Source organism: Solanum dulcamara, chromosome 8, assembly GCF_947179165.1.
Source record: "Solanum dulcamara chromosome 8, daSolDulc1.2, whole genome shotgun sequence".
Classification (NCBI taxonomy): domain Eukaryota; kingdom Viridiplantae; phylum Streptophyta; class Magnoliopsida; order Solanales; family Solanaceae; genus Solanum; species Solanum dulcamara.
In genome coordinates, this window is record NC_077244.1 from 29,296,977 (window position 1) to 29,369,065 (window position 72,089).

Consider the following 72,089-nt stretch of genomic DNA (forward strand, 5'->3'; position numbering starts at 1 on the left):
GGCAAGAGGAAAAATTTAGTCCAACGTTATGAATAACCTTACATACCTGAAAGATCAACGATCTAAGTTAAATTTGAAGGACTTGGTTGAGACTTATGAACCCTAGCTTTTCTCCTCGCCAATCCTTGCTATCAAAATATTCTAAATGTTAATGAGAGAAAAACATCGTTGGGTAATGATAAGGAACTTTTTTTAGTCCCAAAACGTCAGGATTTTGATTTGAAAAAGGCGAAAAAGATAATTTTACCCTCACTCTAGAGACTGTAGACCAAGGTCCAAAATTAGGCTTCACTGGTCTTGGGTCTACGAGCCTTTTTTACAGGTCGTAGATCCTTTGACGGCCCGCGGGGACTCTTCATAGAAACTCACAGAGGGAATTAGGCTTGGGGACTATAGACTATTCTACAGTTTGTAGAACTTGTTACGGTTCGTAGGACTGATCGTATGATCAAGGTGCACATTCCAGTAGCTACTAAAATGTGACATTTGGGCCTACGGGTTGTAACTCAAGCTCGTAGAAGTGGCCTTGACAACTCAAAATTTTGCTTAATGTTGGGGGTTCTACAAGCCCCTCCGATCGTAGAACTATCTAGAACCGTAGGGTGGCACTCATACAACCCACTGATGAAGGTTTCAATTCTTTTCTCAGGGATTTTTGGACTAATCTAAGTTAGATTATTTTCGGGGTGTTACATCTAGTCATAGCTATTTTTGAAATTTCAACTTAAAAAAAACGTACTTTTGGTCTTTTCAAAATATTTCTCAAGTAATAGAGTCTCGTATTTGATAACATATTATTAACTATAAAATAATAATAATAATAATATAATAGGGAGAAGAGACAATAATTCTTATTTTTCTTGAGTGATTAATTTACAACGAAGAAAATCCTTTATTGATAAGGAAAATTTAACTTGGTCCCAAAATTAGAATTCTTTTTTCCCAAAAAACCAACTAAAATAGACAGTCACTGTATTATAATAATTTTTTTTTTTGGTTAGAATATTATTATAATATTTATAACACCTGATTGAAAAAACAAAAAGTTAAAGAATGCACCTGAAAACAGCAAATCATTCAATTTCCTCTAAAGGATTTGAGATATTAAGGAAAGAAGTGCACAGGAAGCACGCAATAAAAGTAAAATCGACAATAGGCATATTCCATTGCCAATTGTTTTCTTAACGGGGATATCTCTGAAGGAACCATTACGACTTGTTCTACGGTTAGCAATTCCGCTAATGTTTATCTGCCTTATAACATCGAACCGAATCTAAACTAGTTTTGTATTTCGCAGATCAATGACAGCAGAATTATCCGGTTTCCTTGGTTTTGCTCTGTAATTGCTATAAAACCCTAGAAATCGGGGTGATTGAATAAAGATCTAAGATGTCTGACAAAAAGAAGATGAGAAGTGAAGCCAGCAGCAGCAACAGTAACTGTAACAGTAATAGCATCGCTGGTGGAAGCGATTCTGTGGTTGTTGATGTTGGTCGCCGTAGAAGCTCATGTGGTTACTGTAAATCTGGTGGTCCCACTGGTATCTCACACGGTAATCCTTAACACTTGTTTCTATTTCTTTACTTTACTCCATGTCGAATGTGAAAAATGATCATTGGGTTATGATTGAAATCTTGATCGGAGGATTTTGATATCTTTGGAATATGTACCATTATGGGAATATTTAAAGACCCAAAATATTAATGAAAGAATATAGTTGTAGTTAAACAAAGTGTTGCTTAATTTAGACATATTCTGCTTTTACTCAAGTTATCTCAGGCTCTACAGTCTCTCAACATCCAACAACAACAACCAACAACATACCCAGTGAAATCCCACAAGTGGGATAATAAATAAATACGATTTGAACACAGGAGAAGCAAAGGGATACACACCTATAGGTTTTTTGTTTGCCAGGGTTTTTAATTAGTTTGGTTAGTAATTTGTTTGTCAGTGCTAGGACGTTTGTAACTTAGAGAAACACTAGTTTTAGAGAAATCCTAATTTTTCCTGAAAGACTAATGATTGAGTAGCCCCAGGGTTTTGGTTCACTGATAAGGACACAATACATGATGTGTGATTTAGGCGCATGTATGGGCTCAAATCTAATGCAGAAAAAACCTGAAGTTTAAGTTGGGAGAGGGAGAAGTGCAGCCCATGCTTTCCACAATTTTCATCCTGTGCGCCAACTGGAGTTGGGGACAGAAGCGAACAGGGTATTTTTTCATTATATGAAAAAGAATTCAAATGATTGAGTATTGAAATGAAGTTGACTCAGAATATAGCAAAATGGATGTATTTTTTCCCCAACTTTAATTAAGTCATGACACTAAAAGAAAATGAATCAATTGAATATAAATTACAACACTACAGTACAGCGGAGCACTAAATTAACTCATAATAGGACATTTGCACTAGAAGTGCATGAACATACCAGAACTTCAATTGGAGCTTTTTCCTAAATTTATATGCTTGATTTGCAGGATTATGGGCACGCAGTCTGACAGTTGATGACTATCAAGGTTAGTAATTAGCAGTCATTCATACTGCAGCACCCATATTTTTTTTGTTTATTTGAACCCTATCTCTAATTGCCTGAGACATGGGATTACCTGATATTATTAATTTACCTTGTCCTTTCCCACAATGATAGCTAAGGCATTGACACTAGTGGGACGTTTAGTTCTGGGCCATTAGGTAACTTGTTTTCTTTCTAAGAGAATACAATGACACCATATGCTGCTTTACGTTATGTCATTGCCTTCTTTATGGATACCCATATTACAGTACTTATTGAGTTTAGAATTTGTATGCTGTAATTTAAGTTCCATAAGCTATTTAAAGACTTTGTAGCACATGCAGACACAGCATCTCTTCTTGTTGAGAATGACACTCTCCCATGTATATTTCATAGACGCAACAGTCTGTCTTTCTCATGTGATTCTGGTGGATGCTTTGGATTTGATGAATTTCCTTATCTATTTTGTTATATTGTTATATATTGGTTTTCCATTTGGTAGCTCTTCTAGATAGAGGATGGAGAAGATCTGGCTGTTTCTTATACAAACCTGAGATGGAAAAGACATGCTGTCCATCTTACACCATCCGTCTCAAAGCAAATGATTTTGTTCCTTCCAAAGAACAACACCGAGTACTGAAACGAATGCAGAGGTATCTTAAACTTTCCCCTTTTCTTTAAGATCGATAAGTTAATACTAGTTAAATTTTGTTCTTGCGAATAAAACACCATTGATAAATGAAAAGCTTCTAATTAACTCCGGAAATGTCTAGTATTGTGCCAATTCAAAGGATTATGGTTTGGGTACCACTAATGATAATAGTGGATAGATGACAGTCTCGCTAAATTGTTTTATACCTTTTTTCGGGTTTGAATTGGAATCTTAACTCCACGATGCTCTTTTATTCCACGGATTCACATGGGTCACACAATTTTCGAGACTAATTTCCACTGTATGGTGGTTAGACCGGCGTTGTTATATGGAGTAGAGTGTTGGCTAATAAAGAACTCTAATGTTCAGAAGAAGATGCATGTTGTGGAGATAAGGATACTGAGATGGATGTGTGGACACACTAGGAGTGATAAGATCAGCAATGAGGTTATTCGGGAGAAGGTGGGAGTGGCCTCTGTGGCAGACTAGATGAGAGAAGTGATACTGAGATGGTTTGGACATGTGCAGAGGAGGGGTGTCGACGCCCCAATTAGGAGGTGCAGGCGGTTGGATTTGGGGGTTATACGGAGAGGAAGGGGTAGACTGAAAAAATATTGGGGAGAGGTGATTAGAAAAGATATGGCGCTACTCCATATCACCGAGGACATGACCTTAGATAGAATGGAGTGGAGGTTGCACTGAGGACATGACCTTAGATAGAAAGGAGTGGAGGTTGCGGGTTAGGGTAAAAGGCTAGTAGGGATAGAATGATGCCTTGCCTTGTGCCAATTTAGGGTTGGTTGTAGGCCTAGGAGTGCCATTATAGTTGTGTTGTTATTGCCTTTGATTTTCACATTACTTTGCTTTCGTTATTGTTCTTGTCTTGTAAAAGTTACATCGCTTTTTTTTCCCATTATGCTATATATTGTTTTTCTCTCTTACTTGGGGCTGTGACTTTTGAGCCGAGAGTCTTTCGGAAACAGCCTCTCTATTTTCGTGAGATAGCGATAAGGTCTGTGTACATCCTACCCTCTCCAGACCCCACTTGTGGGATTTCACTGGGTATGTTGTTGTTTTTGGAAATTTCCTTGCTCATTAGTCATGTGGGACTGTCTTTTCTGTAAGTGTGTGTTCAAAATGCATTTGAGAACACAGGAAAGGCTTCTAACTCTAAGCAATTGAGTGGTCATTGTGAAAACAACTGTTGTTGATTGATGGTTCATCTGAAAGTAGGTGGTCGTGTTTCCCCTGCTTCTGAAGCTTATATACGTTTTTCATAATTATCCTAATATCCTCAGGGAAGTTCTTTTCTTTTTATAGATTTGTTTTCTAGGATCTGTCATTACCGTGCCATATCACGTTTATGGACCATAAGGTGCTAATGGTGTACTACACTTGGACACTCCCATGCTTTAGCCATTGCCGAACTATGAAAGAAAGCTTGGACAGTTGGCTTAGTAACTGAGTTGCAGTGTTTATTTGATGCTCTTGGGCAGTGGTGGAGCCTGGAATTTCACAAAGGGTGTTCAACTATTGAATAATTAACAATTTTTTTTGACAAATGAATGCATAGAAAATTTTAAAATCAAAATACACAATATTAGTAATTGAATTTTTTACGAATGGGTGTACCAATTTTTTTTTAGAACTGTGTAATGTTTAGCTTTAATGAGTTTATATTTAATATGAAGTAAAGGGACAGAGAAAAAAATGAGCAAAAGAGAATAGGCTGAAACCACATTTAGGCTTCCTCTGGCGACGATAACAATAACAGCGAGACATAAAAAGGGAGAGCAGAATCAGAAGAGGGGCTTTTTTTAGCCTTTTCACTTTCAATTTTTGCAGTAGATAGAGACTTTTTAGGCGTGAACAGTGTTTCCGGCGTGAATTATTTGTAAACAGCCATTTCTTCTTCGTCTTTCTTCTTCAGCAATTTCTAAACAGCCAACAGATATTATTTGTTCTCTGCCAGGAGAACTTTCAGATCCGGATCCGGAACTACTTCTTCTTCTTCTTTCTTTTTCTTTTTCTTTCCTTTTGCTTGTTTTCCAACGAATACCTCCAGATCTGTTCAGATTTGGCCTAGATCTATTGATTTCCGACGTCGTCTCGCGGTTTTCCATTTTTCCGGCGTGAACAGTGTTTCCGGCGTGAACAGTGTTTCTGGCGTGAACAGTGTTTCCGGCGTGAATCAGGTTCTTTTCAACTGGAGTTGGTACCTCCGGTTTACCTATATTTTTGTTCATACACTTATCGTTGCATTTTGCTAACTTTAAATTTTTGAATAACTTATTAATTCCTACGTATTTTCATGGCTTTAGATAGTGATGGTAGACTAAGGTCATGTTCTCATTCAGGGACGGGGTCGGGGACGAGGGTAAGGAGGGGTAAGTGGGTTAAAGCCTTAAAGGAGCGTCTAGACTGAGAGTTGGTTCTTGGAACATTGGAACGTTAACGGGCAAATCCATAGAGCTAGTTAAGATTCTAAAGAAGAGAAAAATTAATATAGCTTGTGTCCAAGAGACCAAATGGGTAGGTTCTAAAGCTAGGGAGGTAGACGGGTATAAGCTTTGGTTTTCAGGTAGATCGAAATATAGGAATGGGATAGGCATTTTAGTAGACAATGATCTAAGGGATCAGGTGGTGGAGGTTAGGAGAGTCAACGATAGGATGATGTCGATTAAGGTGATCGTTGAAGGAAGCACATTCAACATTATTAGTGCTTATGCGCCACAAGCGGGCTTAAGAGAGGAGGATAAGAGGCGCTTTTGGGAGGATTTGGACGAGTTAGTGGGAGGTATACCACCTACTGAGAAGCTTTTCGTGGGAGGAGATTTCAATGGGCACATCGGGTCTATTTCAGGAGGGTATGATGATGTGCATGGAGGCTTTGGCTACGGGGTCAGAAATGGAGGAGGCATTTCACTTTTGGAATTCGCAAGAGCTTTTGGGTTGGTCATAGCCAATTCGAGTTTCCCAAAGAAGGAAGACCACTTGGTAACATTCCATAGTTCGGTGGCTAAGACTCAGATAGACTTTTTACTCCTGAGGAAGGTCGATAGAGGTCTGTGCAAAGACTGTAAGGTCATTCTGATAGACAACCTTACAACCCGACATAAGCTTTTGGTGATGGATTTAGGGATCAAGATGATGAGGAATAAGAGGGTTGGGGATGATCAATCTAGGATCCGATGGAGGAGTTTGACCACTGCAAATGCCCTGGAGATGGGAGAGAAGTTGAAGGTCATGGGGGCTTGGGATAGTAATGGGGATGCGACCAGTATGTGGGATAGGACGGCTAGTTGTATTAGGACTGTGGCAAGGGAAGTGTTGGGAGTCTCAACTGGTAGTCGTAGTCGGCATCGAGGAGACTGGTGGTGGAACGAAGAAGTGCAAGAAAAGGTGGAAGCAAAGAAGATGGCGTACACAAAGTTGATAGAAAGCACAGATGAGGTGAAGAAGTGGACGAATATGGAACTTTATAAGATAGCGAGAAAGGAGGCGAAGTCGGCGGTTTCGATGGCAAAAACAACAGCTTTTGAACGCCTTTATGCTGAACTAGAAGAGAAAGGTGGGGATAGAAAATTGTTCAGGTTAGCCAGGGTGCGGGAGAGAAGGGCACGCGATGTAGACCAAGTGAAGTGCATTAAGGACGAGCATGGAAAAGTATTGGTAGACGAGACCCTCATTAAACAGAGATGGCAGTCCTATTTCCATAAACTATTGAATGAGGAAGGGGACAGAGACTTTGTGTTGGGAGATTTAGAACATACAGGGAGGCGTCGCGATTTTGGGTATTGCAGGAGTATTAAGGTCGAGGAGGTTAAGAGTGTCGTTCGTAGGATGCGCTGGGGAAGAGCAACCGGACCTGACGAGATTCCTGGGGAATTTTGGAAGAGCACGAGCTCGGTAGGTTTGGAGTGGTTGACTAGGTTATTTAATGTCATCTTTAAAATGGCAACGATGCCCGAAGAATGGAGGTCGAGCGTAATGATCCCTCTATACAAAAACAAAGGGGATATCCAGAGTTGCAACAACTATAGAGGTATTAAGCTACTAAGCCATACTATGAAACTGTGGGAAAGAGTGGTAGAGATGAGGGTGAGGAGAGACGTGTCTATTTCAGAGAACCAGTTTGGATTTATGCCGGGACGTTCAACTACAGAAGCCATCCATCTTATGAGGAGACTGGTGGAGTAGCATAGGGAGAGGAAGAGGGACTTGCATATGGTATTCATCGACCTAGAAAAGGCTTATGATAAAGTCCCAAGAGAAATACTATGGACATGTTTGGAGGCTAAAGGTGTACCTGTGGCATACATTAGGGTGATCAAGGACATGTACGAGGGAGCCAAAACCAGGGTAAGGACAGTAGGAGGGGACTCAGAGCACTTTCCAGTGGTGATGGGGTTGCATCAAGGATCAGCTCTTAGTCCTTTTTTATTTGCCTTAGTGATAGATGGATTGACGCGACAAATTCAAGATGCGGTGCCATGGTGTATGCTTTTCGCGGATGACATAGTCCTGATCGATGAGACTCGCCGCGGAGTTAACGCTAAGCTGGAGGATTGGAGACATACCTTGGAGTCTAAAGGGTTTAAGTTGAGTAGGACAAAGACAGAGTACTTAGAGTGCAAGTTCAGTGAGACACCTCAGGAGGTTGGCGTTGAAGTTAGGCTTGGTGCTCAGGCCATCCAAAAGAGAAGTAGTTGCAAGTATCTTGGGTCTATCATGCAAGGCAGCGGGAAGATTGATGATGATGTCACACATCGTATTGGGGTAGGGTGGATGAAATGGAGGCTCGCTTCCGGAGTGCTATGTGACAAGAATGTGCCACCAAAACTTAAGGGCAAGTTCTACAAAGTGGTGGTTAGACCGGCTATGCTGTATGGGGCGGAGTGTTGGCCAGTTAAGACTTCTCACATTCAAAAGATGAAAGTTGTTGAGATGAGAATGCTGAGATGGATGTGTGGGCACACCAGGAGCGACAGGATTAGAAATGAGGCTATTCGGGACAAGGTAGGAGTAGCCTCGGTGGAAGACAAGATGCGGGAAATGCGACTGAGATGGTATGGACATGTGAAGAGGAGAGACATAGATGCCCCAGTGCGGAGGTGTGAGAGGCTGGCCATGGATGATTACAGAAGAGGTAGGGGTAGGCCCAAGAAGTATTGGGGAGAGGTGATTAGACAGGACATGGCGCAGTTACAGCTTACGGAGGACATGACCTTAGATAGGAGAGTGTGGAGGACCCACATTAGGGTAGAATGCTAGTTCATAGTCTCGTTATTCTTCTCTATTCATAGGCGTAGTAGTGCATTACGATCTCTTGCGCTGTGACTTCTGATTTCTGTTATTTCTGTTATTATTTATTACTTTCTATGCTTTGATTACTCTATTTTACCTGTAATGCTATCATTATTTATTTAATCGTTATTTGTTACTTGTATTTATTTATTTGTATTTATTTGTTATCTATTCGTTATTTGTTTGTTGTTTTTCTCATAAAGCTTTTAATTTCCTATTCTTATCTAACATTTTTTATGCATTTATGCTTTTACTGAGCTGAGGGTCTCCAGGAAACAGCCGTCCTACCTTGGTAGGAGTAAGGTCTGCGTACATTCTACCCTCCCCAGACCCCATGTTGTGGGATTTCACTGGGTTGTTGTTGTTGTTGTTGTTGTATAGAGACTTTTTAGGATATGTTTGTTAGATTTTAATTAAGCAAATATTTTTTTAAAATTGACTACTAGTACTTTTATTTTTTTCTTTGGAGATTATATTGTTAGGTCTCTAATTAAGAACTATTTTAATAAATATCATTAACATATTTATAGCACAAAATTAATTACATGAGATAAAAAATAGATCTAAAAATTAATTAATTATTCTCGTATTGAGGGATCTATTTTAATCCTCAACAATTTATTTATTTCTCTTTCATGATTCTAATATCTTAATGAGCAATAAATTAGTAACGGATGATAATGGATTAGTGTTGCTAATATGAAAATGATAAAGATAGAGAAAATACGCTACAACTGCTGGGAATCGAACTCCCGCAAACACATATAAAATCCTTTTCTGAACACCCGAAACCACTAGACCATCTGAGCTAGTTGTTTCAAGGATGTTCAAAATGTTTTTTTATAACAATATGAAATCGCATTTTACCAATATACACAGGATAATTTTCCGATGAAGGGTGTTCGCCTAACCACCCTTGGTGACATGTAGCTCCGCCCCTGCTCTTGGGTTATAATGTGTGTGTGTGAGAGAGAGAGAGAGAGAGAGAGAGAGGTTAACTGTATTTGCAGTCCATCTTAAGTCGAAGATGCCAAACTAGAAGAATCAAAAGTAATCATATTTAGAGTTTGATTGTTGTTAATATCTAGTTCATTAATTCTAGTGTGTAATCTGTGACTCCACAAACATCAAAAATTTAGGCATGATCTTTGGCTATTTTGGCATTCAATTTTGAATTTTTTTTATAGATGATTCAGCTTGAAGAAAATTGAATGTTTAGGTTTCTGGATGGCACATTAGATAAAAGTTCAGATGAGTTGATGAATGCAACAGATACTTCAGGCAATTCACAAATCACTACCTCCAGCCAAAGTCGAAGCCTTGCAGTAACGAAGTCCTTGACAGGTAACCTTGAAGAAAAGTACAAAACTGAACCGTTGATCCCCCATATGGAAAGTCAGATAGATAAGGCAGTACATGTGTGCATTGAAAGTGGGGATCTTTCTTCTGATTTTAAGTTTCCAAAAGCCTCTGTAAAAAAGGTTGCACCTGCGAAAAGAAAGTTATCCACTGAAGGGTCAGAGGATCTGTTATTTACCAGCAGCATCTCATTCCAGATTGCAGCTACTTTAAGGCGACAAAGGAAAGGGGTTGAACATGAAAAATCATCAGAATTGGGGGCTGGAGAAAGGGGGCAAGCTGCTGATACCCCAAAAGTGATTGCTGCAAAACTAGCTGCCCGTTTAAACTACCTAGCAGAAACATTGGGATTATTAGTTAGAGCTTGCAATGGACATATAAACTTTTATTCTTCCGAAAGACAAGTTGATAAAGATTCCGTAGTCAGCAACCAAAATGAGTCGAAGCAATCCTCATCAGGAAGCTGTAGTAAAGAGAGCTTCTTATCAACAGAACATGAAAACCACGAGCTCAAAAGGAGGAGGAGGTTTGAGGTTCGTCTTAAAAGGTCCAGTTTTGATCCCGAAGAATATTCCTTGTATAGGAGGTACCAGATAAGAGTGCACGATGATTCTCCTGATGAAGTCGCTGAGAGCTCATACAGGACATTTTTGGTTGATACACCCTTAATATTCGTTCCCCCGTCGGGGGACCTTACTGTCCCCCCTTGTGGCTTTGGTTCTTTCCATCAGCAGTATCTGATTGATGGACGGCTAGTTGCAGTTGGTGTCATAGATATTCTCCCCAAGTGTTTGTCAAGTAAATATTTATTCTGGGATCCAGATCTTGCGTTCTTATCATTAGGTAAGTATTCAGCCCTTCAAGAGATAACGTGGGTTACACAGAATCAAATACATTGCCGTAGTCTCCAGTACTATTATCTGGGTTACTACATCCACTCCTGCAGCAAAATGAGATACAAAGCAGCATACCGACCTTCTGAGCTGCTCTGCCCTTTGCGTTTTCAGTAAGTTTGTCTTCTGTTTTAGATTATGAACAGAATTGTTTATTTGAGATGAAGGATAGTGCCCTTTTTTTCTTTTAAAAATTTGTTATTCTGCTATCTATGTTTTAGGTATATTGCTAGTGTTTCTCCTGTTCTAGATTTGCGAGTATTGTTTTTAGAGAAAGAAGGGTGCAGTGTCTTGAGTTTCCAATATAAGTTAATAATTTTGGCCTGGTTCTGTTTAAGCAGAATATTTGGTCCATTTTTCTTGTTGCTTATGTAAAACTAGCATTTTACTGGTGCCTTCGGTGAGGACATTTTCAATTATCCTCATTTGCTTGAATTGATTTCTATAATTTTTTAAAGTAAGAAGCAAAAGAAAGGTAAAGAATTATGGTAAGGAGCAATTTTGTGAAATATAGATGATGGCTGAAGTTTGTGTTAGAGAACAACTTAAGTTATCGAATCTTAAGCACTGTAAATATCTGAACTACTAATTTATAACATTGAAATAGAAAAGGGATACAGAGTCATTAGTTGGATATTTAAGGGATGTGACTGGGGTAAGTAAACACAATCTATTTGGCCAAATGGATAAAAGAGAGATTTTCCAAGTCTATTTGATGCTCCAACAGATACTCTTAAATCATAATTCTAATTATATAGTTTATGATTCCGCCCCAGAATTTTTTTTGAATTCCTTTTCGGTTTTCGAGTTCGCAACAACAAAAATCTATTTGGCCAAATGAGTCAAAGAGAGCTTTTCCAAGTATATTTTGATTTTGAAGTAGGTCCTCAGACTACTATACATAGGCACTGTCTGTTGATGGGGCGTGTTTATATATAAATGCACACATTCACACACACATATAGATAGATAGTAGTTTAGTAATGTGCTCACTTCTTATATCCTTTAAATCCCTTGCAATACCATTAATAATAGGGACATTATTTTAGTTAATCAAAGGCGGAGCTATCCACTTCTTCAATCTGACCTGTCATTCCCTCTCTCTCTCTTTCATTTCCTTTTCAAGTTGTCATTTCCCCTGCTGTTCCATTGACTAGTATAACCAAGAAGTTTCAAGCATACAAGCTTTGTTTTTTTGAAGCTACTATATACCACCAGGTTGGTAGCTTATTTATTAATATAATAGTAAAATAACCTCAAAGAAGAGAGTACAATTAAGGAGGGCAAAGCTTACCTTTACTAATCCTATTGAGGCATCAAGAGCCCTTACTAAACAACATGTAGAAAATACGAGCTAGAAAGAACTAAATATTCGATGATCATCACAGAGTTTATAGCATAACCCTGTGGTGATATTACAAATGAGTATACTTACATAATGATTAAATAGGAAAGCGAAGAAGGAGGAGTTATCAAGCTCCAATTTTCTTTTACACATGAAACAATTAAGGGAACCGAATGGCTCAATTGTAATACCTTGATGAAATTGATAATTGACTTCCTCGTCAAATCTGTCCAATCACGTCATTCTTCATCAAACCTTATTGGATTTATTGAATCATGTTAAAGTTGTTGACATTGTCACCTTTTGTTTTGCAAATCACATTGGTAAGTATCGCGGAACAAAATCTTCATTCACCTTACCATCCCAACTCTTCTTTCTTCTATACTTTTTTTCTTGCAACCTTGCCTAGGAGAGATAACTGTTTGTCTAGTTGCATTATCAAAAGTCAAAACATTGATCCAACATATTTTTTTTTGTTGAGAATGGTAAGCTTTACTTCTATATTATCCAGAGGTATACTATACCAAACATGTAGTCCCCCATCATAAAAGTTGTTTATTTACAGAATCCTAGTATGTCTAATTACAGCCAGTCAATTACATTAAAAACATCTTCTGTGCTGTCTATAACTACTTGTTTACACCAAAAATAGTAAAGGCCTAAGCAGTCTATCTTCTGTATATTGCTTCTTTTGCCTTCAAAACATCTTTGATACCTCTCTTTCCATATAGTCCACCAAATGCATGCTGGAACCATCTTCCATCTCTCCTCCCTCTTCCCTGCATTACCATCACTGATCCAGCTTCTTAGTACTTCTTTGATTCTCCCAGGATTTACCCACCTTATTTTCCTTGTGTATGAACATCTGCCACAATTGGTGTGTGCATTTACAATGCAGAAAGAGGTGATTGACTGTCTCTATCTGTTCTTCAAATAGATAGCATCTAGAGCATAGGTTGAATTTCCTCTTGTTAAGGTTTTCATGAGTGAGGACTGCTTCCTTTGCCAGTAGCCATGTAAAGTAGTTTACCTTATAGGGTACCTTGGTCTTCCGGATCATTCTCCATGGCCATCCTATCTCTTGAGTATTTGTTCCTGTCAAATCTTTGTACGCTGACCTGACAGTAAAAATACCCCTGCTATCCACCTTCCACACTAGTCTGTCCTTTTCTTCTGTCAAATTGAAATTTTGAGGGACTGTATTCTGAAAAAGCTGCTATCAAGGTTATCTCCCAGTCATTTAGGTTCCTTCTCAAATGGAGATTCCAACCTTGTCTTGTCCATAGATCAGCCACAGTAGCATCCTGAGTTTGGCTTAAATTGTATAGCTCAGGAAAAGTCTGCTTCAGAGGCCATTGCCCGCACCATATATCCTTCCAGAAGCCACCTTCTCTCCATTTCCAACCTTGCAACTTATTCTTGAAGAAACTAGTTTCCATAGGTTCCTGATGGATCTCCATACACTACAGTTATAAGGGGTTGTCACTTCCTCTGTCATCCATCTGTCCTGCATGCCATGATCACCTCTTTCCATAAAGCTTCTTCTTTAGATGCAAACTTCCACAATCACTTCATCATCAAACTTTTGTTGTGTATGTTTAGTTCCCTGATATTCAAGCCCCCACCTTTCTTACTTTCCAGTAGCTCCTCCCATTTCACTAGATGATATTTCTTCTTGTCTTCACTTCCTTTCCATATAAAATTTCTCCTAACAACATTTAGTCTATTAGTCACACTGGCTGGGGTAGGAAAGACTGACATCGTATATGAAAGGATAGAGTCCAATACACTATTAACCAATGTGAGTCTACCACCTGAGGATAGGTATTGGCTTTTCCAGTTTGCCAGCCTTTTCTCACTTTTCTCTATCACACCACTCCATATGCTCTTGGATTTGCTCTTAGCTCCCAAGGGCATTCCCAGGTATGTGGTTGGGAGTTCACCAACTTTCCCCCCTAGTTTTTTTGTCAAGTCCTCAATGTTTGGCTGTATTGACTGGATATATGAAACTCTTTCTCCAGTTTATATGCAGACCAGATACTGCTTCAAAAATGTTGAAGATAGCTCTGAAAATCAACATTTGTTATCCTGTGGCTCCACAAAACACTAGAGTGTCATCTGCATATTGCAGATGTGTAACCTCTAGATTATTGTCTGCTCTCTTTCCCACTTGAAATCCTCTGACCCATCCTCTGAATTTTTGTTGTATGTATTACATTGCTTAGTCCCTCCATGACAAGTATGAAAAGGAAGGGGGACAGTGGATCCCCTTGCCTTAAACCCCTATGGGAGGAGAAAACACCACAGGGGCTTCTATTTATCAGAATTGAGAACTTTACTATGCTGATACATTGTCTGATCCACCTGAGCCACCTAGAACCAAAGCCCATCCTCTGCAACATATTCATTAAGAACTCCCAATTTAGGTGATCATATGCTTTTTGAATATCCAGTTTACTTTTTTTCTTGAGAGTCCACACACTCATTTGCCACCAACACTACATCCATGATCTGCCTGTTCTTGACGAAAGCCATTTGTTGCCTATCTACTAACTTATGCATCACTCTTTTCAGCCTTTCTACTAGGACCTTTGCAAAGATTTTATATACTCCCCCCACTAGACTTATGGGTCTAAAGTCATTTAGTTCCATTGCCCTTACCTTCTTTGGGATTAAAGCCACGAAGGTAGCATTTATACTTTTCTCAAAAGTCCCATCCTTGTGGAAAGCCTTAAGAGCTGCCACTACCTCCTTACTGATGATGTTCCAGAAGTGGCTGAAAAAAGCCATTGTAAATCCATCCGGTCCTGGTGCCTTGTCCCCAACACAGGATTTGATGGCATCTACAATTTCCTGTTCTTCAAAAGGGGCCACTAGCATATTATTATCTTCTTCATTGATCACAGAACAATATCTCATATTCAGGTCAGGCCTCCAATCTTCAGTTTCTGAGTACAAGTTCTCATAGTACTCAATTACCACCTTTTTCACCTCTTCTGGTTCAGTCACTAACACCTCATTGACTATTAACTTGTCAATTGTGTTAACTCTCCTGTGTGCATTTGCTGTTTTATGGTAAAAAACCAGTGTTTCTCTCCCCTTCTCTTTGAGCCAAGTTGCCTGGACCTTTGTCTCCATGCTGTTTCCTCATGGCTTATAACTTCAAACTCTGAGATGAGTGCCAGCTTAGAAGCTATCCCCCCTTCCTCCAAGCTTTTTTTGTTCTTGTATGCTCTCAAGTTCAGCTAACTGATTTAGGACTAATTGTTTTTGTTGTTTCAGATTACCATTGGCAGTTCTGCTCCATTTTTTCAGCTTGTCTTTCAAGACCCTTAACTTTGATACCAGGATGAAATAAGGTTTGCCATGGAAATTGAAAGATTCCCACTAGCTTCATATTCTGTCATTGAATCCTTCCGTATTTAGCCACCATTTTTCAAACTTGAAATATGTCTTGGACCCCTCCCATTCTCCAGTGTAGAAGTATTGGAGCATGGTCTGATACCACCCTCTACATTACTGATTGTTTAATGTTCCTGAAGGTTGAGTCCCAGTCTTCTGATAACAAAAATATATCAAGCCGGGCAGCTGTGGTGTCTATCCCCACTCCTCCAAGTGTAATTTCCCCCAGCTAATTCTAGGTCCATCAGTTTCATATCCTCAATGAACTCTGAGAATTGTGTCATTGATGTGTTGATTCTGCTGCCATTGAACTTTTCATATGGATCTCTCTGTATTAAAGTCCCCACACAGCACCCAATGGCCATTGATTAGACCTCTGGTTGCCCCCAATTCCCACCATGTTTCCTCTCTTTCTATTCTGTCGTTTTGGTGCATACACACTTGTGATGTGCTAGTTGAGAACATAATTCATTCATGTTAGACTACAAGACATTGAGTATTTCCCTACACTGATGGCCATACCTTCCCAAATTCTTTTGTCCCACATTATGACTATCCCTCCCTTTGTTCCACTTGCCTCCAATTGCACATGATCAACCCATCTGCTGCCTCATATTTCTTTGACATAGTTTGTAATTTCCCCTTCTAGCTTTGTCTCCTGGAGACATACTGCATCAGCTTTACCCTTTTATTAACTTTTTCTTTTAAAGTTGGGCCCCCTCTGGCGCCTGCCCCTTCACTTGAAGTACTCCCGTGCCCCTCCACATATTCTGCCGACAGGGGTTGTGAAACCCTTCCCCAGCCTGTCTTTGGATAATGCCCACGAGATATTTGCCCCTTTCCTCTCTCTTCTCCTCTGATACTCTCACTGTCACCGGAGTTTCACACCACACCAGAATGGTGTATGTGAATCCTTCACTGTTCACTTCTATTTCCTTGGGGACATCTCTGCCCGTCCCCTCTCACTTTAATTCTGGCCCAGTGGAGATGATCTTTTAGCGAAGTCTCCTCCGTTTCAATATATCCTCCACAACGATTCCCGATTTCCTCGAGAACCTTTTTGGACCATAGATTCATGGGTAATCCTAGGATCCTAATCCAGGCCCAGTCTCTCTTGATTTTTCGCCGGCCAACATCCAATGGTTGGTTTCCACCAATCAAGATCTAGCTTCATCCTCTTCCAGATCCATTGGCCCGTCACAACATGCTCTACCACTCTCCTTGTCGGAAGTTCAAACAAGAAATGCCCATCGTTCATCGCAAAGATTTTGACTTCTATTACTGATTTTCAGGAATTGCAAGTCCATCTCCTCACGTCATTCAAATTGGGAATTTCTTGTCCTTTATTTTGGAACTTTCCAACGACGCATCTACTCAGAATGTCATTCACCTTTTGTGTTGTTTCCCCGATCATATTTAATGTTGTTGGTTGTGTTTTGGATTTTCGCCGTCTCAACTGACTTCGTCATCCATCTGCCGCGATGAAAAGCTTCTTTATATGATTTCCCCTGTTGCACTTTTTCTTTTCTGTCTATTCCTTGTGCTTTAGCAAGTTTATAAATGAAACCAGCTATTTTGTGTGCTATGTTCCCCCAACCCCCTTTGTTATTAGTTTCAGGTGTAATAATGATTGATCTATTCTTACCCTGAACTGCAATGAAACTGATGTATCTCCCCTTCTCATTGTATTTAAGAGTGCATTAAAAATCCGAAAAGTGGTCCTTCATGTTCCACCTCTTAAGTGTCCTCCCCTGTACTTTTGAAGCTTCAATAAAATATGGCTACCAACCACCTCAGGACTTTAATGCTAATTTTGATTCTTCTCATCTGGTATTGGCTGCTCTCTACCCATTCGAACCATACTTCTGCTCTTTTCTTAAACCTTGTGATCTCATACGATTTGAAACCTGCGTTGTAGTAGATACACTAATCTAAAAGGTGATTTTTCTTAAAAGCTACCAGACCTTGGTTTTCGTGCCTAGGAGCATTGTAAAAATTAACATCCAACATATCTTCCTCACCTTCCTCAAAGATATACTCACCTTGTAGGTTAGAAACTTACTTGGAGAGAAACTGAGAAAGTACTATTTCCACCGACTTGTAGTTTCTTAATAGTGTTAATAGGAGTAAGAGAAGTCAACTTTTCAACATTAGAACTCACCAATGCATCAAGAAGCTGTTGTCTTCAATAGAACATTAGAAACAATAGATAGACTCTCCCTTACATTTGGACTCACCTGTACAGCTTCGTTTCCACCCCTTGAAGTTATACACCACCTTTCCAATGTATTGTGGAATTAAAATAGGAATTTGCATCTTGTCCTTGAGAGGGCTCAAAGGCAGGGTAATGAGAATTTATTTGACTAGAAGGCATAAATTGATTCTTAAAAGCCATGAATGCAGATAATTTTATGAGTTTAGAATGGTTTATTGGGGAGAGGGAATTGGAGAATCAGAAAAGCAGCTGAAGCTGAAAATGGTAAGCTAAGCCGATGCATAGGTACAATTGGAAAGAAAGTTTGTTGGAGTTGCCTTGAATGTGGTTTTGATGATGAAGAGAAAAACATTTTGCACAAGATGATTTCATTTGTTCGTCCCCAACATGAAGAGATGCTGAGGTTCTCGAGTTATGTGAATATGTGGCTTTACTTAATCCATTCCCACTTTCTCTTTTCCAAGGATTTAATTAGTCAAAAATTAGCCAGCCACGGAGCAAATTCTAATTAACATGGCTTGGATATAAAACTCAATTTGAAATTATTTTTAATTTGTTGCATCCAACACTGTACCAATCTTGTCGGTGTCAGCTTGGTTGCTGACGCGGTGGGAAAAGAGGAGCATCAAGAAAGGGCTCTGGATAATGATGATGTGAGCTTCTGGACGATGATAGCTGAGTTGTACTAAAAAAATGTTTTTTTTCGTCAGAGTAAAATGACAAATTTGTCGGTAATTTAATCAGGGGATAGGGAATTAATAGGGGTATTTTGGGTAAAGATAAAATGGGCATGAGTAGGTTAGGGGATAAATCATGATGGGTAATTGTTCTGAGATCTTCATTTATTCCTCTTTGTTCAGAGATGGCATTTGGTATTGCCATGTATGTGATTAACTGATACTTGCTGGTTGGCATTTGGCATTGCCATGTATGTGATTGACGAATACTTGTTGGTTAACTGATGCCTAGTTGTTTTGAATCAGTTGTTAAATAGATGGCACAACTTTAGCTTACTTAGAGCATGACCTTAGATAAGAGGGTGTTGAGGTCGCGGATAGGATAGAAGGTTAGTAGGTAGTGGAGTGTTGTCTTGCTTTTCAATGGGTTTAGGCTTGGTGGTTTCTGTCGTAGTACTAGCCTATTCTTGTAGTGTCTTACTTTTGCTTTCTGTCATCATCTGTTGTTTATGGTATTTCGGTTATTGCACAATTTTGTTGTTATTGTTTCTTTATTAGTTGCTATGTCTTACCTTTTCATACTGTCACGACCCAATTCCTCGGGTCATGATGGCACCTGCTAACTCCCCCCGTAGGTAATCCTAACCCTTAACCCTTAGCCCAGAACCAGAGGCAACGGGCTATCAAGCGGAATATGAACAAATAAAGCGGAAAATAAATAGTAATGAGAACAACAAAATAATACACAAGGAACCACCCCAAATTAGTCAGTAATCGAGCATCTAATCAAAACAGGAGTACAGGCTTATAGAATACAAATAGATAAGTACAGATGGTCTTCGAAAGCAAGTAAAGACTAGTTCTAATCCAACTTAGATGGAAATCGGCAACTCCGGATGCCAGGAGCTCACCAAATTCCGAATCAAAAGCTGCTCCTCACCAATCCAAATCAACGACGATAACCCGTAGTATGATCTGTAGGGGGAAGACGTGTAGTATGAGTACTAAACGAATGGTACTCAGTAGGCATAGGCCGACTGAGCTCCACAGAAAAGCAAGTATTAATAATATATAACCAGATAAATATCGCACAAGTAATTAATCAGGAGCTAATACAAGGTAGTACATGAAATAAGGCAAAGAGATAGGATACATGGATGAAAGTGCGCAGTCAAGAAACGCACCTGAAAGCACAACCAACAATCTATTTACAATAAGAAGATACCGTAGGAGTCAACTAATCAAGAATGTAATACTAACTGTCACTGCTAATCACATAGCCACCTAAGGATTAATCCAACTGAACCTAACAGAAAAATACCAATAACAACTCCAGACTATGACACCCTGCAGACCAACTAAAAATACAACAAGAGATAAATACAAATGTAATCAAATAATAATCGACCGGATGCCTATACCCCCAAAAGGTACAAACATACCCCTTGCTCCCATGAATCAGGGGACCAAACAACAAACAAATATACTGGTGATAGGCGATGCTAAGGAATGCAAGTTTGTAGTAAAACCAGTAACATCATCAGTGGCTCTCAGAGATCACAACAAGCGTATAGACCCACCCCGACCGTCGGCCTGCCAGGTAGAACCATTGTAGCTCCCTCATCTAGTTCAGTGGTGCATCGGCTAGAGGGGCCCATAGGGGACGGGGAAGTCCATATACACTGCCTGAGCCCGAAACAGGTCTTATATAAACATATAGCATCCCGTAGTGGTACCGAAGAGGGAGTAGCCAAGTCGATGTAGAAAAGGGCGACGCCGCGCCGGGTAGTCAAGTATAGGCTAAAGGCATCCCAGATGCAGCCAAAGTATAAAAAGGGCGGCGCCACGTCGGATATCAATAAAAACTGAGAGCATCCTTGATGCCTCTGAAACCGTCAGTATAAAAGATGTACGTCCTCGACGCCTTGTAAATCTCAAAACCAGTGTTCAAATGATCCAGGTGGTACGATTCGCATTAAAACCAGTTTAAAAGTAGTAAACGTGTGAGAAAGCCCTCTCAAAAGTAGTAGTGAAAACTCATGAAGAAATCGGGATCGTACCACAAAACATGTGAAAATGTTCAATCAATGCAAGCATGCCATCATCAGCATCCAAACAAGACACACAATTCGAAGAGTAACATCAAGTCATACCATACTATCGACGCAAAGGATACAATCGCTCCTCGAATACGGCCTCGGGCCCAACAACAGAGAATAGATATAAAAGCATCTCTAGCCTACTGCTAAACAAAAGCGAAGAAATCGGGAAACGGCTAATCTCAGATAGGGGGAGAAAATATCTCTAGGATTGACGCCTTACCCAAAATATACCATCTCAATTCCAACTAGCACAACTAAGCCAAACCTATGGCTACGGCAAGCCACATAGGTCTTAGGCACTAGCATAAAGGTACACTATCCACAACAAGTCCTACCGAAAGCGACGCCTAGCTATAAGGGCGGTACATCACATGATAAAGCTTCTTTGATTCAAACCTAGCCTAAGGCCATCAATGTAAATCCTAAAAAGGATAATAATGCTAAGGCAATACCATAAATGAGGCACATCGCCTAACTAAGGATTTCACGGGATTATTCTAGTCTAAGACTCAATCGGGAATCAAGAAAATGAAATAGAATGAGAAATCTAATCTCGGCAAATACCAACCTATATCACATGTAATATATATTAAACAATATCTAATAAAACTCAGTCAAAGTGGGAGATCGTAACCTACCTTGCGATCACGCATGCTCTGAATCCACCAAATTGACATTTTCTACCTCCGAATCACCTCTTATTGACGCCACGCTGACAAAATGTTGATCACCTCGTCAATATGGGCGTTTAGACACCAAAATCACTTAAAACAAAGACGAACCAATTTCAAAGTCTAAAGCGTGAATGTAGGACCCGCAATAGGAATTCTGAAATTGACTCCGTAAAAAGGTTTATTTTGCCTCCTTGAACTTGTATCCCTAAACGGAACACAATTCGGGGCTCGAAATAGCCCAAATTCAATTCATGCCAGAAACCCACCATTACAGCTTCAAATCAAGCTTGGGAAGCCCCTTTGGCGAGAAATTTACCTCGAACGACGAGTCTTTGATGATCTCCGAGCACTCCAAAGCATAGTCATGAACTTCTTGAACATACTAAACTTCGAAACACCCAAAATAGAGCTCTGTAGCTCAAGATATTCAACTCTGAAAAATTAGAAAAAAAGTGGAAACATGCATGACTTATACGGTTGACGACGCGCGCGAACGCGCATGCCAGCACGCCCGTTTGCACGAACGCGGCCTACACCGCACCCAGCTGGCGCCACGCAAAGGCGGAGGCACGTGGCTGGGCTCACTAGATATGCTACCAACTGGTTTTTTCCTCATTTTCAAAGTCACCGATAGGATGTTCGATATTCGTTCATAACCCCGTGCGCTCAAACAGACTATGCTACCCCACTTAATTTGACATTTCGGACTCAACGTCGCAGTCGAAATTTCTATTGGTGGTCATCTCGACAAATATGGGTCCCACACCCAAGCGTCATTTTAAGCCAAAATCCACTAGGGAGCTCAAAATGAAACCAAAAGCCTCGAGAACCGCACAAAAGGTCGTTCTAGACCAAGCATGTTACCAAAAATGTTGATCTAAGTCAAATTTAGGCTAAACCGTAAAGGCTAAAATGCCTAATGGCTCAAACTCACATCAAAAGATCGGGACTTGAGCCAGACATGCTACTAGCCTTACATGAACAATCCGGAGCTGATGGAACCATCAAAATTTCATTTTGAGGTTGTTTTCGTGGAGTTTTGACAGCAGTTAATCGTTTATACTCCAAATGCTCCAAAACAGGAAAACGTGCATAAAACCCATATGAACGACCAGATAACCGAATTGTCAGTATCAATAAGTCATAAATGACTTGGGGTCACTATAGAAAAGCTCAAACGCTGAAAAGATTGGAAAACGGAGGAAATGACCTAGAGGGTGATTACAATATCCACTACTAAAAGAACTTTCGTCCGGAAAAGTAGAGGTGTAGTTACAGCCTAAAAGCATGAAAAGACGAGGGTACCCACCTGCACACTCCGCCAGATCCTTGGACACTCTCTCAGGTCGAACAATGCCTTCTTAGAAACTCCCGTTGAGAGGAAATCCTCAAATTCACTTCCAACTTCAAAAACTCCAATTTTTTTTTGGGCTCTAACTCTCACTCAAATGACCCGAACTTGACCTCAAACTAGATTCATCAAAGGAAAACCATATGAAACTTGCTTACAGAACCATACAACACAACCTCGAAGGGGTCACATACTTCAACTGAACCTTGGGATGACAACAACCCAAACTAGGGAAGCAGCTCGGGGCAAAGCTCGAAATTCCAATCTCGTTATCGAAAACCAACAATCCAAGCTGAAACTAAGCCGGTAGGAGGTGCACAAACATGTTAAACTGATTGGTAATGGTCCAAAGGCACCAAATCCCATCAACAAACACCGCAAGCTACCGAATATGACAGAAGTGAACCTCGCATCCTAAACAAATTAAAAATCACAGATTCCACGAATTACTTTGACCTTATCCTATAGATAAACCTCCTAGCCAACTTCCTATCCTCCAGCTCAGGCTACCTCTGAAACCACCAACGAAAACCATTGCTCCAACTACAAGTGGCAACCAAAGCCTCGAGAGCTATCAACACAAGTAATTAATCAGGAGCTAATACAAGGTAGTACATGAAATAAGGCAAAGAGATAGGATGAGAAATCTAATCTCGGCAAATACCAACCTATATCTCATGAAATATGTTAAACAATATCTAATAAAGCTTAGTCAAAGTGGGAGATCGTAGCCTACCTTGTGGTCACGCATGCTCTGAATCCACCAAATTGACACTTTCTACCTCCGAATCACCTCCTATTGCCGCCACGCTGACAAAATATTGATTACCTCTTCAATATGGACGTTTAGACACCAAAATCGCTTAAAATAGAGACGAACCAATTTCAAAGTGTAAAGCGAGAATATAGGACCCTCGCTAGGAATTCTAAAATTGATGCCGTAAAAAGGTTTATTTTGCCTCCCTGAACTTGTATCCCTAAACGGAACACAATTCGGGGCTCGAAATAGCCCAAATTCAATTCATGCAAGAAACCCACCATTAAAGCTTCAAATCAAGCTTGGGCAGCCCCTTTGGGGAGAAATTTACCTCGAACGAGAAGTCTTTGATGATCTCCGAGCACTCCAAAGCGTAGTCACGAACTTCCTGAACATACTAAACTTCGAATCACCCAAAATAGAGCTCTATAGCTCAAGATATTCAATTTTGAAAATTAGAAAAAATTGAAAACAAGCATGACTTATACGGCCGACGACGCGCGCAAACGCGCATGCCATCACACCCGTTTTCGCGAACGCGGCCTATGCCGCGTCCAGCTGGCGCCACGCAAAGGCGGAGGCAAGTGGCTGGGCGCACTAGATGTGCTACAACAATTTTTTTTCGCATTTTCAAAGTCACTGACAGGATGTTCAAAATTCGTTCATAACCCCGTGCACTCAAACAGACTATGCTACCCCACTAAATTCGATATTTCGGACTGAACGATGGAGTCGAAATTTCTATCCGTGGTCATCTCGATAAAAAAATAGGTCATAGGGAGCTCGAAATGAAATAAGAATCCTCGAGAACCGCACAAAAGATCGTTCTAGACCAAACTCGACATTTCGGAGCTAACCGCACTAACGAAATTTCAATCCGAGCATGTTACAAAAAATGTTGACCTAAGTCAAATTTAGGCTAAACCTAAAGGCTAAAATGCCTAATGGCTCAAACTCGCATCGAAAGATCGGGACTCGAGCCAGACATGCTACTAGCCTCAAATGAACAATCCAAAGCTGATGGAACCATCAAAATTTCATTCTGAGGTCGTTTTCCTGGAGTTTTGACAGCAATTAACCGTTTAAACTCCAAATGCTCCAAAATAGGAAAACGTGCATAAAACTCATATGAACGATCAGATAGCCGAATTGTTAGTGCCAACAAGTCATAAATGGCTTGGGGTCACTATAGAAAAGCTCTAAACACCGAAAAGATCGAAAAATGGAGGAAATGACCTGGAGGGTCATTACAATATCCACTACTAAAAGAACTTTCGTTCGGAAAAGTAAAGGTGCAGTTAAAGCCTGATGAAAGCACGAAAAGACGAGGGTACCCGACCTGCACACTCCGCCAGACCCTCGGACACCCTCTCGGGTCGAACAACGCCTTCACAGAACTTTCGTTGAGAGGAAAATCCTCAAATTCACTTCCAACTTCAAAAACTTCTCCAATTTCTTTTTTGGGCTCTAACTCTCCCTCAAATGACCTGAACTTGACCTCAAACACTAGATTCATCAGAGGAAAGCCCAAACTACACCGAAACCACTGAAATAAGAAACAAAGGCCCTTGACAGATGCAACTCGAACTCATAATTCAGAATACTTGCCTTAAGCTTCCAACTCCACCTTCTTCTACCACCCAAGGGCGTTGTGCTGGTCCTTAGCTATCCTGAATTTTCCAACACCATATTAAACTTGCTTAAAGAATCATACAACACAACCTTGAAGGGGTCACATACTTCAACTGAACCTTGGGATGACAACAACCCAAACTAGGGAAGCAGCTCGGGGCAAAGCCCGAAATTCCAATCTTGTCATCAAAAACCAACAATCCAAGTTGAAACTAAGCCGGTAGGCGGCACATAGACATGGAAAACCGATTGGTAATGGTCCAAAGGCACCAAATCCCATCAACAAACACCGTAAGCTACCGAATATGACACAAGTAAACCTCACATCCTAAACAAATTAAAAATCACAGATTCCACGAATTACTTTGACCCCATCCTATAGATAAACCTCCTAGCCAACTTCCTATCCTCCAGCTCAGGCTACCTCTGAAACCACCAACGAAAACCACTACTCCAACTACAAGTGGCAACCAAAGCCTCGAGAGATATCAACACGATCGTAGAGAATCGATAACAACCATGACAAGGCACAATGAGAGATCACACTTTCCAAATTCCCAACTGACCATAGTAAGCACCAAAACCCTCAAAAGAGAGCTTCAGAAGGTTGAACGAAATATGAACAAATAAAGAGGAAAATAAATAGTAATGAGAACAACAAAATAATACACAAGGAACCACCCCAAAACCTGACATCAGTCAGTCATCGAGCATCTAATCAAAACAAGAGTACACAGCTTGTAGAATACAAATATAAGTACAGACGGTCTTCTAAAGCAAATAAAGACTAGTCCTAATCCAACTTAGATGGAAATCGGCAACTTCGGACGCCAAGAGCTCACCAAATCTTTGAATCAAAAGCTGCTCTGCACCAGTCCAAATCAACGACAATAACCCGTAGTATGATCTGTAGGGGCCAGTAGTGTAGTATGAGTACCAAACGAATGGTACTCAATAGGCATAGGCCGACTGAGCTCCACAAATAAAGCAAGTATAAATAACATATAACCAGGTAAATACCACACAAGTAACTAATCAGGAGCTAATACAAGATAGTACATGAAATAAGGCAAAGAGATGGGTACATAGTCGAAAGAGTAGAGTCAAGAAACGCACCTGAAAGCGCAGCCAACAATCTATTTACAATAAGAAGATACCGTAGGAGTTAACTAATCAAGAATGGAATACTACCTGTCACCGCTAGTCACATTGCCACCTAAGGATTAATCCAACTGAACCTAGCAGAAAAATACTAGTAACAACTCCGAACTATGACACCCTGCAGACAACCTACAAATACAACTAGATATAAGTACAAATGTAATTAAATAATAACCGCTTGGACGCCCATACCCCCGGAAGGTACAAAAAATGAAAATCATACCTCCGACCCCTATAAAATTGGGTGACCAAACAACAAATAAATATACCGGTAATAGTTGATGCTAATAAATATAAGTTTGTAGTAAAACTAGTAACGTCATCAGTGGCTCTCAGCGATCATCAATAAGTGTGTAGACCCACCCTGACCCTCAGCCTGTCAGGTGGGACCCATGTAGCTCCCTCATTCCGTTGAGTGGTGCACTAGCCAGAGGGGCCCATAGGGGACACGGAAAGTCTGTATACATTGCTTGGTCCTGAATCAGGTCTTATATAAACATATAGCATCCTCGTAGTGGTACCTGAGAGTGAGCAGCCAAGTCGATGTAAAAAAGGACGAAGCCGTGCCGGGTAGTCAAGTATAGGCTAAAGGCATCCCAGATGCAGCCAAAGTAGAAAAAAGGCGACGCCGTTCCAGTTGTCAATAAAAACTGAGTGCATCCTCATGCCTCTGAAACTGTCTGTATAAAAGGAGTATGCCTTCGACGCCTCGTAATTTTCAAAACCAGTGTCCAAATGATCCAAGTGTTATGACTCCCGTTAAAACCAGTTTAAAAGTAGAAAAAGTGTGAGAAATTCTTCTCAAAAGTAGTAGTGAAAACCCATGAAGGTACTGAGATCGTACCATAAAACATGTGAAAATGCTCAATCAATGCAATCATGCCATCACCAACATTCAAACAAGACACATATTCCGAAGTGTAACCCAAGTCATACCATACAATTAAGGCAAAGGAATTAACCTGGGATCCAATCACTCCTCGAATACGGTTTCGGGCCCAACAACAGATAATAGATATAGAGGTATCTCAAGCCTACCGCTAAACAAAAGCGAAGAAATTAGGAAACGACTCAATCTTAGATAGGGAGAAAATATCTATAGGATTGACGCCTTACCCAAAATATGCCATCTCAGTTCCAATGAGGACAACTAAGCCAAACCTACGGCTACGACGAGCCATAGATGTCTCAGGCACTGACATAAAGGTACACTATCTACAACAAGCCCTACCGGAAGCTACGCCTAGCTATAAGGGCAGTACATCACATGATAAAGCTACCAACGCTCAAACCTAGCCTAAGGCCATCAATGTAAATCCTAAAGAGGATAATAATGCTAAGGCAATACCATAAATGAGGCCCACGTCTAACTAAGGATTTCACGATTATTCTAATCTAAAATTCTATTGAGATTCAAGAAAACGAAATAGGAAGAGAAATCTAATCTCGGCAAATACCAACCTGTATCATATGCAATATACGAAACAATATCTAATAAAACTCAGTCAAAGTTGGAGACCATAGCCTACCTCGAAATCGATCATGCATGCTTTGAATCCACCAAATGGAGGCTTTCCACCTCCGAATCATCTCCAATTGCCGCCACGCCGACAAAATATTGATCACCTCGTCAATACGGATGTTTAGACACCAAAATCACTTAAAACAAAGACGGACCAATTTCGCAGTCTAAAGCAGGAATGTGGGAGCCACATCGGAAATTCCGAAATTGACTCCTTAAAAGGTTCATTTTACCTCCCTGAATTGGTATCCCTAAATGGAACACAATTCGGGGCTCGAAATAGCCAAAATTCAATTCATGCAAGAAACCCACCACTAAAGCTTCAAATCAAGCTTGGGCAGCCCCTTTGGGGTGAAATTTACCTCCAACATCGAGTCTCTGATGATCTCCGAGCACTCCAAAACCTAATCACGAACTTCCCAAACACAATGGACTTTGAAGTACCCTAAACGGAGTTCTATAGCTCAAGATATTCAATTTTGAAAATTAGAAAAAAAATTGAAAATGGGCATGACTTATATGGCCGACAGCGCGCGCGAACGCGCATGCCAGCGCGCTCGTGAAGCGAGAACGCGGCCGGCACCACCCGAACGCGAAGGAAAGGGGCTGGGTGCACCAGATCTCCTACCAATTGGTTTTTTTCTCATTTTCAAAGTCATCGACGGGGTGTTCGAAATTCGTTCGGAACTTCGTGCGTTCAAACCGACTATGCTACCCCGCTAAGTTCGACTTTTCAGACTCAAAGGCGCTGTCGAAATTTCCATTGGTGGTCATCTCGACAAAAAGTGGGTCCCACACTCAAGCGCTATTTTAAGCCAAAATCCATCAGATAGTTTAGAATGAGACCGGAAGCCTTGGAAACCGCACGAAAGGTCGTTCAAGACCAAACTCAGCATTTTGAAACTGACCGCATTGGCGAATTTCAATGCGAGCATGTTTACCAAGAATGTTGACCAAAGTCTAGCTTAGGCTAAACCTTAAAGGCTAAAACGCCAGATGACTCTAACTCGCATCAAAAGCTTGGGACTCGATCCGGACATGTTACTAGCCTAAAATGAACATTCCGAAGCTGATGGAACCATCAAAAATTCCATTTTGAGGTCATTTTCCTGGAGTTGACAGAAATCAACCGTTCAATCTCCAAATGCTCCAAAACAAGGAAACGAGCATAAAATCCAAACGAACGACCAGACGAACGAACAGTTAGTACCAGCAAGTCATAAATGACTTGGGGTCGCTATAGGAAAGTTCTAAACGTTGAAAAAATCGGAAAACGGAGGAATGACTTGGAGGGTCATTACACATACCTACTTTGATTTGTTATATTCGAGTTGAGGGTCTTCCGAAAAAGCATCTCTAACTCCATTAGGTAGGTTAAGGTTTACCTACACTACCTACCCAGTTCCTCTTGTGGGATTTCATTGGGTATGCTGTTGTTAAATAGATGACCTGATGTATTGTGGCATCTAGTGTGAATGACTTGGAGCCTAGTCTCTGTGCATCTTATATGCTAATAAGCTTCATTTTGTCATTTTCCGTTGTGGCCTAGGCATAGTATAGGACAATAACATAAAAAGATTATTAATGTCATGACTAGTTGTTTTAAAAGTGCTATATATGCTTATTGCTATCTAATCCTACACAAGAAAAGTGCCATCAATAAGATATATATAAAAAGGGTTGTTAAAGGTTTAACACTTCTGTAGTTGTAGCTGACAAGTGGTTGTGTCATGTGGACAATCAAGCCCTTTGACTGCCCGATCTTATCACCTAGTCCGTAGTACTATTTTCAACCAACTGAGCCAGTATGAGAGCCTAAATGACATGTTTTTGGATAATTTAAGGCTAATGTTATCTTTAAACCTTTTTTATGTGTGTAATTGCTGGAACCCCAAATTGTGGAGGTTTATCCTGTTCGAAAATCAAGCCACACGGCACTTCTTATGTAGCTTAATCATTTAGCTGGCGGGACCATGAACTTCAGCTGTTTCTATTGTTTTAATTAATGTGTGTCTTAAATGTTAATCGTTTTTCTTGTTGAATAGTGGTATTATTCACTAATACCTGGTATTGCAGAGCCTTGGTCAGACGGGTTTTGATACCAGCCTAATTTTCTTTGTTCCAACTGACAATATTTCTTCTGATCAGGTGGGTTCCATTTGATGTTGCCAAGCCACTGCTCAACAGGAAACCGTACATGGTTTTGTCTAATTTTGCCACACAAAATGGACAGCCTCTTCCACCTAGTAACCTTGAGAATTATGAGGAGCAAAATGATGAACAACACTTTCACGGATCAAATGATATTTTTGTTGGTGAAGATGAGGAAAGGGATGAATTTAATTATGAAGATTCAGATGACAAATTGGTTGCTGAGAGCAGTAACATCCAACTGCCCAAAGTAGAAGATATAGATGTTGGTAGCATTTTGATTGGGTTGAAGGAAGTTCGTCTGAGATACAAAGTAATGCTAATTGACCTGTCACAATAACTTCCCTTTGTGCTAAGTAATGTAGTCCTAATTATAGTTACTCTAAACAGAAAAATGTGGATCACAAATGAAGTCATTTCTAAAAATTATGTGCTTTGAAATGAAAAATGACAAACACAAATGAGAGAGCAAAAAAAGTAATTAATACTGATTTGGTTCGCCAAGATGGTTATCCCATTGAAAAATTAGGCCTTAACAGATTGAGAGACTTGACATGCTGCTACTTTTTGAGTCTCTGCTTGCATGTATTTGCAGCTCCTAGTACTAAAAGGATAGCTTCAGTTAGCGTATTATTTGGGAAAATCATGCAAAAATATTCTTTACCAGCTGTCTTTACCTGTTTTGTGCTTATAAGTAACTGACCTTTTTCTTTCTTAAGGATTTGAGGCAAGCTTTTGGTTCTGGTGAAAGGCAGTACATGGAGACTCATCTGCACAGATACATGATGGCTGTTGGTGCAGAGCTCTCTGAACGAATGGTTTATTCGTTGGGCTGACTCTTCAATGAGTAATATAGTTTGTGGAATTTTAGTGCAAAAAGTTCTTGTCCTCATTGGGAATATCACGTCCTTCTGGAGTTGTTGGTAGAGCTAGGGAGCCTGGGAACGCTGCCAGAAGTTTGTTTTTCAACCGTGTATTCCATGGTGTGTTTGTGGATTCAGAGAATTACTTTTAACTGTTCAATTAAGCTGCATTGTGCATTTGTCACAACATAGAGACTTGCAGTTGGTACGTTGTTGCTCTGCTAGTCGAACTGGTACAAACAAGGATCAGATTGGGTGGAACTGCTGAACTTGGTACTTTATTGGAAATCTTCAAGGATTATGTGGCTGTCTTTACCTCTCTTCCATGTTTAAAATGAAAGCAGAACCTTCTTCATCTAGCTTCCTTGCAATGCAATAATAATTTTGGTAGAACGTTCATGAAATTGTTTGACATAAACGGGAAAGTGCACGAGTAGCCTATTTTGATGCCGCCATTTAAGAAATATTCCCCACAGATCATATAATGCATGAATAGCTGATAGCTACATAATATTGGGACAATAATACTTTTAAGCGTTATTTGGACGATAGTACCTCCTAAGATCTATATAGGTGTGATTTCAAGCTCCACAACTTTTTCACCGGTAACCACCGAGTGTTTTCTTCTACTTAATTTTGTGATGTCTGGAACTTTCATCGGTAATCGAAATATCCAGATCGTTGTGAGTTTTTTCAAAGTAATTTCGTTCATCGTCTGAGATTACAATTTGAAACAATAATAACTTCCTAATTTTTTTGGATTGAATCATCTAAATTATCAACATAATCACTTTTTTGTTTTGTTTTTTGTTGGTTGATTCGTTTGCTTATATAAAAAAAATTGTACAGAGTGATTGTCTATTCAACTTGTTTGGAATAGATTATTCATTTGTAATTGATCTTGATATAAATTATGCATGACTTCGAATACGATAGATTGATATTGGCCATATTATCAAAAGTAAGTCCAATCGTTTAACTCTTAGGAGATTTGATCCTGTTATGAATCATACAAGACAAACTGTGATGAATTCGAAGACGATACACTGAGTTATGATTGTGATATAATTTATGCATGAAAAAACTATGTGAATTTGTACATGATAGATTGAGATTTACCAAATTATCAAGTCTAAGTTTTTTTTTAGTAGTAGGTCTAAGTTTGATATTCAATGTCTGACCTTCTATAATCTTGAGATGGGTTATACATATGAGAAACCTAAGATGAAAAACATATAGATTGACATTTGCTATATTTTCAAGTGTGAGACCAGTCTTGTATGTTTGGCCTTCTCTGATCCTGATATGAGTTATATACAAATGAAAAAACCAAGGATGAATGCAAACATGATAGACTGGGATATGCTATGTTTTCATTTGTGAGTTGAGTCTTGTATTCTTTGATCATGATATGAGTTATACATGTGAAAAAATTAGGATCAATTTAGACATGATAGATTGAGATATTGATAAGTTGGTATTTTACCAACCCATTAGACTCAAATTCTTGAATTATTGCCATGTTTTAATGCTAATTGAAGGGGTTTCAGGCCCTAATTCTCATATATGCAGACATTTCTTAGAAAAAGTAAGTTCAAATGGTTTGAATCTAAAAATCACTGAATCTCACCAGCGAAGGAACTGACGTCTCACAGAAGCTGATAGGCATCTCGCCGGCTGGACTAGAGCAAGTTGAAATGGTACATGCGCTACAATCAGCGCAAACAATAGATGATGGGCGGTTTGCCTGTCCCTACGCAGAGGCTCCTGGAAGCACGAAAGGTTGAAAGTAGGCAGTGACTGGCGTTTCATAATTAGGGATCAACCGTTCGCCGGTCTAAAAATGCATTTATGAAAATTAATGCTTTCCTTGGAAAGTTCCAAGGACCAAAATAGGAATTTGTGCAATTATTTACCATTAGTACCATTATTCTCATTATCCAATTTTATCCAATTGTAGAGAGTAGAGAGAAGTTTCTAGAGTGAGAAATATAATCTTCATCTTCGTACTCAAGAACTCTTAGCTTAGCGATAAAGACACCTTCAATATTGTATACTCCAAGGCTTGAATTCAAATTTTCTTCATCATTTTAGATTGGAATGAAGATTTCCTTTATGGGTATTCTCTTTATTTCTTGTTTTATGAGTAGCAAAATCCATAGCTAAGGGTGTGCGTGCCTGATGGAGGTGTAAAACCCCAAATGCGTTTTGATTAATCTTTTCATAAAATTGATTTTATGACATGGATCTATTGTTGTCTTGAAGTTTTAACCCAAAATTCAGTAGTTGCAAACATTGATTGAGCTCTCTAACTCATTTTGGCATAGAAAAGCAAAATAAAGTTGCGTAAGATTTAATAGTTAGGACTTGTTTAAATTACTCAGTGGATTTAAGCCACGACTGGGATAATCAGATTAATTTCTCATTTAATGATGTGAGATAGAGATTGTAAGGCCCCATAAGTCGAAACGTCGAAACTAAAGAGAATTTTGGAAAATGGACTAAAAATCAATGTCTACAACCCCACCCACGAGTCATAGGACTGAATCGTAGACTTGATGAGGAAGTTGGAAATTTTGGCTAAGGGGAGAAGAGGGTCTTCGAGTCAAGTTACGACTCGTAGAAGTTTAGATGAGTCGTAGAAATGACTCATCATGAAACTTCATAGGTAATGACTTACAGGTTTTCCCAACCCTACATGATGACTTTAGTAAACGAGTCGTAGAGGAAGTTTAGAGAATTAGTCCTCAGGGGTTCTCAGACCTTGCAGGACGAGTCATTTCTACGAATCATAGAATTGTCTACGACTCATAGGGATGTGTCATAGAGAAAGTCTCGAGGGTCAATCCTCAAGGTATTCCCAAGACCCTGCAGGACGAGTCATTCCTACGAATCGTCGACCTTTCTACGAGTCATAAGGATGACTCGTAGGGTCAGGTTCGCCCAAACTTGAAAGGGCATTTTATTCTTTTTTTGTGTTTTAACACCAAAGTGTGGTCATTTTTGGGACTGGATTGACTCCATCTAAGGACCCTAAACTATTCCAATCCCTTACTTCTCACACTAACACTCAAACACAAATTCTCTCCTTTCAAAGTTCTCCCAAGGAAAGCTAGGGTTTCATCTTTAAGGTTCTTCAAGTCTCCAATCTCAAAGCTACGTTAGGGCCTTATTCACCAAGGTATGTGGGTCTCATTCATGGCTTCTTTCACTCATGGAGCCCAATTATTTTCTAAACCTAGCAATTAAATTTCAAGTGATGAATTTTATGGATTTTTATACTATGATTCCAAATGTATAAGTTATTTTGTATTTGAAGTTTATTTACCTATTTTAGCTTATATTGCCTCTAAATTGCCTGAAATTGAATGATTTGTTAAAGGTCCTTATATGAAGGCATGAAAGGAGTTTTAAAGAGTATTGGTGGGTTGTTTTAAGATGCTTTAATTGATGCATTTTCATTACTCTCATGCATGCAATTGTTGCTTTAAATGATTTGAAGTTGATTGAATAGAACCCACCTAGTTTCATTATGTTATAAGGAAGTTGTGTTGAAAGATTTGACTTCAAATTGAAAGTTTATGAAAGCAAATGTTTTGATCAAAAGGAGTCTTATGAAATGAAAGAAATATGATGAAAGGTATTCTTAGCCAAAGAATGGATTCCATGTGATAAGAACAATTCTCACATTTGAATCAATAAAGGTTTTAATGAGCTATTCTACCGAATGATGTTTCGATGATTTTCAGTTATGTAAATGACTATGTTCTTATTATATGAATTATTCCGTGGAATTTGACTTAGCACAGAATGGGGCATTGAGGTGGGATTCGGTAAGGAAATTGTAGTAGAAATCCCTTGTCTCATTAACTATGTGCCAACATAAGAGCCCTTATAGACTTAGACTAGTGGTTTCACAATTAGCCCTTAAAGTTAAAGAAATGAGTAAAGTTGATGGAGCTCTACGTGGGAAGTAGAATCTCCGTGCCAACGTAGAAGATTATGTTGGATTCCATGTAATAGCTCGCATGACCTTAAATGTCGGTTACTGTCATCTTCCCACAAAATGAATGTTTCAAATGTTATTTACATGATTGCTTATGCATGCATTGCACTATGTTTCATACTATATTAATGTTCTAACGTTTCTTAAATGTTCATGCATGCCTACATACTTAGTACATTCAAAGTACTAATGCATACTCTTTACCTACATGATATCACTATGTAGGGACCGGCGTTGCTCTACATTCACCTCCTCATGGCTAGTTTGATCATTGAAGGCTACTACTTTGGTGAGTTCTCATGTTTCGGGAACAATATCCCTTTTCTTTCTAGCTCATATTATGTAAAGAATTTTGGATTCCTTTTTGGTACTTGTTTCATTTATTTGAGGGTGAGCTAGGGACATGTCTTAGCCTCCGCCAAGTCTTTAGTAGATGTATGCTTGGACATAAATGTATGATGTTTTGAGTTGGATATTTACTCTTTTGCTATGTTATTTCCCTTAGTCCCATTATCCCTTTTTATTTTTGCTTATTGTTTATGTCATTAACTATGAAAAGCTAAATGAATGCTAAGAGGCTTGGGTGAGGTATCTCCGTGTGTCTCATTCGCCATCTCGCGTCTAGGCCCTAGGCTTGGGTTGTGACAGGGATAGTCCATATACTCAACCAATGTTTGGTGTTTTGTTTGAAAGGGTTTTAGTTTTCGGAAGAAACCAAGGAACATACACTTAATAGTTCAGGAGAATATCAAACCGTAGCCTAGACCAAATGCTATTCATGAACCAATCTCTTTTATTAAGGTTAATCTTAGCCTGTTCGACTTAAAACACAATCGCTATGCACACACCCCTAGTCCTTTCCAATCCCAGTTTACAAAATTATTGTTAAATTCTATGTTCGATACTTGATAGTGATAAATCATAGTTGTTAGTTAAATCTCTTATTTATATATTATTTTTTGTTGTGAACTGTTATTGCTAATTTGTTTGAATTGTCGAATCAATGGAAAAAGAGTCTCATATACTAGTCCTTGAGGTTTGACCGCAATCTAAATAGTTGGGTATTATTTTTCAAACGACTACCTATGCTCTGAAATATGAGACATAGTTGAGAGTTCATCAAAAATGGTGTTGCTGTCGGGGACTAGTTAATGATCATCTTTGAATGATTTTTATATTCAAGCTTGTTTGCATTTTGTGTTCTTGTTACGTGGTGTTTTATGTTGTTTCTTGCCAAGAAATAGGGAAACATAGAGCAAGCAATTGATGAAAAAAGTGTAGCAGATGGGGGCTTTGCATATGAGTTTAACGCAAATGAAGCACCCGCGAAGATGGGTATAGCTGTAGTAATTCTCTTACCCTTAGAGGTGGGAAATGTGGTGTTTCAAATCATAGGTCCTATGCTTCATCTTCTACAAATAAAAGGATTATTTGGAGGCAAGCGATTAAGGATGCAAATAAGCACTTGTAGAATTTCATAGAAGTGTGTCTTCCTTTCAAGATACACTAAATTAGCCAAGAGTCGATTTGGCTGCGATTATTCCCATTTTCAATCAACGGTGAAGCCACCATATGGATTATAGAGTTACCCCAAGGATCAATCACTACTTGAGATGAGTTGAAAAGAGTTTTCCTCGAAAGATTTTTTCCACTCTCGCGAATGCTGAAATTGAGGGATGAGATTAATATTTTGAGCAAATGGCAGGGGAAGCTATACATAAAGTATGGATAAGGTTCTAGAATAAAGTGACTAAGAGCTTCTAGAATATAGTGACTAAGAGGTTCTAGAATAAAGTGACTAAGTGCTTAAATCATGATTTATCCGACCAACTGCTACTTTAATTTTTCTATCGCTCATTGAATGAAGTCAACCAAGCGGCAGTAAATAACTTGGCGGGAGGTTCATTCATGAATCTCACTTATCTTCAAGCATCTTCTTCCTTGAATCAAATGGACAATATTAATATGGCATGACTCACACAAGATAGAGTGAAATCGAGCGGTGGATCAACATCTTACATCAATGGTAACCAATGAAATAAGGAGGAAAAAAGAGGAGCATGATGACCAAATGGAAAAGACGATGACAAGCATTGACCTCCTAGGAAAGCATATGATGATTGCCGGAATAAAGAATGTGAATGCCGTTGGAGCACATACTTTGGCTTCGAGTGACGAATAAGAATCTTATGCTACCTTTGATGAAGATGTAAGGTACTTGGAAAATCAAGGATCAGGTTATCGTTGGGTGTACCAAGCAGCCAATCAAGGTCCTTGGTATCCTAGGGATTAGAATCAAGTTTGGAGAGATTGTGAAGGTTAATGGAGAGACCTTGATAGACAATGGAGTGAGCAAGATCGAGTTAGAGGAGATGATAGGTACAATTATCGAAGTTTAAATCCATATGTACCTCCCTAAATATGTGATGCTCCCCATGGATAAGCTAGTAAGAATGACCCAACTGGCTCTTAAATTGAAAAGATGATTAATCAAGTCCTTAAGAGGGTCGAGTCTATGGATAATGAAGTCAAGGATCTCAAGAGACGTATCAAATTTGACTCAAACGATTAGCTCTTACTCTGCTTCAATCAAGAATTTATAAACTCAAATGAATCATTTATCGGCTCAAATAAATCTAAGAGCCAAGGATACACTTCTAAGTTACACTCTCCCAAATCAAAAGAATGATGGCCATTGTATGGCAATATTCAAAAGGAGTGGTAAGATGCTTGAAGAGGCCAAGGTTTCACCAAAGAAGGTAGTTGACAAAACTAGAAATGAGGGGGTGAAACCATGTACGTCCATCCGTATTGTGTGTGATGAGGAATTTTCCATCCGTATGTGTATGAAAAACAAGGGGGTTGACCCTCCTACAATATTAATTAATGGGAAGGAAAAATAGGGGATAAATGTTACGACCCAAGCTAGACCCTAGGTATGACACGACAATTAGAATCCCGAGGGGCTCCTGCCAAACCTCTTAGCACATCATACATGAACATTCATAAGGTATTTAAAGAAATAATGCTAAGGCATAGATGTAAAAATAAATTCTCAACATGAAAAGTCTCAAACTCAAAATGGAACGACAACATAAACTCCATGACATCCAACATGCCTCAACTAAACTAGACGAGGGCTTAAGACAAGCTCCTAGATCACATAATATAAATGATGAAAAGTCATAAGAACACAGGGAAAAGTAAACTGTCACATCCTCGGAACATGAAGACTCACCACAAGATGAGAATAGTAAGTTCAACTCTACTTACGAATTGAAGATGCACGATGATTGTCGGTCCCTACATTATGATACAATGTAGGCAAAAGTATGCGTTAGTACATGGAATGCACTAAGTATGTGAGAAGTATACATGAACAATGAAAATAGGACATAATCAATATGAATACGAGATGCATGACCAATATCTTAAAACATGAGCAAAACCTTAAAAATCTTAAAACAACATAATCATGTGGTCAATGCATAAAAACATCATTATTAGAGCTTTATACCTTTTCATATGTGGTATAGGACTTTTAACTCACATGTTAGACCATGTGAGTTATAACAATGAATCCGATGTAACTCTCACATCAAGAAGGAAGAGGCTATTTTGGCAAGGTAGGCTTCGTGAGAACATCATAATCATGAGTTACATATGATCCACTTGCTAGGCCATATTTGCATCATAAACCTACACGGGTAACATAGTTAGGGACTCAAGCTTGCTACTAGGATTCTCTTGGGTAGCTACTTTGGCTACTGGACCGAACCTCGTATTAAAGTCCTCTCGGTGCTTAGTCATTATCCAAAAGGAAATCATAAAACATGGCAATTAATCATCATTAGAAAATAAAATAAAATATATCAATCCTCATAAAAAATTATAAGAATATCTCATTAACATAGTTGATTCATAAGAATTCATGAGTTGGTGAGAATGTCCTTTCACCTCTTTAATATGATTGCGTGAGAATTACCTTTCACACCTTAATTACTTGCATGAATATAAATGAAACATCATTCATAACCTTTTGTGAGTTATTCATAAGCCTTGATAAAACATTCATTGAAATCCCTTGAAATTCATGATCATAATTCATTAAAACATACTTGAAATCATTATATAGCATGGGTCATGAAATTCAATTTAAAATCATGCAATGTAATGTAATTTATGCATAATTTAATCAATAATCATAAGATAAATCATAATTAAAAAGACCCGATGAAATTCCATGAAAACTAGGGCTTTAGAAGGAGAATTCATAAAGAGAATTTGGAAAAAACCTTAAGACTCCATGGGTGAAAGGACCCATGGATAAATTCCTACATAGCTAGACTTGGAAATTTTGAATTAAGTCCTTCTAATGGAAGCTTGAAACTTTTGCCCAAGTTCTTGCCTTAGAGAGAAATTGGAGAGACTTGAGTGGTTTGATTTTGTGATTTGGATGAATGAGAGTTTAGGAGTGCTAGAAATTATTTATAGGCTAGGAATTAATCTCCAAAAATATCCGGATACATTATAATAATAATAAAAAAAGACTAAAATACCCCTTAACTTAACTGCACAAGGTTGCCTGAATGGAAGGTCACCACAGCTCGTAAAGCTCACCACGGGGTCGTGGTGATGGTTGTGAACCTAGAGGCTAGGAATGGGTTGGAGAGGTGACTCCCAATGAGGCCACCAAGGCTTGTAGTGCCCACCACAGGCCGTGGTCTCCATCGTGGTCCTCACCTTACTTAAGAGTTTTTTGGGGGTCGAGTTCACAAAAAGGACTATAGTCCATGGGGTCCACCACAAGCCATGAACCCCTTCGTAGGACTTCACCCAACACCCTTATCCTCCAGGGCTTGACCACACTGCCCCTTAAAGGTTCGTGGTGCTCTTCATGGCTTTTGAAGGGCTCAATGAAGTCATTTTTGTGCCCAAAAAGCTATAATTTTCATGTTTCCCCCTTTAAAACTTCACTTCCCATCTTTTCGATTTTTGGGGTCTTATAATAAATCCTCTAAGGGAGATGCAAATAATTTTCCCCCTCCATACCCTCAAAGAATGATCAAGAAGAAAGAAGATGAGCACTTCTAAAATTTATTGATCAGCTGAGCAAATTATCCATAAATATCCCTTTGATTGATGCTTTATTAAAAATGCTGGGTAATTCAAAGTTCATAAAAGAGCTTTTGCAAAAGAAAAGAGTGGTTAGTGTGAGATTCGTTGAAGTATCACAATCATGCAATGCAGTAATGTCTAATACATTGGCCACAAAAGAGGAAGATCCGGGAGCTTTCACTATTCCATGCACCATCGGGGTTCAATCTTGATATGGCCTTGTTTGATTTAGGGGAAAAATCAATTTGATGCCCTAATAATCTTCAAAAAGTTGTGATTTGGGAACCCCAAACCCACTCCAATGAGGCTACTAATGGCATATCATTCCATCAAGAAACTGGTTGATATTCTATTTGATGTGCTAATCAAAGTAGATAAGTTCATCTTATTGGTAGATTTTGTGATGTTGGATTGTAAAGTGGACATAGTGGTTCCTATCATCTTAGGCTACCCATTCCTTGCTATGAGAAGAGAACTAGTGTATGTGGAGCTAGGAGAGCTTTAATTTCTTTTTGGTGATGAACATGTCAAATTCAAGGTGATATGCCTACAAAGACTCCATATAAATGTAGAGTGGTAACAGTGAATGAATCTGTTGATGAGTAGAAAGAAGATCCATACGAGGAGAAAATGTCACCTGACATTGAGTAATGGTGAGGTAATTACGTCGTGCCTCAGTTTTAAATCAAGCAATTCTTGAGAGGCAACCCGAGTTAATTTTATTTTTTTTACTTCAGTTTTATTGTTTTTGTTGTGTTTTAGGAGTGCGAAAAAAATGCTAAGTACAAAACGTGGAAATTGAACACTTTGACTATCAATGTCAAATAGGCGCAAAGCTGACCAAGCATTCCAGACTGCCAGTAACCAAAAGTTCCACCCAGATCACTGAGAAGAAACTTGGGAATTTGTGCTTGATTGGCGAAATGCTGAATAAAATTATGCAGTGCCTATTGAATCGTCGGCGCAAATCAGTGCACTAGCATACAGGGTAGTTTTCTGCATTTCGATCAGTATTTCGTCAATTACATCTGGCGTCTCGCCAAACTTACACAAGTGGGTAAGTAAGAGAAAAAGTTTAATTTTGACTCTAGAACTAATACAAAACCATATTTGACTAGCTTCTTTTCCAAAATCTATAAACCCAAAACCCTTCTTCTTCTTCTTCTTCTTCTTCCTTCCTTATTCTCTTGAAAAAACTCCATTTCCTCTCTTTAAAACCTCCAACCCTTCCACCTACTACTAGGTCTCTCCACTCTCTTCTACTACTCTCCTTAGCAAAACCCATTCACCCAAAAAACCAAAAATCCACTATGAGAAAGTTCTTGAGTTCAAGATTAAGGAATGGTTCCACTAAAGCTATTTCTTTTCATCTTTCACATCTACAAATCTGGTAGTTACTCTACTTTTACAATTTTGAGTTTGATATTGTGCATATGGTAAGAATTTATTATTGATTCTTGAATGTTTTTAAAACTCACTTGCTAGAACTCGAAAATCTCTAATCCGAAAAGTGTTTTCTGTGTTTGAAATTTCTAGATCTGAACTCAAAATCAAGAACATCTAGAGCGAAGGGAGAATGGAGCAAGAGCAAGCGATTTCTTTGTTGAGATTGAAATCAAGTGAAAATGTTAGGAATAATGCAAAGGGGCTTCCATTCACCAGTGTAGACTAAAAGTGCTCTCCGAACCGTGTCGGATAGTCACCCATCACACGGCTCTGAAACCCAACCTGTAGTGGATCTCAAGAGGTGAGTCACATTTTAAATTAATTAAGTAGATAGAAGAAAGTCTTCGAGATTGAAGTGAATGAACGGAATACTTGAAGTGAGTCTAACTAGTATAATGAATTCTTTTTCACATTCAACCATGAGAGGGCAACTTGAGAAATCAAAGCTACGCCCTCTTCCTCTGCTTGTATCACATCAGGATCCATTTCTCAAACCGAATTACGCCAACGTTATGGAAGTTACTGGATGATTACCTAGTACTAGCAAAGGAAAAGGCTCTTGGGCAAACCTGGTCTGGACCCGATTTGTTTTTTTCAATTTTGAGATGCCACATCAGCTCTTTCAGTCACTACTACCTGTGTTGCAGCTCAGTATAGAGGAAAGAGGGAGAAACTTAACCCACCCAGTCCTGCCACTGAAGAAGAAAGATTAGATGCCTTTTTTTTTGAATTAAAGTAGGTCACGACTATTGGCAGAAATAACAATAATTCATGGTAGAGCGGAAATATTTGAGAAAATTGGGGTCTTTTCCACATAAATAGCTTCAAAGAAAGCTTGTAGTTTAGGGGAGTACTGCCATTATGCGCTATTATTTGAATCCATTTTTACCCCACAGAGCGGTAGCTTGCTTACTTAGCGCTAGCTTCAGAATACTTTCTTCCTTTTCTTTTTCTAAGGACTACATAAATCTTCACTCTAACTAGCTCTACTTGGAAGTTAGGCACGCCGTATTAGCGCATCAACTCGCCTTAACAATAGGTGGCAGTTGGAAAGGAACTTGATCCCCTCCCCCCAAAAAGAGGGAAGCCACGGTCGAACTCAAATTTTGGAAATAAGTTGAGGTCTTTTTACCAAGTATACTAGATAGAAGATGAGGCGCTTTGTAATGGCTTGTATAAAGTCCAACGGCTCTCTAAGGCTTCGATTGGATGAAGTAGTGGTTGACCAAGTGAGATGTTTAAGATTATATGAAGAGTGATGTCGTGAAAGAGGAAGCGAGGGTGGGACTAGTGAATCCAATGTATCGACTATTGGTGGTATCACGCTATCTTAGATTAGGGATGACAAGGAAGGCTAGCCCGGTATGGGTGGGTAAAAGTCCTAATCCCTCTATCTACGACCAAGGCTAAAAAAGCTTCTTGGCTAACAAAGATAAAAGAAGATGAACGAGTGATAAGGGCAGGCAACTGCTATAGATGACGCGCCTACCATGACCAGTTTGGGCTTCTAGATGCCTTACAATAAAGAAGCCCCGACCCCTCTTCCAATAATTTATACGGATTGATGAGGCACGCTTTTTATGTCCCTTTCAATACCATAAAAAGCATCCTTATTAATCAGGTAAACCTTTAAAACTGCTTTAGACCATAAAAACTTTTGAAGATTTATCTCAAAGAAAGGGAAAGCTCAGACAGAGAGAATAAACGGACTCTTCAAGGGCAGCTCTTCACCACCTGGGGCTATAATATGTTCTAAGGGTTGGACTCTTCTCCTATTAAAGTAGTACGTGAGCTAGGTTCAGAACCTTTTTACCATCATCAAGGTACACAAAGTTCACGATTGGCTCGGTATGCTGCTCCCCAGAAAGGAGCGAAAGAACCAAGTTTTTTGTGGTGATGGAGGTAAACCTGAGATGATCAATAAAAGTAAGAGTGTGTTGACAAAGAAAAAGGATCCGATGAAAAGATGGAATACCTAAAGTGAGTCTAACTAGAATAACGAGTAAGACAATGAGTAATAGAGGCATAGGAGGTTCCACATTTACTACAAAATAGAGAATCCAATTCAAATAACCATGTCTCTGCTAGGTAGTGTGTGGAATGGCTGGGCTGACACTGACACTGATAGTAAGAGTAGAAACCTAGCTAGGGTGTCATTTCATTCTCGTAATGGGAATGAGTGAAGTAAAGATAGATATAGGTCTTAGATTAGAGTGCTATTTCCCCTCCTCCTTTCAAGTAGAGCGTCTTTTCAAGTTAGTCTTGTCCCGCCTGCTAGTTAGCAAGTGCCTCGGGCCCTACCTCTCTTTTCCAACAATCTCAACTGGCTTTTCGCGCTTTCTGTAGGCTTTTTTATAGAGAGAGTAAGGGGGGAGGGGCACGAAAGATTGGCCTGCAGTGAAAAACTAAAGCCCTATCTTATAGAATGAGATGCAACAACAAGAGGTCCAGAATTAAATTGAGCAAGCAAGTCCATAGTTCTAGAGGCATCTTCAATTCATATCGATTTTGGTTTTTTGCATGGTAGTGGATGTAGTTTTTCTTCTGAAGCAGCGATCGAAGACCTAAGAAATCGAGTACTCTTTGCGGAATACCAGAAAAAGACATGAATTAGCAGATCATAGGGCTAAGTTTAAGCATTCCTGAACCTCATTTTGAACTTCTAATCAGATCTGGCTGAACTTGGAATGACCGTCTCATGCCGCATTTCCAAGAAGTGGAAGACATAAGAACATTTGGACATACTCACTCCCTTACTCGCTGTCTTATATTCCACTCTCTTCCTTTGCTTCTTTGCTTGGTTTTGGTTGCTTGACTCAATAATGGCCTTTAAGAATGGCCAAGAAAGTAGTGAAGTGCTTCACTAAATTATGTTGGAATGGTTCCCTAGAAATAAATAAGGGCACCTTAAAAGTCGAGTAATCAACCATTTTTTTTCAATCCTCTTTAAGAAAGACAGCCCAGGCAGCGAGTGAGCTGTTGAGTGAAATCAACAGCTATCCCACCACCAACTGACGCTGAGAAGTTGAGTCACCCTTCTTTTTTTTTGGTCTACAATATTCACCCGGTCCCACAAGCACAAATCCTCGGTGCTCCTGCTTGGTAGCAGGCTTATGTATAAGCTTGGTCTGGTTTCGATTACCAAAGCCCACGGAGAAGGGTGTGGAGCCTCTATTATGAATGAAGGCCCAAGGGCTTTCATCCATTCTCTCCCCAACACTCAAAATCTCATTAATAGATACGAATCCTTGAGAGAATTATTTCTAGTTAGGAATTGATTGAGGGATCCATTGACTCTAAAAATCACAAGGACTGACTCCTTTAGGTGCGAGGTGCGATCAACCTTGAAAAGCAACATCCAATAGCTCTAGTCCTTCTGGTTTATGCTCTCCATGGAGCTTTTGGTCTAATAGGTTTCATGTTACGTAGTGAATTGATTCTTTATTAAGGAGAGGTTTCACTCTAGCAAAAGCAAGCAAAGGATCCTCTGGCTTCGACTTGCTGGAGACCATAACATAAATCGCTTTCTTTGGACTTGCCTATTCTTAGTCGTCATGATCCATCCCTAAGAGTGAGAGCAGTCCTAGGAATTCAAATTGACTTTTATGTCTTGGAATTCCTATTGTATAGAATTAATGTATTAGGCAATGCCTTTCTTTTCTTAAATTCCAAAATTATCCTCCTTTAGGATAGAGAGGTTTACTGGACGAAGAGGCTGGGGATCAGGCTCCCAAGGTCACTATCATCAATATCGAGTCACCATCTGCTTTGCTGCAGGTGAGAAATGATCTTTTCCAAAAGGTCGCTCTACGATAATAACTAAAGCAAAAGCACGTCTTGGAGACATAAGAGGAAGAACACTATCTCTATCTGGGTATAATCATAGGCCTAGCCCAAGGCATTGGTGAGAAAGTAAGCTCTATCCTGTTGGAGGCCTAGAACCAAAGGAACCTATAAATTAGTTCCAAGAAAGCGGCCTAAGTTCTCCTGCCTAGTTTAGATAAAGCCCTTTATCTCCCCAGGCTTAATATGTTCCTGATCAGTAATTAGTATATTTGAATATTCTGGCATAGAGTCGCTAATATTTCTAGTAAGATTGCGATCCTAAATAATTATTTTTGGTCTAGTGCCCCTAATTCCCCAGAAAAAACTACAAACTAGTCAAAGGACAACCTGCCTGTTGGAACTATATCAAGATTAGAATGACAAGGAATATCTGCTCCACTCATTTTTGAACTTCTAATCAGACCTGGCTAAACTTGTAATAACATAGATCAAAGGGTCGTACTCGACTGAAAGGATAGGGAACAACCACAATGTTACACCCTAAAACTATACAGAGCCCTTTCGAATGACCTAAAATATAGTCTAGTTTTTTTAGTAAGATAGTAGTGGACCGAGAAAGAAAATCTTAAAAGGAGAGAGTACAATTCTACTCCTGCGCCCCTTAATCCCTACTTTTTCAAGGAAATATTCGAGTGCTAGAGGGAGCCTCATAGGAGACATTGGATGTAACCAGCCTTCGATCATCTCCGACTTCCTAAAAGAAAAGATTGGTGACCTAGATGGTCAGGGTCTTTCCTTAGTAAAAGGCCTAAGCGGTCTTAGGTATTTCTATGGTCTTACCGCCCAATGGACATGCTTATTCTTCGACCAAAGATCAAGTTCAAAGAGTCTAGGTTTGCTCCCAGCTCCATCTTGGCCGTCGCCTTTCATGATTCAAGTAGTAAGCTCAGAAACTATTCGATTGAATGCAATCTATGATGTCAATAACACGAATAGATGAGGATCGAGACGGGGATGTCGGCCCCTCCTCAGTACAAAGAAAGGTGGGTTCCAAAGAGAATTGCGCCAACCAAAGCTTTAATCAATCTAGTAGCCGGTGAGTCACTGGTCAAAGAGTGAGCAGCACACGATGGGAGTTTGTGTGTCTCTATAGGAAATATATCACTATTTTAGATATCCTAACTCGGCCTGTAGACAGTGGAAAAGGGAGCTGGAAGCCACTTGTTCGCGAGTGCACTAGAAGAAGGAAAGGAGCTGAGTGCTCGAAGAATTGGCTTTCCAATTCCCATTTATGAAAGGGATCAAATTTGGTATCTTGCGTACAAATTCATGTTGTCAACGAGGAACTTAGGAAAGATATGGTCTTTATTTTAGGATAGGAGAATAAGACGTTCAACTCCCTAAAACACGTGTAATTATCAGAGCTGATAGATGAGTAGGCTTCCCCTTTTGATTCATGGAATTTGATCTGGGACATGATGGGAGTTTGTGTGTCTCGGTAGGAAAGATATCACCAGAGTATAGCACAAGATCGATCGCACTGATCCTTTGTTGGTGCGTTTTGGTCTTATGTGGAGTGTTTATGAGGAGTAGATGTATAGGTACCAGTTAGGGTGCTCCCCCTTCTTTGGAGATAAGGTTCATCAGTAGATTGACTATGAGGCCGAAGACCTCCTTACGCCAAAAATAATAGAGGTGCGACAATGCTTTGGTAGTGAGTGGAAACTGACTTTCTATCTGGTTAGTAGGAATTTCTTACCCCGAACGCCCCTAAAGAACGGAAATAAAATTTGATTCACTCCTTGAGAGAATAAATGGACTCTTCGAGGGAGGGGGAGTTGGCTGTAATTGAGATAATTCGGATGGATCGTAGACTCAAAAGAAGGAAGAGGTGCATTTTCGAAAGGCTAGAAAGTTTGATGTTGCGCATCCAACAACTAAAAGAGTTTGCTACTTCTTTTTCCGTCCCCCCCACCCCGGCATAGCTCATGTGGAAGAACTAGGGTAGAAAAGAATTCCTCATTCATTCACTCTGGGATTGGTAGTCCTTTCTGCTCTGTCCCACATATCTAACCATCTCGCATGGTTCATCGGTTCCACCGAAAACTCTCATTTATTGAAGCGGAGCTTAGTGCGAGGTAAACTTGCTTACTTTCTTATTTTTATGAAGACAACCTTAATAGACTTCTGGTCAAACCCCCCCAACCCAACTTCGTGTTTGATTTTATTCAAACCCCCAATCCACTCTCGTGGTCTTTGCATAGTTACTCTTCTTGGAGGCATTTTTGGAAATTGCAAAGGACAATAAAAGGAACTTTATAGTATACTCTATAGCACAACATAGATCATGAAAGAGATGAGAATTTCCTAAAACATCTTATAGCCTTCTATTATAGATGTGACACTCTTCACACCCATGAATAAGACTCTACTTGACACGGCATGTTGAAATCCCTAGGAAATCTTAAACCTTGTGCTCTGATACCATATTTTTTAAGACCCGACCTAGAGCCTAGTTGTAACACGATGATCAAATCCCCAAAGGGATCCAACCAAGACTTCTTGACATATTGTAAGCATAAAAATGGTGAAGTAAATGCAGAAATAACATATGAAGAGTCTAAATTATGAATCATGAAAATTATAAGAATTCGACAACATAGACTCTACAACATATGTCCAATGAATGCCTCTATCAAAACAGAAGGGTGGGGGATGAGACATGTCCCTATCTCACCCTAAAAAAGAATGTAAACAAAGTCTTAACAAGGAAACAACTCATAATTTGCCCTCGATGGATGATGACTCACCAAAACTTCTCCGGATAAAAGCTCTACTAGCCATGCGTGGGAATATGATCCTCAATCCCTACATTATGAGACAATGTAGGAAATAATATCCGCTAGTACGTTTAAATGTACTAAGTTTATGGGCATGACATACAATATAAATCATAAGATGCAATGATCAATTAAGTACATAGTAACGAGGATAAGTAAAGTCATTAGAAAACTATCACAACCTGACCTAGGGCCTAGTCGTAATACGATGATCGAAACCCCGAAGGGATCCAACCAAGCCTCTTGTACATATCATAAGCATACATAAGGTAAATCAAAAGAGGAAACAACATAAGATAGTCTAAACTATGAATAGAAATTTAAGAACGTCACAAGACAACATAAACCCAAAATATTTGTCCAACTAGATGCCTCTGCTCATGAATATGGGTGGGGGCTAAGACATGTCTCTAGCTCACCCTCAATATGAAATATAGAAAAAATCTTTGAAAATAATAACTAACTTGATAACTAGTCCGTGATAAATGAGGACTCACCACAAACACCGTTGGATAGGAAAGCTTAACTAACCACATAGATGAGTATGATCTTCAACCTCAAGCCCTACATTATGAGACAATGTAGGCAAAAAGTATGCATTAGTATGTTGGAATGTACTAAGTATGAGGGTGTGACATGCAACGTAACTCATGGAATGCAATGGTCAAGTAAAACACATGATAAAATGAGGTAAGTAAAGTCATGAGAAAATCATATTGACTAAAGCATTTAAAAAGCATAATTTAAAATCATAGCATACATAAGAGATCATACATATATGGGATAGGAACCATAAACGACAATAAGACCATGCGAGCTATAACATGGAATCCCGTTGTCTCCCTATACAATGAAGAAAAAGGGGAATCTACTTGCCAAGGTAGACTTTACCCCGCTAGGTGGATCATACATACGCTATATGTGGATCCAATAGCTAGGCCATGAAGGCAACCTACGGTGGCACGCAGTTTATGGGACATGAGGTTGCTACTAAGTCAAATCCCACAAAATACATGCATATCATAAAAATCATAATTACATATATCATAGTCATGATCATAGGTTTGAAATCATAGAGTAGTTCATTTTTATAACATACTTGTAATGTGAGAATTGTTCTTTCATCATTACAATCTTATTTGCATAATTCATATCGATAGGCCTTAGGTCACCACATAGGGCCCTAAGTCACCTTCTAGGCCTTAGGTCACCACATAGGGCCCTAAATCACCTTACTTCATAACTTGCATGAAATTCATACCTTGAACTTAGAGTAGAACTCAATTGCATAATTAATTGACTTTGAAAATCATGTAATTGACTTGAAAACATGCATGATCATAAACTTTATATCATCCCATACATAATTCATATAGATAATATGCCTTGGAAGTATAATTCAAAATACTCATAATTTACATCATGAACCCTAGAGATCAAAATAAGAGAATTAATGGAAAAACTCTTTAATTTAATGCAATAACAATAAATTTATATCAAAATAGACTCATGATCATACTTTGAATCATAATTCATGTAATAGGAATAAAGATCATAAAATTCATAAAATACCATACTTTAATTTGATAGTAAACCTTGAGAAATTGATTGAGATTCATGGATGAAAGAATCCATGAATCAATACCCACATATCTTAAGTGAGAAAGCTAAATAATTTGGAAGAACTTGAGAGTTTTGATGGAGAGCTTGAGTGAATTTACTTGATGTCTCCAATGGATCCCTTGAGAGTCTTTTGTAAAGAGAGAAATATTTGAGTAGGTGAACTGTAGAAAAATGAATAGAGTTAGAGGTTTAGGTCAATTTATAGAGTTGAATTAGGTCCTAAAAACGTGTAGGTTTATTAACTATCAATTAGAGAAAAGTCTAACGTGCCCTTGATAAAAACTAAATTCGGTTAGAAAACCATCGCCAGGTTCACGACGTGGAGGCAAGCAAGTCCGCGACACGGACTTGCCGCGCACCTTATTGGTTTGCACAGTTCCTTTGAGAAATCTATCTTTTGATCTACGGGTCCTAAATATTCACCGAGACTATTTTCCGCAGGTTTTGACCCCCTGATCGATATTCTGAACTCGAATTTTCCAAAACAATTAAGGATAATGCATTACATGAGCGACCTATTCCCAAGGCATTCTTAAGGCACTTATGAGCATTTTAAGGGATATTTTTTCCATGTTGCCTCCCATGGACCTTAATAATATGAATGGCTCTGATCGCAACTTTCTAACATCTCTAGCTAGAATGGCCATCAACTCCTCTACAAAGGTCAAACGATCATCCAATTCAACTGAATCATACAGGAGCACATGAGACTCATTTGGAACATACCGGCATAACATTCATGAAAGACTGGGTGGATAGCTGATAGTGCTGGGGTAGGTCTAACTCATAGGTGACCTCGCCAACTGTCCTCAATATCTGAAAAGGCCCTATATTCTTGGGGCTAAGATTTCCCCGCCTCCAAAATCTCATCACGTCCTTTATAGGCGATACTTGGAGAAATACTCGGTCACCTACAAATCTCAATGGTCGATGCATGTGATCCACATTACTCTGATGTCTACTCTAAGCTATCTTAAGACTATCCCGAATCACCCTCATCTTGATCCAAAGCCTCCTGAAGCATGTCTGTACCACATGGCCTATGCTTCATAGAATCAAACCAACCAATCAGAGAGCGACAACACCTACCAGATAAGGCCTCAAAGAGGGCCATATGGATGATAGAGTGGTAGCTATTGTTCTACGCAAACTCTGCCAAAGGTAAGAAATGGTCCCACTGGCCCCTAAAGTCCAAAACAAAGGCCCGCAACATGTCCTAAAAGACCTATATAGTGTGCTCTAACTGGCCATCAGTCTATGGGTTAAATGCTGTGCTATGGTGAACACTAGTGGCCGACTCCTCCTGAAAAGCCCTCTAAAAATTGGAAGTGAACTGCGAAACCTAATGGTAGATAATAGAAATAGGTACACTGTGAAGATGGACTACCTCCCGAATATAGATACAGACCAACCTCTCAACACTGAAGGAAGTATGGACTGGAAGGAAGTGTGTTGACTTGGTCAATCGATCAATGATGAACCAAATACGATCAATGCCTCTTGAAGTCCGAGGCAAACCAATAATGAAGTCCATGGTGATATGCTCCCACTTATACTCCAGAATGGATAATCTATGAAACTTACCACCTGGCATCATATGCTCGGCCTTCACCTATTGGCAACATAAGAAATGCTACATATAGTCTTAAATATCTCTCTTCATACCGCTCCACTAGTAGTGGTACCTCAAATCACAATACATCTTAGCTTTGCCTAGATGGATGGAATATCTAGAATCATGAGCCTAGCTAAGGATAAGCTAAATCAAACCCTTGACTCTGAGAACACACAATAGTCGATCAAACCTTAAAAAGACATCTGAATCTAAAGAAGTCTGAGCAGGATCACCTGCCAATACCCTATCTCTGAGTACCACCAAGGACTTATCCTCAAACTGAAGACCCTAGATCTAATCTAAAAAAGATGAATGAACCCTCACATGGGCTAATACCCATTTAGAATTTGAGATATCAAGCCGAATTATTGGGTTAACTAAAGACTGGATGTCTAAAGCTAATGTTTTCTTTGAAACAAAAAAGAAGGCTAGATTACCCATACTTACTACTTTTTAGCTCAAGGCATCCGCTACTATGTTCACCTTTCCCGAATGGTAGAGAATAGATAGGTCGTAGTCCTTCAGAAGTCTAATCTACCAATGCTACCTCGAATTAAGGTCCATATGGCTCATAATGTATTGAAGGCTCCTGTGATCAGTGTAGATTTCACAACCCCTCCATAGAGGTAGTGTCTCCAAATCTTAGGAGCAAAACTAATGCTGTCAACTCTAAGTCATGAGTAGGGTAGTTGAATTCATGCTGCTTAAATAGCCTCGATGCATAATCAATAACCCGACCTTGCTACATTAATATACAACCAAAACCAATACTAGATGTATTACAATATATTGTGAAACCCTCGCTCTCAACTAGAAGAGTGAAAATAGGAGCAGTGGTAACTCTTTGAACCTCCAAAAGCTCATCTCACACTCCTCCAACCACAAAAAAAGAATATCTTGGTGAGTTAACCCAGTCAATGGGGCTGCAATAGTAGAAAAACCCTCAAAAAAGCATTTGTAGTAACTCGCTAATTCAACAAAGCTACAAAGCTCAATAATAGAAGTAGGCATTTCCCAATCTCGAATAGCCTCAATCTTTATAAGATCAACCATAATTCCCTCCTTGGACACCACGTGGCTCAAGAATGCTATAGACTCAATACTAAACTTGCACTTTGAGAACTTGGCATAAATCTGCTGATCTCTCAATGTCTGGAGCACTATCCTCAAATGCTGCTTATGCTAACTCCGGCTCCGCAAGTATACCAATATGTCATTAATAAAGACAATGACAAATGAATCATGGTATGTCCTGAATACTTGATTCATCAAATCTATGAAAGTGGTAGGGGCATTAGTCAACCAAAAAGACATCAACAGGAACTCATAGTGGCAATAACGAGTCCTAAATATAGCCTTAGGATATCCGCTGTCCTAATCCTCAGATGATTGTAACCATATCTTAAATCTATCTTAGAAAACATTGTGGTACCCTGAAGCTGATCAAACAGTTCATCAATGCGAGGCATGGGGTAACAGTTCTTTACCTTCACATTATTTATCTGCCTGTAGTAAATGCACATCCTCATAGTACCATCCCTCTTATTTACAAATAAAATAGGAGCACCCCATGGTGACACACTCAAAAAGATGAAAACCATTCCCAAGAGTTCTTTTAGCTGATCACTAAGCTCCTTGAGCTCTGCAGATGCCATCTAATAAGGTGGAACTGAAATAGGTTGGGTGCATTGCTCCAAGTCCATGGAGAATTCAATATTATGCTATAGGGGAAGGATATGTAGGTTTGTAGAGAACACATCCACAACGTCCCTAACCTGAATCAACTGAAGGGCTATCTTTACTAACATCACACACATAGGAAAAGTAAGCTAGACATCCTGAAGCAACTAGCCACTAGGCCTGCATAAAAGAGATAATCCCTGTCGGTGTGTAGCTATAAGCACCCTTCTAGAACACCGGAGGTATGCTAGAATGGTTAAGGTACTGGTCTTAGCATAGCAATCCAAGACCTCATGGTAAGGGGATGATATATCCATGTCCAGAGTCACATTAAAATCTAGCATATCTAGCAAAATAAGGTCAATTTTAGTATCATAATCGAAGATGGTCACTAAGAATAATCGAAACACTTAATCCACTACTAAAGACTCTCCCACTGGGGTCAAAACATGAACACGCTTTGCTAACGACTCAGACCTCATACCTAACTGGGGTGCATAATAGACATATACAAAATAATACATTGATCCTGGATTAAATAAACATATAGCAAGCTGTGACATAATTGAAGTAGTCCTATATTGATATTGTTAGATGTGTCATCTTTTGTTCTCTTAAGAGTTACATAGAAATAGCCCTGATCACCTCTGCCTAGTGCGTCTGACTTACCTCCCTAAGCTCCACCTCTAGTACCATTTTGGCCGCCCCCACAATCATTGTCCTGACCTCTGTCTCTTGTTGGAGGAGGCATTGCTGTCACTTGTCTAGCTGCTAGAGAAGCTGGTACAATCTCCCATTACCCTCACTGGGAGAACCTTCAGGACCAATGATCAAGTGAACTGTGGTAATAACACCATAAAGTTGAACGCCTAATAATAACCCAACCACGATAGGAATGGAGTGAATATGATACCCTGGAGCTACAAATCATGCTGGGACCACCCTACTAATGCTGGCTGCCCTCAGTAGTAGGTAATGCTGCCTGAACAGGCTGGCTGGAATGAACCTGCTGAAATCTCTGGCCATACCTATATCATATGAGTCCCTCCTCTAATCTAGGACCCATTGTAGCTGCCCTGGTAGTGGGGGCCTCTTATCGTTGCCCCTTTGGGACTTGTGATGAATATGTTGTATGGATCAGGAATGCTCATCTACATCTAGGAATGAACGACCTACGAAAGCCAGATTCTCCATGTTAACCCTCAGTCTCTATTGTAACCCATACATAAAATAATGAACTCTCTCCTCCTCCATAGGTAAAATCATGGTGGAATAGTGGGACAACTCATGGAACCTCGCCTCGTAATCTAAGATGGTCATGAAGCCCTGCGCCAACCTAGAGAACTGATCATAAAGCCTGGGTTTGACTTTATGTGGTATGTATTGGGCGAAGAAAGACAACGAGAACTCTTCCCAAGATACAGAAGGTGACCTTATTGGCTTAGACTACAAGTACGAGCGCCACTACTATCTGGCGGGCTTGCAGAACTGATATGCGGTGAAGTTGGCTCCTCTTGAATCCATGAGGCCTAAGGACTGAAGCTACTCTTGGCAAGTAGTCAAGAACTCATGGACATCCTCTCTAGTCACTCCAATAAACATCAGGGTGAAATTCTTTGAAATACCCCGAGTACCTTCTTCTAGCATAGTGGCATGACCCTATCATCTATAATCAATTGTACGGCCACATGAGATGGTAGTGGCTAGCCCTCGAGGGATAGTTCTTTAGGTTGACCCTGTAGTGACAGGGCTGGGGATGGGGTTGGAGCGACTGTCTTACTCATCTCTCCTATAACTGCCAGAATCTGGGTGAGTATGGCATGAATCTCCAGTTCTGCAGCTGGTGTGAGTGGTCTCTTAACTGGTCCTAGCCCCACCAACTGTAGAGGTACATATGCTCCCTTCTGCTCCTCTTCAGGCTCAAGAGCATCCTCTTTGTAATGGGTTAGTGTAGAGCCTTCACACAACCTCTAGGTTGGACTCTACCCCTAGCTGGGGCTCTATATATAGGCTCAGGTACATCACCCCAAGCCGTCGTGCCTCACGTGCAAGCCATTCTACAAAAGAGTGAAACAAGTGAGATTTCAAGGAACCAATAAGACACATGTTGAATGAAAGCGAGACCAAATGGGAAATTTTCCTAACGATATCTTGTAGCCTTCCGAAGATAATTCACGGCTATCTCCACCCTGATCTGCAGGACTCTACTAGATGTTAGCTCTGCACAAGTGAGATCGGTGAACCTGCGATTTTGATACCAACTTGTCACGACTCAATTTCTGAGGTAATGATGTCACCTACTATAACCTCCTAGTAGGTAAGCTAACCCGTAACCTATAACAACTAGTGATAGGGTTAAGGGTAGAAACTAAAGAGGAATATAAATACTAACATAAAATGCGTAAATCAATGAAAAACAAACTAAAATTTAATATATATACACAAATGATCCTTCACAGAACCTGAAAGTTACTAGTATAGAGCTGGCTAACAAATAAGTACAAGTCCTAAAATTAGACCACTGAAATAAGACTATCTCAAAAACTTAAAGACAGACAAAAAATATATATATAGATGGAGACTAGATCAATAAAAAACATCAAGTGCTCAACCCCTGTCTCTGGATTAGACTATGACAGGCTTTAATTAACGCTAACCACTCATGCTCAGACCTTCATCATAAAAATAGATGTAGAGTGCAGTATTCGTATCAAAACAACAGGTACCCAGTAGACATCATAGGCCAATTGAGCTTGAAAAATAAATGCAGTATGAAAAGAAGGAATAGAAACAACAGAGCTCAAGAGCGGATGTCTAAAGTGGAGAAAGGAAATGTAATGAGCACAAGTGTAAAAGTAACCTACAACTAAGCTACACCTAAGTGGAACCCTATAAGCCTAGAAGGTACACTTGTGCACATGTTTAAATAAAGACCCGACCGAACCCCTGTAAGCCTAATGAGTACATAGAATAGCTATAACTACTGATAACTAAAATCGAGAGCTAAAGATCAAAGAATATAGACCCAGGTCCACAACCATCCAAAAATATCTGACAGTACGGAGGCTGGGACCTGCCTAACCGAATGCTCCCCAGAAGTATCCAAGACTGATCAAGTATCAAGTAGTTGTGGATGGACCTCTAACCGAAATCTTGTTATATGGATCTAAATGCCCAGGCCGAACTTGCATAATTGTATACTGATCAATAATTCCAACACAGTCGAGGCCGGAGTATGAATCTAAATACTTGCCAAGAGTGCCCAAAATGTCTTTTTTAAGTGCTTCTAAGGATCAATAGTACCAAAATATGTGTATCTCCATCCACCCTTATTACACGAATAAAACTATTATAGCTAAACCTCGAACCAATCTTGATTCACAAAACAGAACCCGATGTCATCGCCGAAACTTGTGAAGCTGTAGAATTGGAAAAAATTGAGTCTTAAGGTCATCAAAGAAAAGGTATTGCCTAGATAAGACTCAAACTATCAAACTTAAGTCAGCTACAATCTAAGCCGGTCGAACAACATCAGGGCAAAACAGAGGCCTATCGGGTCTGAATCATGCATTTCTAAGGAAAGCACTCGTCACACCAAGACTAAGGCTGAACAAGCTTTCAAATGAGAAGTAAAACAAATATACGAATGCAACACAAGGCATGGAAGGTCAACAAAGTAAATAGCATGCTCACAACTACCCGATAAAACCTTGAAAAGGCTGAAAACATAATTTCTAAACGTATAAGCATGATCTGATACTAACCAATCTCAAATTACAACTAATCAACATGAAATCACATTCCCAAGCTCAATCTAAGGAAAGGGAAACTATAGCCTACTAGTAGGCCAATCACGCGCACTTCAAAATTATAGAATTAGAGATTTCCCCTTTCTAATAGTCTCTAAACACGACCACGCTATCGAAAACATGTATACAATGTTATTTGGGTCGTTTTTACATTAGAATTATCAAATTTGGAGATGGACCAATTTTGGTTTCAAAGATTAGGAATGTGGTACCCGCTCCGTAAATTACAGAATTAACTCCATACGAAGGTCGTAAATGCTACCCCAAACTTGTGTTCTAAAGAGGAATATAATTCGGTGCTCAAATCAGCTCAAACACAAGCATACATCAAAAATCAACAACAAGCTTAGAATACAACTAAAGAATTGGGAAAATGAGTCAAATTAACTCAAAGAAAGGATCTACAATTAGTTTCTGATCACACCATAGTGCACCTATCGAAAAATGCTATAACTTCGCCTTTTGAATCACCCAAATTACCTTCCAAATGAGAGAGAAATTATAGTTCAAACTTTGTGAAATAACTAAAATTTGGTACTTAAAATAACTTGAAAGTTTCGCAAAAGCGATCATGAAGATCGTTTAAGCGACCCCCACCAAGGGGCAGTCCTTGTTTTTAACACACCTGGTCGCTTAAGCGATCAATCGCTTTAGCGACAAGCTTATGGCTTTAGCGACCCCCGCCCTAGGTGCAATGGTCGCTTTAGTAACCCTCTAGTCACTTTAGCAATAGTCACTTTAGCAACAGTCGCTTTAGCGACTAGGGATAACATAAGCAATGGCAATAGACTCAGCTGGTGCAAAGTGAGATTTGGCATGTCCAAATCCCCGATAAGGTGTTCGGGATTCGTTGGAAACCCCATGCGCAAAAACGAGATATGTTACCCCACCAAATTCGATGTTTCAGTTTTAGTGGTGCATTTATAATTCCCATATGAAGTCATTTTAATGAACAGTTGGTCTAACACCCAAGTGCCATTTCAATCAAAATTGCACAATAGGCCTTGGGATTAGACCAGAAGCCTAGGAAAGCGCACGAAAGGTTATTCCAAAACAAACTCGATATTCCAGAGCTAACTGCACTGACATAATTTTTATCCGAGTGTGTTTTCATTGAATGTTGACAATATCAACCTTAGGTCAAATTTTCAAGGCTAAAGCGCCAAATGACATCAAACCCACATTGATTCCCTCAATTCTCGTGCAACCATGCAATTAGCCTAATTTGGCCATTTCGAAGCTGATGGAACTATCATAATTTCATTCTGAGGTCATTTACCTAAAGATATGAAAAAAATCAACTTTTAAGTTATAAAAACTCCAAAACAGGGAAACGAGGTTAAAACCCAAATGAACGACCAGGTGATCGAATAACCATTGTCAGCAAGTCATATATGACTCAGGGTCACTATAAGAATGCTCTAAATGATGAAAAGGAGGCAGTAAGGGAAAAATGACCAGGAGGATCATTACACTAGTAACACCAAGTTCTTCATAAAATACATAGAACCATAAGAATTGCTCCTTAAAACATATCATGAACCTAAACCCAATCGAAATCATAAGAGATACTTAATCAAAAACATATAGACTATGATAAGATTTTCATAAAAAAATCACACTTAAATCAAACTGGCTAAATCATGGAAAACATTCGTGATGAGATTACTTTCCTTTTGAAGAAAACCTTAGTTTCATAAAATAATGCATTTAAAATTAAAGATAATAATACTTTCTTGAAATAGTACTTGAAAATAATGCAGTTGAAGTAAAATATACTTTCTTGAAACTCTTCTAAAATGATACACTTGAAATTGAAGGTAATAATACATTCTTGAAATATTTCTTAAAAATAATGCTCTTGAAGTAAAATATATTTTCTTGAAAATTTTCTAAAATAATGCAATTAAAGAAAAATACACTTTCTTTGTTCTTTTTTAAACTAATGCATTTAAAGAAAAAATACTTTCTTGAATCCCTTATAAAATAATGTAAATAAAATAAAATATATTTCCTTGAAATTCTTTTAAAATAATATATTTAAAGCAAAATATGTTTTCTTGAAACCCTTGTAAAATAATGTAATTAAAACAAAATATACTTTATTGAAATTCTTTTATTAAAACAAAATATACTTTCTTGAAATTCTTTTATTAAAACAAAATATACTTTCTTGAAACCCTTGTAAAATAATGTGATTAAAAAAAATATACTTTTTTGAAATTCTTTTAAAATAATGCATTTAAATCTAAATTTACTTTCTTGAAACACTTGTAAAATACTGTAATTAAAGCAAATCCTATGTTAAGGAGTTAAGATTTCAATTGATGATTCATGACTATATGAATAAATTTTAGTTGGAAAGATTGAAATCTTTGGAGAAAAACTTATCTTGAAGAAAAATCTTTAAAAAGATTTGGAAGAACATTGCTTGGAAGTCTTATACTTGATTTTTCTTAGAATTTTATGTTGGAGTTTGAGAGAAGTGAAGGAGGAATTAAAAGATAAAAATCTGATTGTTTTGAGGTTTATAGGAGTTAAGAAATATTTTATAGGGTCTTCCCAGGGGTATAAGGACAAAAAAGACCTTTTTTAGTATTTTCCCGTCGGCCAAAATGTAACTGCACTGCATCATGTTATTAAAATGAATATAACTCTTTACTCTGAACTATAAATGATAAAAATTTGGTGGCGCTGGAAATAGGAGTTAGCTCCCTTAAATGTGATAGGTTATAAGACACGTAACTCTTAATATTCTAAGAGATATATTTATTTGAAGTTGATTCAAATAAAATCTTATATCAAAACTCAATCGATAAGGAAAGTCAACTCAACTTTGTTTTAGAGGATTCTTATAACCTTAATTCATATGAAAATCTCTTTCCACAATAAATAATTGACCTTAATAACTATGCACAACTAAGAATCACCATATACGATCCTATACACGTGAAGACTCATTGGGTCTTTGCTTAGAGATTTTTGAGGTGTTACATTATTTCCCTCTTGGAATCATTCGTCCTCGAATGATGGTCAAGTTAAAATAAAAGATAAATGAGCTACTTCTACTATCACATTCAACAAACCTCAATTTCTAATGAAGAATCACTTAATGCATCATTCATTCATCCACATGTTATAAACACCACATTCAAGCCTAGTACTATAACCACTGAATGGACTTCTAGGTAACCAATTCTTCTAAGAATTTCCCACCTTTTTATCATCTCTACCAAATCAAATTCCATGAATTACTACAAAGACGCACACAAAATATTCTTAGCTAGCTACTACATATTATCAAGCCTCATTTTATCTTCATCCACACTTACAAACTTATATTTATGGAATAAGCATACCATTCTCTTCACCATATAGGTCACATACCTTTTCATATAAACTAATACTAAGATATTATCAACATTCCTATCAAAATTGAAAGAGAATTACTAGAAGGTCTTAAAGAAAAAATAGCATAAGCATGAATAGTTCAAGAAATTTGATCTAAGAATATGCATGATTTAGGGTGATTTCACTAGCCATTAAGAATATGCATGATGTGGGGTGATTTCACTAGCCATTAAGGGTCTATCATGAGTTCATGGGACTAAGCATACTGTGAAACATGAGGGCATATATATCACAATTCATATATCATAGGGCTGAAAATTCTCAATTTCATGAAGTAAGATTGGGATCGCTGTGCTCTATTCTTTGCTTCATATAATAGGAATTGAACATAGCCATGAATGTGTCTAAAGTGAATGAACATAGGTCATGGGCATAACGCTGATATCAAGATATAAAAAAAGTGTCATAAAAATTGAAATTTGAGGAATAAGCTACAGTAGGAATGAACTACTATCGCATTATAACTATTCTTGAACACATCACCTTATCATCTCCTCCATAGGCCTAAAGTATCACGCCCCAAACTAGGGGAGGAGTGATAGGCACTCAATACCATAGTCGATCAAGTTATTCACTAAAATATTCTAGCTAACTAAACCGTGGACCCAAAAATTCAAGCAACATAATATTTAAAATATATCACAACCCGAGCCTAGGGCTTGAGGTGACATGATGATCGAGAATTCGAAGGATCAAAACTAAGCCATCTTAGCATAAATTACATACACAAGGTAAAGGAAACATATCAAGATAAGTGGAAGAATCAACTCAACATAGAAGTCAAGGAAAGTAAACTCAATCCCAATGACCAAAATGGACTTAATTCAATTAAACGTCTAAATATGCCTTTATTATAGACTTTATGGGGGCTTAGATCAAGCTCCTAGCTCACCCGAATCATAAGAGAAAGTTAAAATAGAAATATGAAAGAAAATGCATGCCCTTGATAAGTGAGGACTCACCAACTTTTGAGAATTTAAGCAACTCTAGCCACGAATATGATGGTCGTCGTCAGTTCCTACATTGTGAGACAATGTAGGAAAAATATATATTATTACATAGAAGGTACTAAGTATATGAGTTATGTATGAACAAGTAAATGACATGAACAATATGACATAATATGCATGACCAACATAATGAGAATGAATTAAACTTAAAGCATTTGAAATATAATATAAATTATGGTCAAAGGATCATATTGCATAATAAACTTTCCATCTTGCATATAACTTGAATGTGGGATAAGACCTTTAACCGGCATCTTAAGACCAAGTGAGATATAAAATAGAATTTGATATAACTTGCACATCAAGAAGAGAGAGGCTACTTGCCAAGGTAGACTCCGTGAGAACAACTTTTAACTCAAGAGCTATATGTGGATCCACTAGCTAAGCCATAAAGGCAACCTACATGAGAAATGTAGTTTGAGACCTTAGGTTGCTATTAGGATTCCCTTGGATAACTAACTATATTACCGGATCAAATTCCGCCTACAAGTCCTCTCGTTGCTTAGTAGAAATCCAAATAGAATTCATTAAAACATTGAAAACATCATCATTAACTTCGTCATAAAAATAATCATAGAGTATCTCATTCAATCTAGTGATTCATAGGAATCCATAACTTTGGTGAGAATTGTCCTTATCACCATCTAAACATGATTGTGTGAGAATTGTACTTATCACATCATAATAAGTTTCTTGGATTATAATGGATCATCATCATAACTTTGATCATTCTATCATTAATCTCAACTTCATTCATAAAAGTTTTCTTTTGAAAATTCATTGAACTCATAATCAAACTCATGAAAATTATCCTTGAACTTCATAATCATAACTGAAACTAGATTTATGCATGGACATTCATAATTCAAATTGAAATCGTGTAATTCATATAGAAACATACTTATAATAGTCATTGATTATGAGTCGTGATTAGGAATCGTCATTATGTTTATGAGTCATCAACTTGACTCGTCTTGCAGGTTTGAAAAGTTGTAAGTTTGAGGGTCTCTGAAGTTTTCTTATAAGTTGTTGTTACAACTTGTAATATTTCTTATGAATCGTCATTGTCAGTCGTCCTACAAGTCTGGGGAACCTACAAAATCTGATCCTCTGGATTTCCTTTATGACTCAATATGATGAATCGTAGAGACTTTTATGACTCATCCTGTTGAGTCGTAGGGTGTCATCTAAGGTCTTTTTCTGAGATGGGTTCAAGGCTCCCTCCACGACTCATCCTTACAAGTCGGCGAGATGGTTACGAGTTGTAAAGTGACTCGTAACTTTGAGGATAGACAACTCTTTGAGGAATTTACCTTGTGTTCCAACTTTTCTGAATTTTGAGGTCTCATAATATCTCCCTCTTAGGAACATTCATTTTCGAATGAGATTAACTTAACATAGGAAGAACATGGAAAGAGGATTAGCAACCCATTATGAATATAATGACACCTTATAATGCATAGAACATGAAAATTTCAAATTTAACATAAATCATGACTTAAAAATCAACTTTCATGAACATGAATGCATATGAATGACATTGGCAGGATTGAATACGTAGGAGTTCAATCAATTTGAATAAGAACTGCTGACTACCTTACGCTTAAAGATATGTGAGTATCATTTTATCATACCCACCTTCGCTTCCCAAGTAGCACTCTCTACTTGTTAATTTCTCCACAATACTTTGACGGACGTAACCTCTTTGTTTCTTAGATTCTTCACCTGCCGGTCTAAGATTTCCATTGGAACCTCCTCATAAGTCAAGTTCTCTTCAACACTCACATCCTCCAATGGTACAAGGGAAATTGGATCAACCAAAAGCTTCCTCAACATAGATACATGAAGCACTAGGTGAACCATATATAACACAAATGGAAAATCTAACTTATAAGACACCTTGCCAATGCACCTCAATATATTATAAGGGGAAACATATGTAGGATTCAATTTTCCTTTGTTACCAAAATGCATTACACCTTTCATAGGTGAAACTCTCAAATAGACCCAATCATCCATCTCAAATTCAAGCTCTCATTTCCTAACATCCGAATAGGACTTTTGACGACTTTGAGCCATCTTCAATCTCTCCCTTATAAGACTCTCCATCTCTATAGCATCTATCACCAAATCTAGACCAATTAAGGCCATCTCACCTACGTCAAACCATCCCACCGGGGAACTACATCTTCTCGCATACAATGCTTTGAAATAATGAATTTGGATGTTAGAGTGATAACTATTATTGTAGGCAAACTCAATCAATGGTAGTTGCTCATCCCAACTTCCTTTAAAATCAATCACACATGACCTCAACATATCCTCTAAGGTTTGGATCATTCTTTTGGCTTGACCGTCGGTTTGAGGATGGAACATAGTACTTAACTTAACCTTTATACGAAGACCCTTTTGAAATGACTTCCAAAAGTGCAAAGTGAATTGAGTACCTTGATCCGATATAATGGACAAGATAAAACCATGAAGTCTTACCAATTCACAAGCATAGCTTTTAGCATAATCTTTGGCACTATAAGAAGTTTTAACCGATAGAAAATGAGCAGACTTAGTCATTCGATCCACAATGACCCAAATGGAATCATAGTGTTTCTTAGTACGAGGCAAACCCATTACAAATTCCATATTCACATCTTCCCACTTCCAAGTAGGAATCTCTATGTCTTGAGCTAAACCTCCTAGTTTTTGATGCTCAACTTTAGATTGTTGGCAATTTGGACACCTAGCCATGAACTCCCCTATATCCTTCTTCATGCCACTGCACTAGTACACTTTCCTTAAATCAAGATACATCTTTGTGGATCACGGATAAATCGAATACCGAGAACTATGTGCCTCATTCAATATCAACTCTCTTAACCCATCAACATTAAGAACACACAAATGACCTTGGTAGTGAATCACATCCTCTCCTCCTTGGGAGAAAGCCTTAATAGCTTTTTTGGAAATTGACTTCTTCAATTCAACCAATATCAGATCACTATCTTGCTTGGCCTTGACATCCGCCACAAGAGATGATTCTGAACAATTTTGAATAAGGATACATCATCATCGTAATGAATCAACTAGACACCTAATCGAGCCAATCTATGCACATCCTTAACGAAATCTTTCTTACCCTTTTCAATATGGGCAATACTATTCATAAACAATCTACTAAGTGTATTGGCAACCATATTAGCCTTACTCGGATGGTTAAAATACACTCATATCATAGTCCTTCTGCAATTCAAGCAATTGTCTTTGCCAAAGCTTCAAGTCTTTTTTTCTTAAACACATATTGTAGACTCTTGTGGTCGGTAAGCACATCCACATAGACACCATAAAGATAGTGTCTCCAAATCTTCAAAGTAAATAAAATCGCTTCTAGTTCCATGTCATGAATTGGATAGTTCTTTTCATGCACCTTAAGTTGCCTAGAAGCATAGGCGATTACCTTACCATGTTGCATTAAGACACAATTAAGACCAACTCTTGAGGCATCACAATACACAACAAAACAATTGTACCCTTCCGGCAAGGTCAAGATAGGAGCGGTAGTAAGATGATCCTTCAACTCTTTGAAACTTTTCTCACAATCTTCCGACCATTGAAACTTCACTTTCATTTGAGTCAACTTAGTCAAAGGTAATGAGATCTATGATAACCCTTCTACAAACCTTTTATAATATCCGTTTAAGCCCAAGAAACTTCTAAAATCCAAAGGAGAAAATTGTCTAGGACAATTCTTAGCCACCTCGATTTTCTTAGGATCAACCATAATCCCTTCACTGGACACCACATGACTGAGGAATGCAACATCCTTTAGCAAAAATTCATACTTATTGAATTTGGCAAATAATTGTTTATCCCTTAGAGTTTGCAATACAATCCTTAAGTGATTTACATGCTCCTCCTTATTCTGAGGGTAAACCAAGATGTCATCAATAAGCACAATTACAAACATATCCAAATATTATTTGAACACCCTATTCATCAAGTCCATGAATGCTACGGGGAATTGGTCAAACCAAACAAAATAACTAAGAAATCATAATGGTCATACCTTGTTCGAATTTAGTCTTGGGAATATCACACTCCCTCACCTTTAGTTTGTGATAATTGAAACAGAGATCAATCTTAGAGAAGTAACATACCCCTGCAATTGGTCAAATAAATCATCTATCCTTGGAATTGGGTATTTATTCTTGATGGTTACTTTTTTCAATTATTGGTAGTCATTACACATACGAAGGAACCATCCTTCTTTCTAACAAACAAAATGGGAGAATCCTATGTGGATATACTTGGTCTAATGAAACTTTATCTAACAAGTATTTCAATCGATCTTTTAACTCCATTAGTTTCGTCGGAGCCATTTGGTAAGGAGGAATAGAAATAGCTTAACTATTGAAAAGAAGGTCTATGCCAAAGTCAATTTCCCTTTTGGGAGGAATACCGGGTTGATCATCGAAAAACACATCTAAAAACTCATCAAAAATAGGGACCAACTCTAGAGTAGGGGCTTCGAAATTAGTATCCCTAACCATCACAAGTTGGTAGATGAAACCCTTGGAATTTATTTTCTGAGCTTTACGTCACGAAATGAATTGACCTTTAAAAATGAAATTACTACCCTTCTATTCTAGGACTAGCTCATTAGGGAATTGGAACTTAACCACTCGGGTTTTACAATCAATAGAAGCATAACATGCATATAGACAATCCATACCAAGGATAACATCAAAATCCATCATCTCATGTTCAACTATATCACATAGAATAACTTTGTGGAAAACTAAAATCGGACAATTTCTATAGACTCTTTTAGCCACAACCGACTCACCTACAAGAGTATATACGAAAAAAGGCTCTGACGATGTTTTGACACTAACATCAAATCTCATGGCTACATGAGGAGTAACAAAAGAAACATTTTCATCTAGATCAAGTAAGGAATAAAAATCATAGTGAAAGCCCCATATCATACCGGTAACAAAATCAGGGGTCTCCTCCACCTCTTGCCTACCATAAAGAGCATAAAACCAACTGTTGCATTAGCCACCCTTTGTTTGAGATTGGGCACCTTGTTGCACTTGGCCTGTATGAGAAACTTTACCTTGAGGATGACCATATTTAACCTTACACTACTTAGCATGATGACCCATCTTACCACATCTATATCACACATTCAAACCCGATAGACACTCTTCCTTGTGATTCTTTCCACATTTCTTGCATGCGGGGATAACTTGGCCAATAGGAGCACCTCCTTGGGGCTTAGGGTTGGGCACTATATCTTTGTCAAACCTTGGAGTAGTAGAATTTGAAGATCCTTGACCAGATTACCTTTGGAGAAAATGAGCCGCCCACCACTTCCGGACTTAACATAAAAGAATCACAACCATCGGTCCTTGCCCTTTTGGACTCCTTAGTTTTATCTCTTAGATTCTCACCCTCTATTTGGTATTCATAGGTCATGAGTATAGAGATATATATTTCCTAAATAAAAATGGCTATTTTACATTCCTTAGAAACCATATCGACATACTTGACACGAACTTGTTCATACGAGCTCCTGCATCAGCAACCATGAATGAAGCATATTTCGACAATTGAGTTAACTTTAGGGCATACTCACTCACACTGATACCCTAATTCGTATACCTTTGTGTGGAACCAGAATAAAATATATACTAAAATCTGGTCACAAGTAGAAAAACAAAACTCTATTTCTAGGAAATTGCGCACTATGACCTCGTACTCCCTAGGTGAAAGTCCCTAGGTTTGTAGGCCTTGTTGCATTTCTTAAGTTTGATGAACTCTTTTACTTTGGCCTAAACTCAACTCTAATGGGAAAACGCGATCAAGAAATACTCCTTTAAATTCTTCCCAAGTCACGGAATCCACCTCTCTATCTCTCTCACTCTTCTATTGGTCAAACCAAATGTGAATCACACCTTTAATTGGTAAGTAGACAACTCCGCCCTCTCAACTAGCTAATTCCCACAATTGTATTGATCTTGTCAATTCTATCTGCAAAATCTTATGGATCATCTTCCACCTTGGAACCCCAAAACTCCGGAGGTAACATCCTCATGAAGCCACAAACCCTTGTTACTGACGTACCCACACTTGGGTTCGCGGGAGAAACCACCTCATAATTTACTTGTGCCTTTACATCTTAAGAAAACACTCGGAAGGCCACTCAAAACTCGACATTAGTCACTTTCTCATCCAAGGGATCATTCAGAGCCTATTGTACCTCTTTAACAATATTTCCTTCGAGTAGGGTGTCTTCATAAAGGCATTTTTTGAAAATCTAAAGAACAAGCGCTAGAGGAAAAGATGTATAGTACCACTTTACCTCACGACATAGATCATAAAAGAAGTGAGATTTTCCTAAGATGCTGCATAGCCTCCTTTTAATAGATATGACGTACTTCACACCGATGAACAAAACATTACTTAATGTAGCATGTTAGGCTCCCTAGGACACTCCTAAACCTTGTGCCCTGATTCCATATCTGTCATGATCTATGCCTAGGGCCTAGACGTGATAGGGGATTGGGAAACCGAATGATCCCAACCAAGCCATTTTAGCATACATTGCATACATAAGGTAAAGGAAATATAACAGGATAAATGGAAGAATAAACTCAACATAGAAGTCAAGGAAAATAAATTCAATCCCAATGTCCCAAATGAACTTATATCAATTAAACGTCTAAACATGCGTCTATTCTAGTCTTGATAAGGACTTATGACAATCTTCTAGATCACCCAAATCATAAAAGAAAGTTAAATTAGAAATATGAAAGAAAAATCATGCCCTCGATGAATAAGGACTCACCAACTTTTGAGAACTTAACCAACTCTAGCCACAAATAGGATGGTCGTCATCCGCTCCTACATCATGAGATAATATAGGGAAAATATGAGTTAGTACATAGAAGGTACTAAGTATATGAGTTATGCATGAAGAAGTAAAGGAACGTGAAAAATATTACATAATATGCATGACCAATATAATGAGCATGAATTAAACTTAAAGCATTTGAAATATCATGTAAATTATGGCCAAAGCATCATATTTCATAATAAATTTTCCATATTTCTGTATAACTTGAATGTGGGATAAGACCTTTAATCGATATATTAAGACCATATGAGATATAACATAGAATCCAATGTAATTACTACATCGAGAAGAGAGAGGCTACTTGCCAAAGTAGACTCCATGAGAATAACTTTTAACTCAAGATCTATATGTGGGTCCTCTAGCTAGGCCATAAGGGCAGACTATGTGGGCAATGTAGTTTGGGACTTTATGTTGCTACTAGCATTCCCTTGGGTAACTAACTATGTTACCGAATCGAACCCCGCCTTCAAGTCCTCTCGGTGCTTAGTCAATATCCCAATGGAATTCATTAAAACATTAAAAAAGCATCATTATCTTTATTATAAAAATAATCATAGAGTAGCTCATTAATTTTAGTAATTCATAGGAATCTATATCTTTGGTTAGAATTGTCCTTATCACCATCTAAATATTATTGTCTGAGAATTGTACTTATCATACCATAATAACTTTCTTGAATCATAATTGATCATCATCGTAACTTTCATCATTTAATCATCAATCTCAACTTCATTCATAATAGCTTTCTTTTGAAAATTTATTGAACTCATAATCAAACTCATGAAAATCATCCTTGAACTTCCTAATCATAATTGAAAATATCTTTATTCATGGGCATTTATAATTCAACTTGAAATCATACAATTTACACAAAAACATGATTATAATGGTGACTAATAACATCTAAAAATGAAAATGAAATAGCCCAATGAAATTCATCCAAACTAGGGTTAAGTAACAATTGAAGTTTCAGAATAGTTTGAGGAAACCTTGGGACTCCATGGATGAAAGGAACCCATGGATCAAATCCTACATACCTTGGTTAATTTACTGAGAAATTGATGAAGAATCTGATTACTTTTGAAACCATAGCTTGGAATTTGAAGGAGAGCTTGAGAGGATTTGTGATCTTGCCTTAGGGGAATTTTTGAAGAATGATTTAGAATAGAGGGAATTTCAAAGGGTTGGGTAGTTATAGGCTTGAACTTGGACATAATAGTGTCTATGTTCATTGAACCAAACTTGAGAAAAGACACGAATACACTTTATTAAAATCAAAATTTAAACCTGCGAGTCAACTTCTATGACTCATTCTAAAGTCTACGACTCGTAGACTTGATTCATCATACATGTTCTAATTTTCTAGGATTTAGAAGTTTCTAAAGTTGCATCTACAAGCCGTGATTATGACTCGTCATTATGTCTACAAGTCGTCAACTTGACTCATCTTGTAGGTCTAAATACTTTCAAGTTTGATGGTCTCTAAAGTATTATTATGAGTCATTGTTACGACTCATAATATTTCTTATGAATTTTCATTCTCAGTCGTCCTACATGTCTGAGGAACATGCAAAATTTAAGCCTCTGGACTTCCTTTACAACTCAGTGTGACGAATCGTAGACTCTTCTATGACTTATCCTATTGAGTCGTAGGGTGTCATCTGAGGTTTGTTTAGAGATGGGTTCAAGTCTCCCTCTATGAATCATCCTTATGAGTCGTAGAGATGGTTGCGATCGTAAAGTGAATTGTAATTTTGAGGTCAATCAACTTTTTGAGGAATTTTCCTTGGGTTCCAACTTTCTGACTTTCAAGGTCTTACAAAAATACTATGCCTTGATTATTAATATCATGATATGAATAACAATAAGTAATATAATCAAAGATAGACAAGCCAAAATAATAAAGTACTAGCTAGCCGATGAGGCTACAACTGAAGACCTATGCATACACACTTATATATACTTGTCACATTTATGCGCTGGACACTAAAAATTGCAAAATGAAAACCTGAATATTGCATCCACATTAGCCTCTAAGAGTGTCATAAGCACTATCTAGACAAAACCCCGACTATACCCAAACTATGCAACAAAATGAAACATCCTATGAAAACTCCAGGAAGAGGTGGAGCTTGCCAATTCACAGTTGAATCCCGAAATCCTAGAGGAGGGGTCGATAAGAATTCCTAACTAGACCTGCATGCACAAATCAAAAATCCATTCTCCCTAGGCTATGGAACATCACTACGTAAAAAAATATACTGGTATGTAAGGTAGAAAGTAGAATCATAAGTAGCTCCTGTAAAAAGGGTAATAGAGATACTATCTGACACTGAAACTCTAATAGCCTCTATGGCAGACATCCGATCTCATTGTAATCAAATATGCATGGATGCTATGAACTTTGAACGCACATAGTAGGCCATAACAAGAACTTAGCCAATCTTGTCTCATTGGTACTCCTATTCTCATTATCTCATAATTATTCTCCTATAACATGCAAATGCCTTGTGGAACCTCATAGTTTTCTGAATAATTTTCAAAACTTAACTCGATTTTTGAAAGATAACTTAACCCTAAATATGTTCATAAAAATCTTAAGGTGCTTCACTTTGTTCCTATATGTGATTCCTAAAATTTGAAAAATAAAGCATTTCAAAAACAAAGCATTTTAGTAGTTTAAACATACAAATTATAGTTGAGAGTTTTGGTAATCGACGTGTTACTTTAAAATATTTCAAAATACATTTTAGCAAGGAATGAGGGCTGGTTGTAAATACTAAATGTATTTCATAATATTTTTAAGTTACACCACCCAAAGAAGAATAGGAATTTACATATATGGACATGTAGTCAAGAAAGTCGACAAAATGAAATATATATGTCGAATAATCTATTTAATCCAATGATGGAATGTAAACATAACAACATCATTAAAAAACTTGAGCTACAATCTGAATGCCTTTCATAGAAGGTCTTTTTAGCAGTAGAATGGTAAAATATTACATTTGACATTTTAGGAATTTCCTTGGATTCGTGCTAAAAGGAAGGATGAAGCTTAGCCTTAACACTCCTTTCCAACGAATGTTCAAATGCCTGTAGTTCCTTCATTAAACATGTTACTTGCATCCCAAGCTTCATAAACTCTATATATATGTAGCTTACATGTACCTATAAATTGTTTATAATTAAGCTTAAATTGACAGATTTTTTTCGTAGGATCTAAACTTGAAGAAATGTTTGTAGAACTTCATAAAAATGATCATACAAGAGTCCTGAGAATATTATCTTAGAAAACCAAGTGTAGATATTGAAAAACCATCAAGAAATACAAAGTCCTATCTTCCAAATAAAGCTCCAAACACAGCTACTAGAAGGGGAAAATGATTTTCACATGTAGAGATCACGTTTCTAGGCAAGGGGCCAAGTTTAATTGTAGAAATCGCTAAAAACGCACCTTAAACACTCAAGAACACTATTGTAACCCTTCCTTAAGCTTTCTCACTATAAAAGAAATATTTTGAGGTCTTGAAATGTTGAGTTGGTGACTTATACAATTTTCTGACCAACTAGATTCACGATCTGATTTCAGCCCAGATAGTCCACGATAGAACATGCATAATTCTTTACTCTTCTGTCGGTTTGATGTGATGTTTTTTTGTTGCAACTAGAATCATAGAACTTTGATTTTGTTGGTAGTGGTCCCCATAACTATTTATATAATGGGAGAATTGATCTGGTACATTTGACCCAAAGTTGAAAAGAATTAATAAAGAAACTTATGATAAATTTTACTGACGTTTATTTCACAAGTTACTTGAATTAAAAACTTAACATATGACCATTGTAACCTTATAATTCCTTAGAGATAATTATTGTTTGCATACTAGACACTATTAGTTTTATCCCAAAGGTACGGATTAATTTAAACCTTCTGAATGGATGGGGTGCTATCCGAACCATTGCATTAACCCTGAACCTTTGTTAAACGACTTTCTTTGACCTAAAATATTAGTTTAGTTACTTGATATTACTACACATTTGTAGTATTACTCTCCCGATGTTCAACACCAACTCATATACACAATATATAACTACGCCACACTATGTCTATTACGTAAGAAAAAACATGGATTTTCACTTCTCCCCCCTTAAGAACATTCATCCGCAAATGAATTGATGCAATTCCTTAGTTGACGTTTTTCGTGCTAATACATTATTTGAAAGGTTATATTTTTTAATTTTGCA

The 72,089-nt window shown here is 38.4% G+C and overlaps 1 protein-coding gene across 2 annotated transcripts; it reads left to right on the forward strand.

Moving 5' to 3' along the window:
- Positions 1–1,045: 1,045 nt before the first annotated feature.
- LOC129899713 (arginyl-tRNA--protein transferase 2-like) lies at positions 1,046–30,882 on the forward strand. Of its 2 annotated transcripts, none has more exons than XM_055974743.1 (7): positions 1,046–1,225; positions 1,298–1,552; positions 2,484–2,522; positions 3,021–3,171; positions 9,697–10,842; positions 29,716–30,031; positions 30,438–30,882. In XM_055974743.1, exons 2-7 carry the CDS (start codon positions 1,390–1,392, stop codon positions 30,552–30,554), a joined length of 1,932 nt encoding a protein of 643 aa, XP_055830718.1. In that variant the 5' UTR covers positions 1,046–1,225; positions 1,298–1,389; the 3' UTR covers positions 30,555–30,882. The 2 variants fall into 2 exon arrangements, with proteins under 2 accessions (XP_055830718.1, XP_055830719.1); XM_055974744.1 differs by having other exon boundaries at positions 3,030–3,171.
- The last annotated feature ends 41,207 nt before the right edge of the window (positions 30,883–72,089 follow it).

Excerpts from the sequence above, each read along its gene's own strand:
- LOC129899713 (XM_055974743.1), top strand. The coding sequence starts at position 1,390 with ATGTCTGACAAAAAGAAGATGAGAAGTGAAGCCAGCAGCAGCAACAGT. Across the intron at positions 2,523-3,020 it reads GACAGTTGATGACTATCAAG|CTCTTCTAGATAGAGGATGG; the intron begins GTTAGTAATTAG and ends TCCATTTGGTAG. Across the intron at positions 10,843-29,715 it reads CTCTGCCCTTTGCGTTTTCA|GTGGGTTCCATTTGATGTTG; the intron begins GTAAGTTTGTCT and ends TCTTCTGATCAG.